The sequence below is a fragment of the Homo sapiens genome, chromosome 5 (genome assembly GCF_000001405.40).
Source record: "Homo sapiens chromosome 5, GRCh38.p14 Primary Assembly".
In the NCBI taxonomy this organism is placed as follows: Eukaryota; Metazoa; Chordata; class Mammalia; order Primates; family Hominidae; genus Homo; species Homo sapiens.
The window spans coordinates 166,345,308-166,417,396 of NC_000005.10; the positions used below are offsets into that span (position 1 = coordinate 166,345,308).

The window sequence follows — 72,089 nt, forward strand, 5'->3', positions numbered from 1 at the left end:
TCCTATTTTATATTTTTTTGAATATTAAGTTCAATGCTGTAACTGCTATTCTTCCCTGAGTGATATTTTTTCCCTAACATGCCATGTTTCAATATAATAGTAATGGAATTATTTCATAATTCTACTTGTGATCACTTAAATATTACCAATTGTCTGATTAAACTGATAGTTCTGAAGGAAGACATGAAGGCATATGAAATGTGCACATCTAAGCAATATCAAAAACAGAGTGAAATGGTAAAAATTTCATACTGCTTTCAGAAAACTGAAAGAAACTCATAGAGAGTTGCATAATTTAAGGTTCTATTCTCTCCCGAGGAGTTGCCTTTATTTGCCATTGCTAATAAACTAGCAGTAACTCATATTAATCACAGAGGAAGGTAGGATCCAATATATATATTTTTTCTGATTGCTGTCCTAAGTTTATCCAACAGAAACTATTGTTAGTACCTTAGTGCCTCAGAATTTATTCACAGTGCCGGGATGTGTTCCAAAGTCCTTTAGGAAAAAAGGGCTTCAAAATGTACTTTCCCCATCCCTCTTGTTGAGAGTTCTTTTCTTGTGAGCCAGTAGGAAGTAGCATCAACAAATCTGTGCTCTTTGATAATAGGAACATACAGGATCTCTGTGCATTCTGGTCCCTGCTGACTCAGGAGAAAGGAGATGACAGGAGACAGTGTCTTGGGTGGACCATTCCCACTCAAGCCACATGCTGAACACAGCTCCTGGGCAGCCATCATTTGTAGGCTCCCTTTTTATTGGAAAGTAGGCCTTCACCTTTGGCAGGTGGCTCTATTATGCTAAGCAGCTCACAAATCTGGTGGAGAAGCACCTCATACTTTCTTTGAATACTTGTGTTCCACATTCATAGGTGGTGTTCAGAAAACCTGCATGAGAGCAGTAACCATGCTCTATTTAGAGGGAGTGATGTGTCCTAAAAAGCTGGCATGGGTAGGCCATGCGTAGCCCCTAAAGGTATCTGCCGCAGTTGTAACAAAACACACCAGCAGTCATAATCATGAAATGCTTCGTGGATTTCTCGCCCAGCTTCCTAATTATGAAACATATATTTCACAACCATTTGAAGTCTTTTTTTGAAGAATCGTTATTTCTCTCAGCATGAAGGCATGCAATGTAGGTAGTTTACATAGTCATGGGAGGTAAGGTTTTAGTTTTATTTTTCAAGTTCGATATCACTCAGGTCTTGCTCTAGCAGCAGGCATTGGCTCAAGATGTAATAAAAGGACTGAACCAAAATACCCTGCCTGAAATACCTCTTCTTATCAGCATCTAAAAATCTACAATGAGAGATTTTCTTTCAGTATTGGAAGGCATTTATACCCTCAGGATTGATTTATTAAAAAGGTGCCAGAAATGGGTAAACAAAGTTTTTCCATAGCTTAGCTCACAAAAACATATACTGAGCACTTCTTAGGTACTAGACACTCTGCCAGCCCTGGAATGTCAAGGTTGGAGGTGGACATCTCTTTCAAGGACGTGACAGGAAGTTTATGCTGAATCTTGTGACTAAGTTGGGAACAGGTCCATGCTTGGAAAGAAGAGAGCAGAGAAAAAAGTTTACTTCCCTCACAGTTTCAACAAGATGTAGACTCGGTTACATATGGTTAAGCTGTGCACTTGAGAGCCACTTGTCAAAATATGTCATTTGATTCCTAGTACACTTTGTGTACATTCAGCAATAAGTTTAAGCATGTAAAGCACAAGTGGATAAGAAATTCCCACTCTTCGAATTATATAGCAGTTATTTAATGTTCAGAGGGCTGATGGGAATATATAAAGTAGCTAATGTTTAGGGATGACCTCACTATCAAGCCATACTGCCAGATACCATAAACAGCTATAAATTGTGAGAGCAGCAAGGATACACAGTGACCCTGTGTTCAACTAAGCACAGCATTCACTATAGTAGTTAACCTTTGACTGTAGTAGTAAATTAATGCAGATCTCCAAAAAACACTCCTATGCAAAAGTCACTGTGAAAACACTGCTGCATAATAATAAAATACTAACAGTAACTTGACCTCCAAAGCTTCTGGCTGGGGGAGGTATCATGTAATGTTGGGCTAGGGAAGAGCATGCGTTCATTAAGAAGGTTACCGAACACTGGATATCTTCTATTTTGTGATTTTTCTGCCACAGCCAAAGAACAGCAACTTGTGTTATAAAGACAACAATGTCAGGTGTTCCAACCTATTTTAGTAACACCCCTTTATTACTGAAAGTGCCTCCGGTAAATGCCCAAATTGCCTATTTGCACTAAATAAAATGTCACTTTGTGAATAAATTAGGCATTTTATGCTACCTTCTGTACGTCTAATGACATCCGTTGTAATATAATGTTTGCTTGTCTCTAGAGGCTGGCTCTCGAAATCAGCTTGCACCTGTGGCTTTTGGGAGCTATTAAGTAAAGCTTTTTTGCACTCACTTCTCCTGGTAGAATGTCACTGATATTCAAGGAAAGACTTGAAAAATATTACCAGGGTGTTTCTCAGTACGCCTCTGGGACTTGAAGTTTTGAATGTACGTGGACCTTTTGACATGTTGCGGTCCCTGTCCAATGGGGGTTACGGGTAGCTTGTCATTCATACTCTTTACCTTGATTCTGCCCGTGAACAACTGGAATCAGATTAATTTTGTGTGCTTGGCATACATGTGACTAACTCAATCATTTTTTTTCCCAGAGTGGTCTGCCTTTGCATTTATCTCTTGTTGCTTCTACCCTTGAAACAACTCAAGTTCCAATTTCTTTTTTAATACACTTTAATTTCAAACAAAAACTATAAGTTTCAGCATGACTACTAGACCAGGGGGATGCATCAGGAATGTACATAGATCCAAATAAGCCCTCAAAGTTGCAAAGCTTACTCAAATCTCATGTCATGTGTTGATAGTTTCTCCGGTGACTTTCTTGCCCCTATACATACCAAAAATCAAAGTTTTGAACTAATTTCTTGAAAGCAACTCTCTTGAAAGAATTTTCCAGGTAAGACTTATACACAAAAGTATAAGGGATAAAGTGTTTGCATTTAGCATTTCTTTTCTTTCTCTTTTGTTGGATTTGACAAGAACTGGTAAAAGTAAGGACACAGGTAAATGATATCCTAACGACTCCTCTCACCTAAGAGAGACATAAATTATAAAAATAGTGTGTTTTTCTCCTACACATTCAACTTCTAAAAAGATATAAATAATAATAATTACTAATATAAATTGTTTAACACGTGCCAGTAATTATTCAAGGCATTTTACACATATTATCTCTTTGAATACTTACAATAATGCAATAATAGGTAATATTATTTCATGATTTTACCAAAAAAGGAAAAACTGGTACTGCAACAAGCCAAATCAAATTTGGGACTTGTCCTCTTATAAAGTCCTATTTTTTGTGTTAGAAATACTCCTTTATATTGGGGGAGCTGTACAGGGTTTTTATAATTAGCATAAGCTGCAGAGTCAGACTTCTAGTTTGAATACTGTCTTTGCCACTGGCTCTTTAGTTTATTTTACATATCAGTCAGGATTTTTTTTCTGTTGCCAGTGAGAGAAAAACACAGGCTGAAATACAATTGATATACTATACATTCTATATATGAACAAAAATGTATTCCTCATATAACTAAAAATTTCAGAGTAATGCAAGTTTGAGGCATGGTTAGCGTCAAGATTTAGATAAGTCATCAAGACTCCAGCCTCTGTCAACATCTCAACTCTCTTTTCCTCCCATTGCCAGGCTGTATTTGGTCCCATGATAGAGCCCCACAGTTCAAATCCTAAATGCTCCCAGTTTCAAGCTCAGTAGAAGAGAGAGCTCTCTTGGCCCAACAGTTTGAACAAAAGTCTTAAAGCTGATAGATGCATTCCCTGGGGCAATAACTGAAACCAGAGGAATGGCATGCATTGATTGCACAGCACACATCTCTGTCACATGCTCTTTCCCATAGCTGCAACTTAAGCCCATAGAATAAGAATGGATGATGGGCAGTTCGCCAGTGGAAAACTGGAATGCTCTTAACTGTGGGGTGAGGAAGGGGGTAGGATGAGAATGAGGGAGTTGATTCCAAGCATCAGAAACAGCAGCTGTCCAGTTCCTTTTGGGAGAGTCTCTTTGTCTCTCTGAACATCACTCCTCATCTGTGAAATGTGGGAATAATCACTACGGCCTAGAGTTGTGAGAAATCAATGAACTAATGTATGTAAAGTACAAGATGCAGTGTCTGATTAATTGGGGTCTCTCCCTGTTTCTTTTTCCCTTCACCTTTTCTCTTCTTCCTTGGTCTGCTTTTATCTTTCATTTTTTATGTTTGCTTATTTCTACTTTTGTCATCTTCTTTTATCATCATCATGATCATTATCCTCACCAGCATTATCATATACATAAAGTATTTGTCATTGGTTCTGGCCCATGGTAAGAGCTAAATAAATGGTAGTGATACATTTCTTCTTCCTGTAGAAGATGACCTCCCCTAGAAAGAATTCAGAAGTGTAAACCTGAGTTTAGCTCAGTTTATGATTCCTGGAAAACGAACTCCCTGAAAGAGGCATCCTGGTTCACAGCTGAATATCAATTTTAACCTTATTCTCAGATTGCCTAAACAATACTGCACACATTAGTCTGAATTGGGGGATAATATGTTCTATGAAATCCAAGTTCTGATGTTAATGTTTTTTTCTTTCTTCTGACATGTCTCCCCGTCCCCCTTTTTTCTTGAAGAAGAAGAACCAGATAAAAATGTTTCATTGTCCCTTACAAATTGTCTCCTAGGAAAAAGATTTAACCCTAATCTAGCACACACATCTATCTTAAGCTTTCCTCACACATTACCATGAAAATCATACATTTTGTGATTTATAACAAAATTACCAAAGACAATCTTCTCCCCTATCTTTATCTCTGATTGGATATCTCATATAAGCCATACTTTATTACCAATTCCCAAATAAGGTGATTGGATTATACATGCTAAAATTCACAACTTCTTCATCACTACAAAGTAGCAACCTGATTAGTAAAAATATACTTAATCGTTAAACCCAGTCATCATGTTTCCTAAACATTAAAGCTCAGCATATAGTTCAGTTCAGATTGGTAAGGATACAGTGAGCACCTACTTAACTTACCTTAATTTCAAAATAAAATCCCAGGATAAGGATTGACTAGTCCAGGCTGGGTGCGGTGGCTCACGCCTATAATCCCAGCACTTTGGGAGGCTGAGGTGGGTGGATCATTTGAGGTCAGGAGTTCAAGACCAGCCTGGCCAACATGGTGAAAGCCCGTCGCTACTAAAAATACAAAAATTAGCCAGGCGTAGTGGTTCACACCTGTAATCCCAGCTACTCGGGAGGCTGAGGCAGGAGAATTACTTGAACCCGGGAGGCAGAGGTTGCAGTTAGCCAAGATCACACCACTGCACTCCAGTCTGGGCGACAGAGCAAGACTCCATCTCAAAAAAAAAAAAAGTATTGACTAGTCCAGTTGGATCAGTTACTTGTTCCAGGACACATGACTACAGTCCCAGAGGGGTGGAAAAGGTGCCACTATGTTAACTCACTTTTCCCATAGTAATCATGGGGATGGGTTGAAAGCACAGTTCCAAAAACACATTGGGACTGGACAGAAAACATTTTTCTTTACTCCCAATACAAACCTCTCAGAACAGGTAAACCATAATTTCATTGTGCTTTCAAAACACCATTTACATCTTCATTTTGAGTGATTTTTCAGAGATTGAATAATCATCTAAAGTTGCATTAAACCTTTTTAAATCTTTGGGTGAAAGGTTCAATTTTGAGATTTTATGAATTTTAAGTGGTTGTGAGGTTTTTGGGTTTTTGTGAGTTTAGTTGTGTTTTGTTTTATTGGGGGGATAGAGTCTTGAACAAAACATAACCACCTTCTGTATGTCTAACACCTCATCCTTGCTTTCACAATTAGTTTAACATTTTTTCCTCAACTGTTTCTAGCTAGTAATTTGGAACATGATTTTTGCATTGCCTTTTTTCTATGGTTTGAATATTTGTATCTTACCCGCTAAATTGGATTATAAATCTAGGGAAAAAAATGTTTTCCATTTTTCTTTCTATCCAGGGTGTTAAGCCCAGAATCTTGCGTAAAGATTTTTCTTGAGCTACAGCAACTGTTGCAAATAATAATAGTGACTGCGTGTTGAGCTTCAACTGCATGTCATACACCAAGATGAGCATTTTGTAGTTACTGTTATATATAATCTTCAGGAATCACTAGTGAGCCAATTATTATTATCCCCATTTTAAGGATAGGGAAACTGAGGCTTAGAGAGATGAAGGTCTTGTCGAAGGTGGCAGATAGAACTCTAGGCTCTATTTTACTTTTCTAATCTCCAAAGACTGATTATAAGTCCGTAGGAAATCTCAAAGCCTTTGAATATTTTTCTTTACAGTGGGAAAACAATACATTTGCAAAATATTTCTGCATTGAGGGGTTTGAGATTCTTACATGAGAATATATTTTCAGGCCCATGCTGAACCCCTCAGAGCCAGGCCCTTTCTATGAACTTTTTAAGTAGTCTCAGCACATTAGTATTACTGCACCTACCTAGTCATCCATTGGATATCTACTAGACTGTGAACAAATGATGGGTAAATATTATGTTGTATTTGTGTTTTTTTCCTCAATATCTGATGTAGTACCTGACGTATCCTAGCAGTGACTGAATAGATGATATTTGCACACATAAATAAAAGAATCAATTCACCTATCATTAAATGTATCAATGAATAAATATGTCAATAAATTGCATGAATCAATTTATCATTAAACATATCAGTGAATAAAGAAGAGATTGGATGATGCTACAGAAATTTGCCTACGGAACACTGTCTAATCAGATCTGAGTAAAAAAATTGCAAAATGATGCCTTTCCTAGAATCTCAGGAACTTGGGTCTTTGTAGAATGCCGTACAAAATGCTCCCTAGGGTTGATTGACTATACATTGCTGCCACCACAATGCCAAAGTTTATTGAATTGCATTTGTCAATACCTTATTTTTTATTCTATCTAAAATATGGACTAATATGAATTCATATGAATTCATGCAACTGTACACTGAGTTTTGCTATTAGCAATGAACATTTTCATGTGACATAAACAAATGTGAATTTTAAAATAAGCAACAGATGATCCAGCAGTGAAGCGTGCCCACCACTTCTAAAGCTGGGGTCAAACCAACATCTTCTGAACATTGATTTAGCAGGTTTGCCAGAGTTGTCAGAGATTACACATGCACCTTTCGTCAACAAGCATATGGAAGTGCATGTGTTGCCAACAGCCTGGACCATGTAATAAAGGAAAATCATATAACATGTAGAAAGCCCTTGAGGCTGCTAATATACCCATATCTGCAGTACAGTGTAGGAAAGATCCACTGTAGTCTTTTTCTACTCTTTGATTTCCCCCAAATATTTGTAAGTTATTATTTACTCCGTCCTTAAAAAATGTGAAATATATTAACTGAACATCTCATTATCCCTTTAGTGAATGCTTGGTCTCAAAGCCTTGTTCTTCTCAGCAAAGGTAATTTTAGTGTATCTGAAAAAAAAGCATAGAGTGAGTCACTTCACTCACCCTATCTTACTAGATGGAAGATCCATTTATTTTTATTTGTGTGTTTGTTTTCCTTTTGTTTAATATGAAGTTTCCATAACCTAACCTAAAACCTGAAATCTTTTAGATTGTTCAAAAATTGTTTGAATAATTATGAGTTAGTAAATTTGGCCCAGTGTTCTCATCCATAAAATGAAGATGCTATTAGATTATTCTCACCATTGTATAGGTGTGTATGTATATATAAATATGTATATATATATTTGTAAAATAGTTATTGTCTGATTATGCATGATGCAAAATGTATGCATACCATAATCTATCTCTACATATTTGACCTCCAACTAGGTAGAATAAAATAAAATGATACTGAAAAATAGTACAATATAAATGAACAATATATATTAATGTATTTTTATTATTAGATGATAAAATGTATATTTGTCCTCATTACTCAGCCTATGATGACATGTATTAATTAACAAATAAGTACAGTCTGAACCTGATGTTTCTTGCTTCCTGTTCCTCCTTCTCTCTTCCTCTCGCTCTCTTTCTCGGCTTGCTTATATAAGGTTGGTTGGTATCTGGTTCCAACCTAAAGAAAAGTATTTACAGATCAATATCTTAATGAAATAAAAAAAGTTTGAACACGTAACCACAAAGTAGTATGGGGAAAAAAACCTATTGGATAAACTTGTATGCCTTTATTGCTATCATTTTATAATCACAGCCAGACCTTCATTAGGGAATTAGCTAAATGTTCATTTGGCAGTGAATTCCTGTCTGATGAGTCTAGCAGGAAGACTTTCAGGATGTTGTGATTTCTATCCTTTCGCAGATAGATATACTTACTGTCCTTGTAATTGGTTTATCCCAATAGATAGTCTCCTCAGAGACCATGCAGTCACGGAAAATATCACCCAATTTCCTTCCAAGAATTGTTGGAAGGTTTAATCAAGAAATGTTTGTGATGTGTGTTGAGGAGGGAAAGACTCTCCAGTGACAAAGAGAAATGATTATTACTGGAATTAGACTCTACAAAAATTTCTAATCATCACTCAAATGAGATAAGGTGATGACAGAAAAACCCTAGGCAAATTTTTAAAGTGTAAAATTTGACCAATATTTCCAAATATATTTTGCTTTTAATTGGAGAACAAATGTTTTCCCTTTCTTTTAATGTTAGTTCCCACTAAGGGTCTAATATTGTAGTTGAATTTTGAGAACTAAAAGAGAGAACATTAAAATTAAGGGTTGTGACTTCATTCATTCTATGCTTCTGCAGTTCTAAATTGCCTCTAATTTCCTTCTTTACACATGCAGTGTAGGAATGGTTGTTTTTCACAGACCTTGCTTTTCCACTAATTAGTTGCCAGAATTAAGATCGCAATTACCCAACTGAAATATTTTAAGAAAATGTGTCATGTATCAGAAAAATAATTGAAATGCATAATTTGAAGACAAATGTTGACCCTGTCTAGTATATTGTAATTGTTTGGATCTTTGTTACCAGTGACCAAGATCTGACTCATAGGAACATAAGCAAAAGTATGGATTTATTATTAGGATACTTAGGTCATTCCTGAAACCCAAGAACAAGAATATGGTTAGACCTGAAGTACTGAAACAACAAACTCAAACATATTTAGGACTTTCTTTTCATATCCTGCCTCATTTCTCCAGTGGTCAGGGTCAATATCTGCTTTCTCTCTGTAAAAGTATTTTCTATGATTCACTGGTCCTAGTGGAAGGAAATCAGATTGCCAATAATATCTAAGAATTACATCGCATATCCTAGGCTTTCAAAAAGAGATTGACAAGCTTTCTCTGTCTTGATTCTGTGATGGAATTCCTAAGGAGGGAATCATCACTCCAGCTCAGGTTAGGTGACCACATTGAATGGTAAACTGTAGTTAGAAGATGGGCTACAATTGTAACCAGCCTAACAGTTCCCAAAACAACCATGTGGATGGAAGGAAGATCAAAGGACAATCTCCAGTATAAAAGTACTCCTCGGCCGGGCACGGTGGTTCACGCCTGTAATCCCAGCACTTTGGGAGGCTGAGGCGGGTGGATCACGAGGTCAGGAGATCGTGACCATCCTGGATAACACGGTGAAACCCCTTCTCTACTAAAAATACAAAAAATTAGCCAGGTGTGGTGGTGGGCGCCTATAGTCCCAGCTACTTGGGAGGCTGAGGCAGGAGAGTGGGACGAACCCGGGAGGTGCAGATTGCAGTGAGCCGAGATCACACCACTGCACTCCAGCCTGGGCAACAGAGCGAGACTCCGTCTCAAAAAAAAAAAAAAAAAAAATTACTCCTCTAAGGAGTACTGCACTGGAGTACTCCACTGTAGACATGCTAAAGCTAATATTTCTAAGACTTTCCACAGGTTGCTTATCTAAATACTTATAGATAATTTTATATTTTGTTTTATAAAAATTGATCTTAGCCGAATCTCAAAAACGTAAGGCTGAAAGTTTAGTAAACAGTCAACTGAATAGGACATTATCACCACACAAGGATAATTTGCCTAAAACAAAACTCATATCTATTCATGGATAATGTCTTCCTTAGCTCAAGCATATACTGACTATTAAATATATGGAAAACCTTGAGCTAGGAACGTAAAGAAATAACAATGAGCAAGATAGCCTAGTGGAACAACCAACACATTAACAGATAACACACAATAATGTGGAAAATACAATAATGGAAATACCTACAGGTTATTGTGGGAATACTAGGGAGGAATAAAACCCTGCTAGAAGTGACAGGCGACCATAAATGGCCTCCCAGAGGAGTCAAACCCTGAGCCACATCTACAAAGAGAAGTAAAAGTTAATTAGGTAAGAAATGGAAAAACAAGCCAGCAGAGTCAGCAGGGGCCAGGTGATGGGGGAGACTGAAAACCTGGCTAAAGATCTTGGACTTTTCTGAAGTTCCCTAAGAAAAGAGTATGAGAATGGCATGATCTGATTTGCCCAGAACTAGGTCTAGGTTACAGTACTCATTAACACAACCCCAGAGAGTTGGTTTTGAAGTAGCTTCTCAAGTAATCAAGAAAGATAAGCTAATTTCATGAAAAATGTAGTCTAGCATTCTGTAATGTCCTAATTATACAACACCCCTGTCCCCACACCCATATGCTCTGCAGGTGAAAAAACAATCTGCTGCTTGCAAGAGACAATCATGTTCAATCAAAGAAATCAACAGAATTAACTATTTGGGTACGTTTGCCTCCTTGCTCCAAGAATGCAGGACACTTTACCACATTTGCTTCCTGCTAATCGCTCACCTCCACCAGACCCAGGCTTTCAATTTTAGTCAAGCTAAATTGCCTGCCTTCCTTTGCCTTTACTCACCATAAAGTCATTTGAATTTGCTCATGGGAATTTTCATGCCCAGGACTGACTCTTTCTTCCTATCTGCCAGAATCTGTGGTTATCATTATTAAAAACTCAGTTTGAGGCCTTTCCTCCTGGGGCTGCTCATTACGTTAGATAGGGAATGTATAGAACTCTCCTTCTGTCAATCCCAACCATCTCTTCCACGGTATTCATGATACGTGAATGCATTTTTGTTCTAACATTTTTGTGTGTGCATTCTTCTTAAAATACCCAAAGCTAAATCTCAAAGCTCTGTCATATGTCCCCTTGAAAATGTTTATTAAATTGGGTGATACTAACTTTAATCCCAGGAACAGCAGATGGGCATGGTCTGCTTTCCTATGTGCATGTTTTTATGTGTGTTTCTGAAACATTTCGCACAACAAAAATATCACTTTTTATCATTACTTTTTAAAATGTGATATTGTGTCCTGAAACAATATTAAAAATCACAATTCCAGGAAACTCATCATTTCCCAATCATACAATGTATTGGGTTTAAACTCTAGTAAGTCATGAGAAATTGGCCCATGAAATCAAGTCATAATAATTTAATGAAAATCTATCCAAGAGTTTAAAAATATATATAAGAACTAATCATCTGTACTTGTCCTCAGTGATTGATTTGCTTCAGCAGCACCTGGGCCTCATATTTGGCAAGGAAATAAAGAAAACGTCAATGAAAAAAAGTTTTCATCATTCTATTTTTCAAGTTCAACTCTTCCATACTCTAGAAAGGATTCCTGTTCCTACATGTTGTATTTGTGCCAGGCCTTTCCCTATGTAATAATGAGGGGCATCCAATTACTAAAAATTACAACTGTCCGTCTGTCATTTGACAAAAGGCACTTGTTAAATTTTAAGTCTAGAACTATTTGAATTTTTTTCTTATACTCTGGTTGCAAGGAAAGAGGTACAAAGTCCCAAGCAGTTTATATTTATTTATTTTATTATTATTATTTTCTTGAGATGGAGTCTCGCTCTGTTGCCCAGGCTGGAGTGCAGTGGTGTGATCTCGGCTCACTGCAAGCTCCACCTCCCGGGTTCACACCATTCTCCTGCCTCAGCCTCCCGAGTAGCTGGGACTACAGGGGCCCGCCACCACGCCTGGCTAATATTTTTGTATTTTTAGTAGAGACGGCGTTTCACCATGTTAGCCAGGATGGTCTCGATCTCCTCACCTCATGATCTGCCCGCCTTGGTCTCCCAAAGTGCTGGGATTACAGGTGAAAGCCCCTGCACCTGGCCCCAGTTTCTATTTATTTTTTGTGTTAAGAATGTCTTGAGGACTGCTGCCCCAGGATGGTGTGTGTATGTTTGTGAGTGAGAGTGTGTGTGTGTGTGTGTGTGTGTGTGTGTGTTCAAGCCTCATCCCCCTAGGATCTTCTGGGTAGATTAGTCCTCCAAACTGCTTCCTGAACCTACCTCACCCTCTCTAGACATAACTGTTCCTATTACCATTCTTCTAACCCTCACCCATGTTGGGTTCTATTTGCCCCTATCAACTCTGTATATACTCATATTTACCATAGAGTTAATGTCGTATTTCATATAACGTATTTTCAATGTAATTAGAACCTCCTAAAAGCTCAGTTTCAGCCTTAAGGCTTGGCTGTTTAAATAGCAGTGAAGTGTGGTAAAGAAACAGTAGACCAAGAAGAAGGAGCCTCATTTCCTGTGCACATGTTTTATCTGAGATGTAGAAACAGTTCATGTAACAAAAAGATCATTGCGTTTGCCATTCTGTAAAATGTGATCGTGTCTTGAAACAATATTAAAATCACAACCCCAGGAAACTCATCAGAGATGATACTTATGAGAGGGGTGACTTACGGCAAAGCATTCATCCTCTCTGGGATCATTTCTTCCATGAGACTAGATCAATGGTTTTAAAAGTGTAGCTGTTTTTATTTTCTTTTAATAGACTTTATTTTTCATAGCAGTTTTAGGTTCACAACAAACTTGTAAACAAAGTTGTGCGTGGAAAGTGTTGTAGTCCTCCCTTATCTTCAGGGCTACATTCCAAGAATTCCAAGGAATTCCAAGAATTCCTGAAATCTCAGATAGTACTGAACCTTATACATTCTATGTTTTTTCCTATAATACATACATACTTATGATACAGTTTAATTTATAAATTAGGCACAGTAAGAGATGAACAATAACTAAAAACAAAATACAACATTTTTAACAATGTGTCATAACAGAAGTTATGTGAATGTGATCTCTCTCTCTCTCTTTCTGTCTCAAAATATTTTGTACTACACCATGGGTAACACAAACTGCAGATAAGGGGAAAGACTGCTGTACAGAGACTTCCTACATACTTCTGCCCTCACACATACAGTCACACTCATTACCATCATTCCCTACCAGCATGGCACATTTGTTACAATTGAGAAACCAACATAGACATGCCATTGACACTCTTGGTGTTGTAAGTTCTATGTTTGGACGAATGTATAATGACAGGTACCCACCATTATAGTATCATACAAAATAGTTTCACTGTCCTAAAAATCGAATGTTACAAACATGTTTCTTGTCTTTGTTTCTTTTTTTCTTTTGGAGCAAGAGTAGCACACACCTTTTAGTTTTCTTTTTTTTTTAATGAAATTTATTCAATCTGAATATCTAAAGCAGAAAATAGGAGAATGACTGGTTAAGGAAGAGGTTGAATGTTTGAAATCCTACCTCCTGGGATCTATCTCATCAGATAACTCCAAATTCTTTCATGGTGGTGAAAGAGACCATTATAAACTTGAAAGAACATAGTTTGAGAACTACTACTAAATTACTCTTTAGGTGGCTTCCATTCTTAAAGCATAATTGAGATGGAGCTGGGAAAGTGATCACTCTTTCAAAATGGTGCCTCTTCAGTACATTCTCATGGTATTATAGCTGGTAAAATGATGAAGACGGAAAGCCACTGGTGTTAATGGTGTGAAAGCCGGTACCAAGGCTGCTCAATAGACCATAATATCCATATAGATGGTAGTCAAATGTTGGCCCTATACTGTGTCCTATCCAGTTCCTCCCACTGTTGACCAACAAGTGCCACAACTCCCCCAGCCTAGACTCTGCACTCCCAGAAGGTTAGAACCTGTCCTATCATCTGTTTCAGTCCAACCTCTCTTAGTTTCAAAGCTGTGGGTTCAAGTGAGATGTTTATGTTCTTTCGGAACTTGGGCTCAAACGAAACGGTCTGGACTTTCAAATAACAGAAAACTTGTCTTTCCCCTTACAAAAATAAAATCACCTGTTTAAGAATGGCAAAAGAAAGTAAATCACATAATAAAGAGTTGCTAAAAGACACCTGACGGCTAAAAGTCCATATAGATTTTAGTATTCTTGTTAAGTAAATGTAATCTGTGATTCATCCTTAAAAGCATTTGTTTAGACCCCGTGGCTTTTGGAAAGTTCAAACTCAGTGGCAGATGCTGAGTACTTATATATTCCTTTCACAGATTTGCTAAGAAATTTGTCCTTACGATATCATGCATTTTGATACAGTAATTATCCACACAAACACACACACACAGAATTTAGGAACAGTTAATATGGACATGCAGAATGGATAATGGCAAAGATTTCATTATAATGGGTGCAATAATTTTTATTTTGAGTAAGCTAACCGAATGTCATTATATGTAGCATTTGAGGTTTGCATGGTTGTGGCAAATATGCACAATTTTATTGGTTGTATAAGCACAGATAGGTATTAAAATTAGTAAAGCCAGAGGGAAAAGGTTCACTTCCATGCCCCAGTACAAATGTTAACACTACTTCAATCTTGCCCTTAAACCTTCAGTGTCCCCTAAAGATTTACACTTAGATCTGGACTCTAACTGAATTTCAGGCCATCCGTGATTGGGACTGAGCTCCATGTTTCCTTTCAGTCAGGCCGTTTTTCTCACTATACTTCCTCTCTTCCAAAATATGACAATAGGAATTGTTGGCATTATACAATTCAGCATTAGATCTCAAGAGTATCTTTTGAAACTTGCTAACTATCTAATATCTTATTCTTCTCTCCTAGCCTATGACAATTATACATTTTTTTCTTGCCCACTCTTGGAAGGATTGTAGAAAAGGTCATTGAGAGACAATCACTAAAAGGGCCCTTGAAAACTAAGCTAGGGTAATGTATTAGAAAGAAATGGAAGTAGGAATGAAGATACAGCCCTAGAAATCAAAATAGGGAATATAAAAACAACCAGTGTAGGCTACAATGTAAGTTACTTCTCTGAGTATCTTTTTAGAGCATGTGTTTCCATTCTTGTGCTGGGATGTTACAGGGTTAACTGCAAGACGTGGATTTCATGTGCAAGCATCTAATAAACATTCTGTTAATGGGAGTTGCTATGAATGCTGTTGTTGTTATCAGTGTCCTTGCTATATTGGTTATAGAATTGATAACTATTGTTATTGTTACTGTTGTTACTATTAAATTATTGACTACAGGACACAAATCCAGAATGACTGAAGTCTTTCCCTTCCACTCAGTGTCTTTTTGCCAGAGAGTGGAATAACAATTATAATTTTGATCAATGAAAGAGATTCTAAACAACTGACTCTTCCTCTCTTAGCACCCCCGAGTGTTAAACATTTTCATTCATTAATAAATGTATTTGTAATATCTGAATTGACTAATCATTCTGTTAAATTATAGTATCTCTCCTTTAATTAACTATACTTATAGTATCTCCTCCTTTAATTAACTGTTTTCAGGTAGCTCTACTCATGAGTCTTTACATATATTTGTGTGTTTTAAAATCTTTTTTTGTTTAAAGAAATAGAGGCTATTGTGAATTCATATGATGGGCTTGAACTGTGATGTAAAAAGCATACTTCCTCCTTTATAAATAAAAATACTGGTCTTGTATTTATGTAGTATCCCCCCAACCAATTGAAATGAATAGTAACTGTGATAATCACTGAATGTCTATGTTTAAATAAAACACCCCAAATATAGACATTTACTCCTATCAACATATATACCAGCTTTTATAAAATGCACTTGGCATGTTTAGCAATGATCACTGAAAGTATTTCTGTGAACTTAAATATGGATTGAAAAGAATCTATTTAACAAAATAAAAGTGACATCTTGTCATTATTAACATCTCAGAAATGTGTTTGTCATTCAATGAAGTCAAAGAAAAGAGAGTTTTTGCCTATAATACTTTATTCAGTTTATCTTTAATTCTTATCTTGTTTAAATTCTGCCTTAGCCTATTTTGATCACAAAATATCCTGGATTTTATTTCATTGTGTCAACTTAACTATTACGCTCAAAATGCCACTGGTTAGCTGTCATATGATCAGCAAATATTTAGTCTATAAGGTGGGTAAGGTATTTCACTTTATGCTGATTGACATATAAAAGGGTGGGACTCAAAAGACGAATTCTCCATGCCAAGTGGTCCCTGGTGAAAGTGGGACTGGCGGGTTCCCTTGACCCCTTCACAAGACTTGTGACAGAGGTGTGACTCACTTAGTTGGCCGCTACCATGCTCAAACCACTTGCAGGATGGGACGCACACAGGCGAGTGGGTGCCAGGGCCAGGGTAAGTGCTTTTGGGTTCCAGAGCCATGGCAGCATCTAGGGGTGTGCTACAATTAATGCTCTTTTAGCAGTTGCCGTCCATGGATGACTATGTGTTATCTAGCTCAGTAGAGAGTCAGGGTGACAGCCTTTTACACTCTGCCCTCTTGGTACCTGGGTTCTTGTCCAGCATCCAGGAAGAATCAGGTCACAGGGACTTGAAGGATGGTGAATGCGAAGATTTTATTGAGTGATGGAGGTGGCTCTCAGCAGGGTGGGGAGCTGGAAAGGGGATGGAGTGGGAAGATAATCTTCCCCTGGAGTTTGGCTGTCCCTAGCCCAACTCTTCTTGACGTTCAGACACTTCTTCTCTCCTTTTCTGCTGCACTTCTCTGCTGCTCTGCTAGCAGAGTTTGGGGGGTTTATGGGTACAGGATGGGGAGTGTGGCAGGCCAGGGCAATTTTGGGAAAAGCAACATTTGGTTGGGAAAACAGGGATAGCCGTTCTCATTTAGGGTTATGGTTTCCAGGCTTGAGGGTGGGGCATTTGCTGGGGAACCACCCTCTTCTACCCAGTATTTTCCTGCCTCCTGTTTGCATCAAAAGTAGATGTGACATTTAGGATTGCTCTCTTAATGAACTAGAAGAGTTGATTACTATTGCCGTTTGATTGTTCATCTTATCAAATATAGGCTCCTTTAGGGCAAACACCTTGTGTATTTCCTTCACTCTGGCACTCCTGGTGTTTGCCACAAAGCCACATCTTAAATATCTGTCAAATTAATGAGCCTACTATTTTATTAACTTTGTGTTGGGCCAAAACAAGCTTTTGAACATTATCAAATTGTACACTTTTTCACATAATGACCAATTTTTAGAAAATTCTGCCATATGTTTTTTTTATGCTCAGTCATATCTGATTTGCCATATATGGTGGCTGAGTTTCATTTCTCCACTTACTGGACCCACCCTTTGAGTTCCTTATAGTTACTTAATATTTATTGAGTGTTTGGTATCCAGTGGCTTTGCGCACTAGTCCTTCTGTTTAAAATATTACCCCTGCAATGTAAGAGTCTATCATTCACATTAAATGCAATCCTCCATCAGATACATAAAAGTTTGAAAATCTGGATTGCCAGGTGCTGAATTAATGATACCCTGTACTGGTACTTGTTGGTTTGGGATAGGCACCCTCTCAGCCCTGAACAAAAGGCCCCGTGAGTAGCACTGACTGCAAAATATTCTGACTCGAACTTAGGCCGCCTAATAGCCATCATGAGAAATTTACATGATCCTATAGCACACTTTAGGGAAACTTATGCAACTTGCCAGTTCACTTTGTTTGCAGTAGTCAAAGCCCTGGAGACATCAGCATTTAACTGTGATTTGAAATTGCTGAAGTGGGCCGTTCCACTAGGCTGCATGGCCTACACAGCAAGTCTAATAACAGACGGCCCTGTTTGGGGGGAAATGACCAGACAAGCTGTATTCAGATTATCTTCAGGGAGAAGGCATTAATGCCTGAAGAAACTGCTTTTCTCCCTCACCCCCACCCTACTCTATTTTGCTTTTCTTCTTCTTTTTTTTTTTTTTGGATAGAGCATAAATGTAACCTGTGCTGACCTTGGGCTCAATGTTTTTATTCATGGTTTGTTGAACTCTTGGTCAAGTTTCCATCTCTGTTATTAATCATTCAGATTGCAATTGTCAAACAGACAATTGGAACCCTTCTGCATAAAAGCTGAGTAAACAGGGTGCAGTTTGGGGGAAATAGAAAAAGAATGAAAACAGAGGATTAAAGCAAATAAAATAGATTAACCCTTGACACGATAATTTATACTAGGACTAGAAGTCCAACAGAAGAGCTGTTGTAGATTACATACGTGATTAATCACTGCTATAGTTTCATTGGTGACAAAATGATTAATAAAGTTTAAGACAAAAACAAATCTTTTCGCATCTGCACCTAAGTGTGCAAAATCTAGCAAGGGTTTCTCATCCAGACCTTGGTTCCCTTGCAGGATGGACAAACTTTTAATTCAGATTTTTGCGGCCCTGGTTAAGATAAAAGCATCATCTTTACAATAGATCCACCCTGGCTTACTTGTGAAATAAAGGGTTAGGAACAGGAACCCAATTCTGAAAAGGCTTACTAGCACGAGGTTTATTTGTGTTCAGCCACCAAGGCGCACAAATGCTGCTAGCCAGGAGATCAAGCAGTATTCCCTCTAGTTCTTCTTTGCCCAAGGAAGCAATTGTGCATTCCAATAAAAAATAGAATATTGGAGAAGGGATAGAAGAATGGATAGATGTAAGAAGACTTTACGGAATGTAGCATTTTACTTTTGTTTTTTAATAATAGCCTGTTTCAATAGGGTGTGTTATCAGTTTGTAATGTGCTTTCACATACATCATCTTTTTCACATCCTTAGGACTCAGAATAACTCAGACTTTACGGTTATGAAAATTACTTGGGGCACTTGGTAAATGGTCATATTCCTGAGTCCCTCCCCCACAGATTTAGTGTCAGTAGATGAGGAGGGGAGAGAGAGATGAGTGCTCCATATCTTAACAAATATCTGCAGGTGAATGTGAAGCAGGCAAATCTCAAAGAGGCTTTAAGAAATGCTGTCGTAAGGCTCAGATAAGTTATATTTGTTTTATTGGTAAAGAAACTGAGAATTGAAGAAATGAATTCAAGATTATAAAGCTAGAAAACTTTGGAGTTTTGAAACTGTCCAGGTTTCCTTCTGCAACGATCGCTTTGGATGGGAAGAGTCCCAACATAGTTTCCATAGACAGCACAGAGGGCTGTGGCTTAAACAAAATGAACCAGTGCTTTTCAAACTTGGCTGCACATTGAAATTACCTGGGGGACTTTAGATACATGGATGCTCTTGTTCCACCCCTATTTATTGTAATTTTTATTGATCTGGGGAGTGATTTGGAGTTGGACGTTTTTCAAAGATCTCTAGGTGATCAAAAGTGCAGATAAGTTTGGGAATCACTGGTATGAACGTTTGAATTAAGACAGTATTTCCCAAATTGATTCGTGTGTGTCATGTGATATGTAAGATGGCTTCTGTGGTAGAGAAACATTTTAAAATAGTTACATATTTATTTTTATATGTAGTTTTTTAAATGTTATAATAAACCAGACCCATTATCACCTACATATTCTTTCGCACAAAGCTAAAGTAGACATTTGCATTATTTTTAAGAGTGAATTACTTTAAAAATTATTAAGCAATTAATAGTATGACTGTATGTGGAAATGGCAATAAAAGAGAAAGTGATATAGAAATAAATGAAATTTAGAGAAAACTATGTTAAGTAATTACGTTTCTAGAAGATGTCTGTTTCATAGGTGCAAGTAGGCTCTTGAGACAATGTCTGTTCCCTCATTCATTTGGTTGCTGTATTAGGACACTGGTAAATCAACATTATGTTGTCAGCTACCTAGAGAGATCAGATCCTAGTGAGACAAGATCATGAGGCATCTGGGGTGACAGAAGGTGACAGAGGCATGAGTGGCAGTAAATGACTAGGAACAGTTTTATCTTCTTCACAAAGGTCGTCAGCTGGCCCTGGGTTTAGCATACAGACGTGGGAGCAACGTGAAAGAGGCAAGATATTTCCCCAAATAACTTAAGGTTTTAAGAAAAAAACTGAGATATGATTGAAAATAATTCTGGAAGCTATCTGGACTCTAAATATAAGATGTTGGCAAAGAAAATCTTAAAGAAACTAGTGGATAAGAAATTGTTTAACCAGATATTGTAGCATAAAATCACAATCACCACCAGAATAATAACAACAGCAATAACATTAGGTTGGTCCAACAGTAATTGTAGTCTTTGCCATTATTTTTGCACTAACCTAATAATATGATGTAGTACTGACAAGTCAATATCTGAGAAAGATCAGGGCCACACTACATAATATTCAAAACTCTATCCCAATATATTAGTATTTAATATATGATAATGATAAAAAAATAGATGTCATTGGAATGATTCCCTTGTAATTGAAAAAAAAAATACATGTGTATCCCCACCTTGTGAATTATACCAAGGTAATTTCCAGATGAAATAAAGATATACATGCTAAAAACTAGAAGTATTAGAAGTACAGACAAATACAAATATATATATATAAAACATTCAAATGGAGAAACTTTGCTTTAATGAAATAAAAAACAGAAACCATAAAGGAACAATACATTGGCAGATATAACCATATGGTAATTTAGTTTTCATATGACAAAATTAATGGCAAATAAACAATGGATTAAAATATTTGCGACTTATGGTACAAAATGTTAATATCCTTGAGATAGAAATAAGTCTTATAAATCAGTAAGTGGAGACAAGTATACCAATAGAAATGGCCAATAGACAGAAAGATGTAATTCTCAAAGAAAAGCATATTAAATATTTATTGAACATGAAAAATGCAAGTAATGAAACTTAAATTACAGTAATAAAATATATTTTTATCAATTTGGCAAAAAATAAATTATAACATAAATAGATTATAAATAGGTACAACAATTTTGGAGGGTTATTTGACAATAAACAGCAAAATGCAATTTTGCAAGGTCCTTGATCTAACAGTTCCACTTTTAAGAATTTATCAGAAGACAAATGTTGACAAGAACAAAACTTTAGCTGTAGTATCGTTTGTTTCCACATTATTTAGAACACTGGGAATTTATAATATTTTACATGCTAAAAATAGTACAGTAGTTAAATAATTTTTGTCCATTAAAAAACAGAATAGAATACCATTATTGAAACTGATGTGCTGAGAAACATAAATATGACAGACTTAATAAAAGAAGAATGGAAAAATATTGATATTGTTAAACTTGGTCATTGGATACAGTTGGGTTCATTATATCGTTTTCTCTAATTTTTGAATGCTCAAAGTTTTTCATAGCAAAAGTGTGTTTTGTTAACCAATGAGGTAAGATAATATGCACTGACATAGAAAAAGTTTCTCAATATAGTTAGTGTAAAAAGCAGGCTAATGAAACTTAAATGTGATATAATGTGAGATTTTGGAGTGAAAAAGCAGTATATGTCTTTGTGTCCTACACAAAGGGAAAAAAAAGTTGAAGGAAATAACCGAAGGTTTAAAAATTATTGCAGTAACGTTGTGGTTGCCCATAATTTTTCTTTTTAATCCATATTTTCATCAATGAGCATGTGCAGCATTTTTAATAAGAAAATATGTTATGAAATAATATTTGATAGTAATATTTTACCTTGACATTTTAAAAGTATAAATTCTTTTCAAGCAGTCAATTATTTATTTGACATGTATTGAGCACTAACTCATGTCAGGCTTTGTGAATGGAAGTGTAAGGAGAAAGATGAACATGACATAGTTCTTCATCCTCATTATACTCACACGGAAACTAGGTACACACGTGGGTAATTCCAGAACATCGTGGTAAATGCTGTCACAGCACAATACCTAAAGAGCTATAGGAACCCACAGAGAAAAAGAATATTATTCTGGTTTCATTAAAGGTTTGATAAAAAGTTAACAAGAACTTGGTTTTCAACTATTACTAATGACCTAAAAGTTTTCTTGTCATGAAGGACTTTGAGTTTCAGTCGCCATTATTTTAGCTACCCACACCACCTGCAGGCTGGCAGGAGAGGCAAATCACCTGGGTGCTGGGCCCAGGGATGTCACTGGTACTCTTCCAGGAACCATTCTAGCTCTGGACAGCTCCATTTCCTCAGCACTGTCTCCTGACCCTTGAGCTTGTCCCAAAAAGCCTGGAGAGCAGCCTTGGGAGAGTCTTGTGCTGGTGGAGATACTGACAAGTGTACAGAGAATGGTTTTGGCCCTGATTAAGCCCTCTCATTGCTAGAATATCTGTAGTGACTTTAGTTTCCCTTATAGTTATTTTTTGAGAGAAATGAATTGTTTGAATATACCTTACCTGCATGCAGATCACTCAAAACAGAATTCTATTCTCCAGTACCATAGGCACTAACTACATGTGGCCACTCGGCAATTGAAATATGATTAAGCTCAAATTGCAATGAGATAGAAGTCTAAAATAACATACCAGATTTCAAAAACTTTGTGAAAAAAATATATAATCTCTTATTTAGCTTTCCTTCTTGCAAAAAAAAAAACAAACATGTAATCTAAACCATTGTTATATTGGTTACATGTTAAAATGAAAATATTTTTGAATTTGGGCTAAATAACATATATTACTAACATTAATTTCACCTTTTTCTAACTTATGTAATGAGGCTACTAGAAAATTTAAAATTACAGGTGTGGCTTACATTTGTGACTTCACCTGAGAGTTCTATTGGATAGCACTGGATTAAAAGCTTCAACAGATGAGCCCTAAGGTACCTCCAAATGCTGAAATTTTATAAGTGCTTTATTCCATCTTCACAATAATTCTATTTGGTGAGGATGGCATTTTACAGATGAGAAAACCATAACAAATGGCTCATCAGCTCACTTCCCGAATCCACTGAAGAGCATTGAATAAGTTATTTTGTTTGTTCTGTTTGGTTGGTGAAGTATTTGCTTTAATACTTCTTAAAGTACAGTGGGGAAATGGGCAATCCACAACATTCAATCACTTGGCAGTTAGTTTGTCCTTCTTATTTCCCATGTGATAAGGAACAGGCATATCAGCAAGTAAGCTCATCAGTTCAAATTCTCAATCTCTCTCCTCCTGCTCTCATGCGTGTGCGTGCACACCCACACACATACTTCTAAAGATGTCTGCCATTTAAAATAGTCACTTAGAAATATAGAGTATGCTCTAATGGTCCCTGATTGGATCATTATACAACATAGAGATATATCAAGAAATCACACCGTACCCCATAAATATGTACAATTACAATGTACCAATTTTAAAAATTAGTAAATAAAAGAATGTAAAAATATATAGACTATTAGTTATATAGCTAAGGGGAAATGTGAAGTCTTCTAGTAAAGGAGCCTCTTCTCCTAATTTCCCCCATCCCTTACACCCAACCCCTGTCTTCCCCCAGCTGTGGGGCCCTTCCTTCACATAAGCTATTGGATAGAATACTGGTACTGAATACAGATTAACAATGTGCTGCTCCGGTGGATGCAATGGATATCTGGAATCCTCCTCCCTCTGCTTTGCCTTACAATTCCTGAAGCACATCTGAGTTTCTTCAAAATCCAGTTTGAAAAGAAAAGTTAGGCCCAGAGAAGTGAATTTCAGGAACATTACTGAGTTGTATATCATTGAAGGTTGTATTTCCTCTATCACCAGGTCCATTTCCAGAACTAACCCAAGTCTTGAGTCAGAATAGCAAGGATGCACCTTCTCCATTCTAAGGGAAGAACTAAGTAAGAATCTCTCTTGGGTATGTAGACAAAGGAGATAGGATAGACAGAATGCCTTAGAAACCAACGAAAACAAATCAAACTATGGTGCATTTATTCACTTACCTTTCTATTTCACAGTAATACAGCCTTGATTTCCAGAATTAAATTGTACGTTGTCAGTAAAAGCCCAACACTTTTTGTTGTTGTTTCAAGCTACAGTCACTTTGTTTTGGAGCTAAGTAGATACTGGGCCTCTTTCTTTCCTGACCTTTGTGATGATTTTGTAAGAAGAACATTCCACCGGCAGCCTGCCTTCACTCCACTTTTAAGCTCTTCTTAGGAAGCTCACATCTGGTAAGTGCAGATGGCTATCACTAAAGGCATAATACAAAAAAAAAAAAAAAAAAAGTAGAGACCTCCTTAGGTTTCTGGCTACTCTATGTCAACAAGCTGAGTCAGTGTTTGTGATTTTATCCTAATAAGTTTTCTTTTCTGGGTACAAATCAAGCTCAGCCTCCTAACCTTTTCAGAGAACTTACTCTCATTCCTCAGAAATCAATGATCAGGAGGGCATTTGGTTCTGAATGAGTATATGTCACTCTACTCTGAAGAAAACCCAATGTTTACATTTTTATCTGTTGATATTTTAATTAACAATTTAAGTGCAATGTTTGCCCTGTGAGTTCAATGGGAAAAACTCTGCAAATAAACAGCAGTTCCCTCTTGGACAATCACTCTGTAAATTAGCTTACTTTGTCAATAAAGTGCATGCCTATCAGACTCTTCAAAGCAGCAGGGGTAAGGATGTTCATTTACTTAAGCAGTAGGTTCTACCATTAGCGTTTGTGATTGGTGTTAATTAGAACTGTGTGTGCATGTCTCCCTGCCACAGAGCCCACGTTTTCAAAATCCTAGTAACAATCAAGCTATTAATAAATTAATTACCCATATTTGTTTCTGTTTCTTTTCTAATCTAATTGAACCTTTTTGAGCAACACCATCTTGATGAACATTCGAGGACTGGTTTCCCGGAACTACAGTGGTTTAAATCGTGCTTGATGACTGTTTTTAAAAGAGCCTTCTATGACTGTTTAACCTAGTCATCAAACTTTTCAGAGTGGGTACAGTTGGGAAGCCTAAGTATTTTAGCAATTTGGAACAATTTTTTGAAGTTTTTTTTTTTTTTTTTTTTTGAATTAAATGCGCTTTGATGAAGTAAATGTTTTATTTTTCCCAAACGAAGCATTCAAAGTAAACAAACTGGATTTATTGGCATTCAAGATAATTCAGAGTATTAGGAGATATCTAAGAGGATATTAAGGTTGTGTTGACAAAGTTGGGTAATTAGAGCAATTATGTAGATAATTCAGATGCTCCTGGTGGAGACTTGGGGTCCTTGATATTAGAGAGCTCAGCTACCCCGTGGGGAAAGTATTTTCCTTAGACCTAAAATATCCAGACAGAATAGATTATTTTTAGCTCTCTCTCTTTGCCTTGGGAGATATAACCTAAATGTTTCTCAATTACCCTGAAACTGGACATCAGGCAAGCCAATGTATCTCAAAGCTATTTTCAGTAGTGCTAGCATTTAGAGTGCAGAAAGGAGTGAGACATGATTTATATATTACATTGTTGGACTATTTAATATTAACATTTAAGTGCTACTTTTTATCAGCAAGCACATGATTCTCTGGAAGAGTTGAGGAGCATCTCAATCCAGCTTGGTGCTTTGTATTGGTCTGTACCTTACAGAAGGGTTTAAAACTTACAATTCGTTATACCCCTTGAGAAATTCCCTATAGATCAAGTAGGAAACTCATAGTTTTGTTTTTTCTATGGCTTATTTTCTGCTTTGATATCACCAGTCACCCTGAGAATTATGTACCTCTTCATTTCCTGTCTCAATCCTGTTGATTTGACTCGTGGACACCTAAGCGTCAGCTGTAACTGTGCTTGTGGGTTCTTACACCTTGATGGGTACCTAGACCCTAAGGATGTCTTTTTAATAATTAGAAAAACTGGAACACTTAGGAACAATTATATCTCAGTATCTTATTTTCTTAAAAATATTTATTGCATTTGGCTTTAGACAATGGAATTGGTGATTTTAATGGATTTTAGCCTGGACAGATGCTTCTTATTCTTATGTACTCCTGAATTCGTGCTCCTATGAGGATAGCATCCCTGCACAGTAACCATGTAGCATGCCACAAAGGATTATTACGGTAGATGGAAGAATAATCACAAGATGAGAACACTTTCAATAAAGTGAAAGTGAAACTAGAAATTTCCCATAGCCACAAGTATCATGTTTATTGCTAAACTGTGTGGTCTGGCTGAAAGGGAGAAGGATTTTTCTACAAATTAATAGACATCTTTGTATTTGTGTGTTTCTTGTATGTGACAATTCTATATTGAAGCAAGTTTTGTTTTGTTTTTTCCCCCTTAATTATATTGAAGTCTGTGTTTGTAGACACGGGGAAAAAGCAGCATGTTGCCTATACCATACTACATTTCCGCCTTTTAAAATAACATCTTACGGCAAGGAAGAAATGTATCATACAGGCACAACATAAAATCTTCTTAAGTGTAGAGAAATCAAGACATTCAGTGAATTAAATTCCTAATGAAAACATTTCATGTTATGAGGAGACAACCAGATTATTTTTGTCTACGGCTGAATGCTTAGAATTTACAGACTATATCTGTATTCTTCCTTTTTTAAAAAAGAATTAAAGAGCCTTTTAAAATTAGCTAGTTATTTTATATACATGTATATAACTTAATATGAGCAATTTTCATCAACCAAGAAAACTCTCGCAACCTATGTCTGTACCTACATATGCAGCATGATTACAGCCATCAGTAATGATTATATTTGCTCACATGATATATTTACTTGTTGCTTTTTTAAAAAAATACACTTCATAGTGTAAAGCTTTATAATTTAACTTTATAGAAGCTCTTTCTTGCAATTAACAACAGTGCTATGAAAATTAAAAGAGAAGTATTTGGATTATATATGAAGTAGAAAAAAATAGACCAGGCAAATGGAGTATTATTGGTTATTCATTTTGAGTGCCTTATTCTTTTTTTTTTTTTTTTTTTTGAGACGGAGTCTCACTCTGTAGCCCAGGCTGGAGTGCAGTGGCGTGATCTCAGCTCACTGCAAGCTCTGCCTCCCGGGTTCACACCATTCTCATGCCTCACCCTCCTGAGTAGCTGGGACTACAGGCGCCTGCCACCATGCCTGGCTAATTTCTTTGTATTTTTAGTAGAGACGGGGTTTCACCATGTTAGCCAGGATGGTCTCGATCTCCTGACCTCGTGATCCGCCCGCCTCGGCCTCCCAAGAGTGCCTTATTCTAAATAGAATTATAGGTCCTGCTTTCTCTACTGATAAGAATTAACTGCTGCTTCATGCATTTTGACATTTTTTAGGGCCGTCAAGTCCAGACTCACAGCATCATGATTTATTTTTCTTATAAAGATCAATCCTTTTAAAAACTATACGCAATCTTGTGGGTGGTATACTTCTGATTAAATTAAAGGAGAAGCAATTAATTAATTTATTTTTTCTTTAAAGACTTCATGGAAAGAGGGGTAGAGAAATGAAGAAAGGAGAGTGAGAGAAAGAGAGGGAAAGAGTAAAGGATGCTTATGTCCATTGAGAATAGGTGTATTTCTGTATAATATCAGAGATACGTGGGTTTTTCCTGGCCTGAGGCATGGAAAAGATAAAGCATTGATTTGGTTTTAAAGGATTTTGTAAGCAAATGTATACAAAGTGTTTATAAAGGTCCTTGGAGTATGTTGGGAAAAAATACTGTTGAATTTATAAATGCAGCCATTAACAGTAGCCAAGATTGCAAGTGTTCATGTTTATTGTGCAATGATTAATTCTGTTTTTATACTGTATGAAACATGTTAGGGTTAGCCCCAATGGCACTGCAGGGTCTAAGGGCTGCTAATATTTGGAAATATTATTGCGTGTTCCTTCACCACAGTAAAGCTACATCTGACTCGCGTGAACTTTGGAATATGGAAGAATCTAACTTCATCTTTTAACTTGGCACTATGCAAATATTTATTTTCTTAATTAAAAAAATAAATACTTAAAAAATTGAAACACATACTGCCGGTGCCTTGTTCATAGTCCCCCCAAAACAAACCATTCTGGAGCATGCCTACTGGATTTGCAGCTGCCAGCACTGGAGATTCTTGGACTGAGAGATCTCTCTGTAGTCTGCAGTCCACCTCCGCCTGTGCATACAGCAGACTGGAATCCCCCATGGGATTATTTTCCAGCTGCCCACAATGGCTGTTTGTGAATGTACATTTTACTGGATTCCTTCTTTCTTGTCTTACTTCCTTACTTCTCTATCAAGGTTTCTTGAGATTACATCACTTTAAACTACATAAAAATTTTTATTTTAGGGTATGCTTCTAGAAAAACACAAGTTGCATGTATTTTTTGAATTGGTTATCTATTCATGTGGTTAAAAAAAAATCAATAGGGAAGAATATAAACTGAAAAGTAATTCTTTACTACCCTTGTCCCAAGCAGTAGAACACTTAGGTAAGAACAAAGCGAGAGGAGTCCTTGCCTTGTTCCACGTTTTAGATTTAGAGGGTCTTGCAGGTCTCAAACACACAGAGATGTGAGTTTATTAAAAAGACAAACTGCTTCTATTCTCAGAAGAGCGTCAACTCACAGGGCTGCTCATCATCCTTGATATCACAATTCAAGCCCTAGGGAGGTGCTCCTTCATGTCTCTTGTCTGTTGTCTTGAAATGAAAGACAACTGTGTTCACAGGCTCTAAAAGTTCATGAGTTGTGTCACAGCTGACATTGAAGACAGACACTGCTTCAGAGTATAGAGAGGTTTTGATCAGGGAAGCACTTAAATAACAGAAAAAGACAAATTAATTAACTCATCAAGTACTTTGTCTGAGGTAGCATAGAGGTAATAGTTTCCTGAATGATCCATCTCTTGTTCCCCTCCTGCTCTAATTTGTGTTCCTGGGGTGTTTATGAATTAGCATGGGGCTCACTGTAGTTGCACATGAAAACTGAAGAACTTTTGCAATCACTAACAATTGAGATTCTTCTTAAATTTGGATATATTGCACAAATCTTTACAAATATATTTGAAGTATGATGAAGTATGATGTCAGTTTTTTACATTAACCACTAGAAAGATAAGTGTTAGAAATATGTTTTTTTATAAAATTACTTTAAAATAGTGAATTAAATTTCAAAAAAGTAAATAAAGCATTTTAGTTTATTTGAATAGTTTGGTTACAAATTGAAGTATTTTAAATTTTAATTTATATCTGGTGTTTTAATTTTAATAAATATTTTAGAATAAAATAATTTTGAAAATACACAGAATGTTTTCATTTTTGTTCACTTTTAAATTTTATAGTTTTAATAAAAATTATTTTCAAATTTCATAAATGTTGAATTCATTTACTTTTTATATAACTGAGACTATGTACAAGTCAAGACTGTAATAGAAATAAAAAATAGACAAGCTCAGAAAAGGAAAAAAGCAGACAATGAAAAAGAAATAGCAAATCTTCAAAGAGGTGGTTTACTTAAATTTTTAAAAGTATAAAAGAGTGAAAGCAAGTGGACTTCTATCATATATGACCCAAGAATTCACGTAAAAGATATTACACATTCTTTGTTTAACGAATATTAAATATTGCTCAAAACAAGGAAGATGAGCAAGGAAATGATTCCTGTCAATTCTACTATGAACAGTTCAGATAAATATCTGCATCTTCTTATGCTCTACTAAGTAAAGACATAAATGCTTATAAATACAATGAGAATGGAAAAGAAATATTCATATCAAGTTTACAATTCAGAAGCAACAATAGCATCATCATTCTGTTTGTTAACAGCTAAAGAAGATTGGATTCACAAAATCATTTGTGATGGTTAATACTAAGTGTCAACTTTATTGTACTGAAGGATGCAAAGTATTGTTTCTGGGTGTGTCTGTGAGGGTGTTGCTAAAGGAGATTAACATTTGAGCCAGTGGACCGGGAAAGGCAGACCTTCCCTCAGTCTGGGTGGGCACCATCTAATCAGCTGCCAGTGCAACCAGAATAAAAGCAAGCAGAAGAATGCAGAAAGATTAGACTGGTGTAGGCTTCTGGCCTACTTCTCTCTCCCATGCTGGATGCTTCCGGACCTCGAACATCAGATTCCTAGTTCTTCAGCTTTGGGACTCAGACTTGCTTCCTTGATCCTCAGCTGGCAGATGGCCTATTGTGGGACCTCCTCTTGTGATTGTGTGAGTCAATACTCCTTAATAAACTCCCCTTTATACATACATCTATCCTATTAGTTCTGTCCCTCCAGAGAACCCTGACTAATACAATTATCAAATTGAATAAGAAGTATGAGACAAACTGGAGTTAAATTACACCTCTTCAATGATGGTTCTAGAACACAGCCACCAGTAGTTCTGAAAGTGCAGGAATGTTTCCTGGTACAAACAAAATCTGATTCAAATTTGTAAGTACAACTCCTATTAGTTAGACATGATATAACAGTTAAGTAATTTTAAAGCAAAATTATTTCTAATGGATAAAGAAACTTTTAGAAGTTAGCTTTTATGTTCTAATTTCAAAGACAAAACACATAGGTATTACCATTGTATGTACCAATCTTCAAGATCAACTTGGGCCAAAAACCATATTTGTGACTAGAAACATTTAGTTTCTCAATTAACATAATACAGAAATATCACCTGCACGTACATACACATATATCATATACAATTATTGGAACTGAAGAAAAAATGCTCTATAAGTAGCAAATGACTAACAGTATTTAGCAAAGACAGGTAAAACTTTGTCGGATACAAAACATTGACGTGGTTCTTAAAATACTAGTACATGTCTAATATTTAGCTAAGCATAAGGATGCTTCCCACAAAATAGACAACAATGGAAATAATGTAAAATTGTTGGCTTAAAAAAGAAATATTTTAGAAATATGATGCAAGAATGACCAACATATGACAGATAAAAAGTATAAAATAATTACCTAGAAGAGTAAAATCAAAATTAGAATAATAATGTAATGGATATTAAAGTGAGATAAGAAGTCATACAAAACTTTTAAAAATAAAAAGTAAATATTACTTGCAGAGATTTTATTATCATGAAGAAAAGTCATGTTGAACACCTAGTATTCATTGTAGTTGTATATTATCTACTGAAAGAATGAAACAGAATAGTACAAATTAATGATTATTTCTCTAGGTTTAAGCCTGTTCATTTAAAGAAGTATAGGTTTTGACTTAAGTGAAAATCTAGAAAGATGCCTTTTAATTTTTGAGATTGATTTAAAATATTGACTAATGCATGCCTTTGATAAGGGGAAGAAAACATGGTTAGTAAAGAAAAAGACATGTAAGCTAGATTTTGACTGAAAATTTAAAACCATTCTTTGTGTTTATGTGTGGCACATAGATTGCATTGGTTACTAGGAAACATGGCATTAACTGTGAATAGTTTCTGAAGCAATTCAAAGAGTAAATATGGCATTTTCTAGATCTTCTCTAAAGTGGAATATGGTGATGAGACACATATCAAAATTTAGCCTTACTAAAACTCCTGAACAATTGGGAAAGAGAACTAAAGTCCGTCAAAGCAACAAGAATTAGATCAGGCAGGATATGAAATGCACTAAAGGTATTAGGTGAAACAACAGAAATCTTCTTAAAGAGTAGAGCAGGACCTTTGGTGAAAAAGTGAAATCATTTTGGAATTAGAACTTCCACACGTTTTGATGATTATGAATAATGCTAACAAAAGCTTTACAAAGAATGCTAAATAGATCTACGTTTGGCGGTATCACTTTTTAAGACAGTTTTATTTTTTTTTAATAAAAACTGTTTTTACAAACCAAAAGAAACTCTGAAATAGACGACATAAGTGATATCTCAATAAAACATAAGAACATTTTAACAAGAAAGTAAAAATACTTGCATAACTTTGAAGGAGAAGATTCAAATAAAACAATACAAATTTCTATAGAAATGATTTTCTTGTCGTAGATCAATGTGAAATCTCCATTGAAGATTTGAAAAACATTAAATAATGTATGCAGTTTTCCATTTTCCTTATAATATACCAGCACTGATGAATTCTAAAGAAAATGCTAGAAATACTGTATGGATCTAGATCAAAGGTCAGTAAACTATGGCTCTCGGGCTAAAGACAACTTGCTGCCTCATTTCGTAAACAAAATTTTAGTGCAATACAACTATGGCCAAACATATAGGTATTGTCCATGATTGCTTTTATACTTCAATGGCAGAGTTGTATAGTTGCCACAGAAACCAAATGTCCTGCAAAGCTATTTACTATTTGGGCTTTTACAGAAAAAGTGCCCTTAAGTGCTTAGATAGTGCTTTAAGATACAGTAAAAAATGCTGTATAAACAACAATTAACATAATAAAAGAAAGTTTGTGTCAATAGAACACAGAGTCTGAAAAAAATCTGGACCATAAAAATATAATTAGGGAATTTGGTAAATGAAAATATAAAAAATTGGCTAGAATAAGTGTATAAAAATCTATGTCATTATGTTTTAATCATGATGTCATGGGATTCTTGGGGTGTCGTTTTTCCAGCTGGAAGCCTCTGTGGCCGGTGGCACTTTGGACTGAGTTTTGCTCATGCCTGCTGGGCTCATTCTGTCCACCAGGCCTGGCAGGCTGCCCTTGGCTCATGCTACCAGCCTGGATCCCACGCTGAAGTGGCTACATTGTCTGGGTTATATACCCTGGAGTTCATCGTCATGCACCAGGAATATTTAGGACGCAGACACACATGAGGAGTTTCGGAGCAGAGGCTTAATAGGCAGAAGAGAAGAGAAAGAGAAACAGCTCTTTACATAGAGAAGGGGGTCTCTGAGTGGAAAGGACCGGCTGGTGGCAAATGCCCTGGACTTTATAGCCCAGTTTGAGGAGGTGGTGTCTGATTTACATAGGGCTCACAGATTGGTTCAATCGTGTTACACAGTATGCGAGGAAAGCTGGTCGCCCCACCCTAATCTTATTATGGAATTTTCCAAGTTGATTGATGCCATCCTGTCTGTTCCTTACTGCACATGTGGCTGACAAAGAGAAGGGAAGATGGAGCTGCCATCTTGAACATGATTGGCACAACTGCCATTATCTATGTCTGCAGCTCAATTTTACAGGATGCTCTTTGTTAGAAAGGAAAATAATCTGGAGCTGCTTTTCATTAAAAAGAAAAGCCATACTGAAAACTCCCATAGCCTTGCTATCTGCCTAAGTCATTTCTTTTTAACTCCTATATCGATGCCTGCCAAGGGTAAGCCAGGCACAGAGCAGTGAGGGGTGCATGAACAAGAGAGCACATGGTCTGGCCTCTGTGCACAGCCAGCCATGCCAGCTGCTGTGGCAGGCAGGCAGCTCCAGGTGCCAGCACAGGTGCTGGCTCCATGTAAACCCGTGGCTGGATCAGATGCACTGTAAGTGGCTTCCACTGTGGGCACCTGCCTCTGGACAAGGGGAATGCAGTGGCATCCAGAAGCTTGGAGACACTAGAAACCACAGAGCCTCAAGGAGGGTGTCATAGCCCTGGCTCAGGGAGCCCCTAAGTCTGGGCCTAAGCCCCTAAGTCTGGGCCCCGGAAGGACCGCAGCTCTTCTCTCCTTCTTGTTACCCGCAACACGACAAGTGGAGGATGCATGTTTCAACCCTGTTTGTGTGACAGCTCTTTCAGTCCCACCATTTAGTGAGTCCTGAGTTCTTGTCCCACATCCAGGAAGAATGAGGTATGCAGACAAGTGGAGGGTGAGCAAGGCAAGGAGGTGCTTTATTGAGTGACAGTACAGCTCTCAGGAGACTGCAAGTGGGTAGCTCCTAACCGCAGGCAGGTCATCCCATTGAGTTTGCAGCCCTCAGCAGAGAAGAGACCTGGAGTGGATAGCTCCTATCCACAGGCAGGTTGTTCCAACATCTCCATGAGTCTGGCTAAGTCTGGGGTTTTTATGGGCTTCAGAAGGGAGGAAGTGCATGCTGATTAGTCCATGGTCGGCCATAGGTGGGTCCAGAAAAAGCACCATAAGTTCTCACTCCAGGCCATGGACTCCACCAGGAACTGACAGCCCAGCCCCCATGTTTCAGGCCATCCCTGGCTGGAACGTGCGGTTTCACTGGGGACCAGCCCCTTTCTGCCCAGGAGCCTATCTGCCTCCTGCCACCATCTATGTGTCATCCATGGTGCCCAGACTGTTTGTGCCAAGGGGTGCCTTCAGGCCCACAATGAGCCAATGAGCCACCCTCAGCACCCCCTTGGCCTCCCTTCTATGCTTGTTGGCACCCAAAGTCCAGATTGGGCCGAGGTGGCAGGGGGCTGGCATGTCAGCACCACCCTGAGTGCGCATACATCCGGCTGGGTTGTGACAGCACCGGGCCTCCGCCACAACTTTGTTCTGAAATCGGAGCAGGTGCTGGGAACAGGGAGAGGCCAGGCAGCAGGAGCTGGCACTTCCAAACCTGTGGGAGTCAAGGGGGCTTCCTGGGTCCCCGAAGCGCAAGGATGCCCAGGTCCACAGCCACAGCTGGGTAGCTGCAGCTGCGCCCAGGAGGACGGGGCTCCTGCCCTGCCAACCAGGAAGGGGGGGTGGGGCTCTCCACTGTTCTTGGCTCCCGCCAGCTCTGTGGAGCACGCAGCCCCTGCAATCCCTTCCCCGCTGCAGCCTGCCTCTTCACAGTAGCTTCTCCAGATGGGCTGCTGTTGCTATCAGTTATTATTGTTGTTGTTTATTAAAATTAACTTATGTTAAATATATGGTATCTATTTTGTTACTAATTTGTATTTGCTTTATTTTAATTATTTTATTTTATAATAATTTTATGTAATACATATATAATGTAAAGAATTTTATGTAATCAATATATAATAACTTTATGTATTAAATATATAATGATTATGTCTTTATTACTCGTCTCAACATTGTTGACTCTTCAACAAAACCACAAGAAATGTATCATTAATAAAATTGAGTCATCTTTGTTATTTTGTCGACTTTTAGAAATATAACCATAGTTTTGCACATATTTTTCTGTTTTAAAATTTTAATTTTTAATTTCAATTTTTAATTTTATTTTTTATTATACTTTAAGTTCTAGGATACATGTGCACAGCATGTAGGTTTGTTACATATGTATACACGTGCCATGTTGGTTTGCTGCCCTGGTTAACTCGTCATTTACATTAGGTATATCTCCTAATGCTATCCCTCCTCCTTCCCCCAACCCCACGACAGGCTCCAGTGTGTGACGTTCCCCACCCTGTGTCCAGGTGTTCTCATTGTTCAATTCCCACCTATGAGTGAGAACATGCGGTGTTTGGTTTTCTGTCCTTGCGGTGGTTTGCTCAAAATGATGATTTCCAGCTTCATCCATGTCCCTACAAAGGACAGGAACTCATCCTTTTTTATGGCTGCGTAGTATTCCATGGTGTATATGTGCCACATTTTCTTAATCCAGTCTATCATTGATGGACATTTGGGTTGGTTCCAAGTCTTTGTTATTGTGAATAGTGCCACAATAAACATACGTGTGCATATGTCTTTATAGCAGCATGCTTTAGAATCCGTTGGGTATATACCCAGTAATGGGATGGCTGGGTCAAATGGTATTTCCGGTTCTAGATCCTTGAGGAATCGCCACACTGTCTTCCACAATGGTTGAACTAGTTTGCAGTCCCACCAACAGTGTAAAAGTGTTCCTATTTCTCCACATCCTCTCCAGCACCTGTTGTTTCCTGACTTTTTAATGATCAGCATTCTAACTGGTGTGAGATGGTCTCTCATTGTGGTTTTGATTTGCATTTCTCTGATGGCTAGTGATGATGAGCGTTTTTTCATGTGTCTTTTGGCTGCATAAATGTCTTCTTTTGAGAAGTATCTGTTCATATCCTTTTCCCATTTTTGATGGGGTTGTTTGATTTTTTCTTGTCAATTTGTTTAAGTTCTTTGTAGATTCTGGATAGTAGCCCTTTGTCAGATGGGTAGGTTGTAAAAATTTTCTCCCATTCTATAGGTTACCTGTTCACTCTGATGGTAGTTTCTTTTGCTGTGCAGAAGCTCTTTAGTTTAATTAGATCCCATTTGTCAATTGTGGCTTTTGTTGCCATTGCTTTTGGTGTTTTAGTCATGAAGTCCTTGCCCATGCCTATGTCCGGAATGGTATTGCCTAGGTTTTCTTCTAGGGTTTTTATATTTTGCTACTGTAACGATATAGTTGTCATAGCAGAGAATAGACTATTTAACAGTTTTATTAGCTTGGTTTATGACTTTTAAACATTTAACCAGTTAATATACAGCCTCTATTTGTACTTTTAACCCAGAGCCTTCAAATATTAGAGCTGGGCTTATCCCCCCTGTCTCCCAGATCTCCTCCCCAAAGTTCACTTCTGCCACTGTTTTCTGGGTCATCCTTGCAAACATAGGTATACATAAACAAGTATGTGAAGTGTTTACTCTTCTAGGCTGCCATCAGTATCATCTAGAGAGAATCATAGTACCTGTCTCACCTTCTTCCCTGCTGAGGATGTCAGAACCTCAGATAATAATGCCAGTGGAAGCTGCAAATGCTACTGATATAGGTTCCTAAATTGCATTCAAATGTAGCCTACTAAGTAAATTAAATTCTCTTCCGGCCTCCATAGTATTTATCTATATCTTCATTTTTGTCAGAATTGTTTCTGTGTCTTTTCTTTTTATAAATCATATAGTTTTAAGGGGTGATGGGTATTTCTTTTGAGCAGGATAATGGGTGTGTGTGTGTGCATGAATCTGTATGTAGAAGCTGTGAGAGGAATGAGTTGGTTTGCACAACTATTGAAGAGTTGTGAGACTTGAGAAACAGTGAGAGTAAACAGATCAGAGAAAACAACCACCAGAGGGCCTTATGCCTGGAGAAATGGCAGAGAAAACCTTACTGGCCTTACCTTCAGTGTGCCCCCACCCCATGGGAAAGAGGAGGTTAGGATTGCATCATACCTGGTGGAAGTTTTTGTATCTTTAAGAGTAAGTCCGCAATGTTGCCAGTGTCTGTCTGCAGATTGGCTACCCAACTGTTGCATCAGTACCCCATTCTATCATCAACGGGTACAAACGAGTCCTGGCCTTGTCTGTGGAGACGGATTACACCTTCCCACTCGCTGAAAAGGTCAAGGCCTTCTTGGCTGATCCATCTGCCTTTGTGGCTGCTGCCCCTGTGGCTGCTGCCACCACAGCTGCTCCTGCTGCTGCTGCAGCCCCAGCTAAGGTTGAAGCCAAGGAAGAGTCGGAGGAGTCGGACGAGGATATGGGATTTGGTCTCTTTGACTAATCACCAAAAAGCAACCAACTTAGCCAGCTTTATTTGCAAAACAAGGAAATAAAGGCTTACTTCTTTAAAAAAAAAAAAAAAAGAGTAAGTTATGAGGTGTAAATCCCTCTCCATTACTACCACCTCATCTTAAGTGAAAACTGTAGACTTCACTTACACTTTTGGTGTCAGAGGCTCTTTTGGCCAAATAGCAAGGGAGTTATAGCAGTGCATAGAATCTGAAACAGGTTAAAATTGTACATGGCACGAGGGGACAGCTGACATCTGGATTACATATTTTATATGTCTTTTTAAATTCCCAAATCTGTGAGATTCAGACCACAAGGGAATATGTCTGATTCATCCCTATATCTTCAGTTCTAGAAATGTACTTGGGATGTAATTATACAACCATTAATTATCTGGAAGTCTTGTTGGATGAACGTGCTTCACACCAGAAGATGTGACTAGTGAAGCTGACTTTAAATACATACTAAAGATACAATGAAGAAATCTGTAGATTAGGTTGGATGGTACTCAAGCTCTATCTCTCCTTTGTTAAAATAAAGAACAAAGTATCAGCTATTCTCTAGTTTAGTGCAATGCTGATGTTAAAATCTCCATCGTGATAAGCAGGTGTCCCTAACATCTAATTCCCAGGAAGTGACTTACATACTGAAAATATGCTTGCTCATGTTACAACTCCTGTTTGTTTTCTTTTTTTGCAATATACTAATAAGTGTCACTTTGGAAAAATCACACACAATTTATTTTAGTCTTTGCAATGAATTGAAACTGAGGCATTATGGAGTGCTTGCAAGGATTCCTCATTTTTGAATTTGATGCTCTCAGCGTTTAAATGACACCTCTTGAAAGGATTCATACCTTTTTTGAAAAAAAGGCCAATTTCAGATCTGTAAAGAGAATATGGAAAAATTAATGCCTCTGAAAGAAATCTTGAGACACAAGATTGGTCTATAGAAACAGATCATGTAGTACAATCTTATTTCTATTCCACTAACCTCTTGTCTGTATCTCAGATTGTTTTTGATAGAACACTCTACTGATGTAAATGCAAACATCCAAGAGAAAATACACTATTTTTACGATCAGAAGAAACAGATTTCCCATAAAAAATGGGGTTCACTGAATTTCTAGGCACACAGAATTTTTTATTATACATGAATTTTTAATGAATCAACATTCAGAAAAGGGGTTCCATGGGGCTGAAGGGAATATAATGTGTCAGATTATATGGAATGAGTGAGGGATAATGATGGTAATAATCATAGCTGAAATTTAACCTGGGTTTTTCTTCTAAAGAGCTCAAGGCATTTCACATATATGGAGAATTATTTTTCACCCTGTAGGAAGAGTATTTTCAGGAGGATGCTGACCCATCAGGAGGCCATAGAGAAATAGTTTCATTATCCCTTGGTGCCAGGCTGTGTAAGAAGAATATTTTTCCTTCCAGGGCCTGAGATGAAGTGAAACATACATAGTCATTTTGATCATATAGCCGTAGAGTCCCTGGAGTCCCATTTCAGGGTCTGCAAGGGATTTAAGTAAAAACACCAAGAGTATATAAATATGAAAATTCTGCTAAGACATTTTCTCCTTCTTACAGAATTCTGAAGGTTCACTTCCCTTAGCCCTAATAATCTGTCCTCCTAATGGGCTTTTTTGAGGTGATACTGAACTAAGAACATACATTCTAGCCATTTTCCAAGACTAGCCTCAATCTGGGCTATAGAAAGAGGGCAGGCTTAGAGCCAAAGAATCATAGTATTTAAAGTGGACAGTAGAATATGTTTTAAACAATCAGTTCCTGAGGTGAGAAAACAGATTAATCAAAGGGAAAGTGTTTGTTTAAAATCATTCAAATCTTCAGTGTATGGATGAGAATGAATGCCGGTGTTCTTCCTCCTCCTTTGAACAGTTAGAGAGGGCAGGACTTTGAAGGAAAATCACTAACTCTATTAGCTTATATGGCATTTGAGCCAAACAACCCATAAGGCATGTATTAAAGTCCTTTCTATTTTATAGAGTAAAGTGTGAAAGGATTATGAGATTTGTCCTCACTTCTCCAGCTCCTTCCATGTTATACTTGCCATGTGCTTATGGACACACTATTCCAGAAGGGCTGCCCCTCTTCTTCCCTAGAGGGAGAAGTCATTCATTATATCAATTTATTTGCTATTGTCAGTTTGAACTCCAAATGAGTAAATGAAGTACTTTTCTTTAATAAAGAGGTAATTTGCACAAATTTAGTATGAGGATCTTCTCTAGAATATCCCTAACATCTCTTTCCCTTACGTCTAAATGGACACCTCCAAAGATGAGCATTCTTTTCATTAAAAGGACGTGATAGTAATCACCAGAGCATTCTTAATGTTAATGTTTAAACATTCCTCATTATAATGAGCTGCTACTGCTTGACTTCCTCTCACATGTAACCACTGGCCCCAGTTTTGACCTCTAGGGTAATACAGATTAAAAAAATTATTGCTTGAAAAGTCATTTTTGTATCTGAGGACAGCAACCTCATCATTCTTCTAATTTATCTATTGTCCAAGACCACGTATTTCAAAAGAAAAAAAAAATCAGGTGCCCCCACCCCATGTTTAATTTTGAATTAAACTTAGGAAAAAATAACCAAGTCTCCCATGTATATCAAAGGCCTTTAAGAGAAGTGGTAGGTAGCCTCAGTGTCTTTTAGCATGAGGCATGGAGAACCCATCAAATATCCAGTCACTGCCATCTGTTGCCATGAACACATTTGCCTTATGAATTATTTCTTGTGTAGTATTTGTAAACTCAGAAGATTGGATCAGATAGTTATTATGTCTCCCAATTCTACATGTCATGCCTTCCCCCTTTATTTAGGAAAAGAAGTGCCAGGTTTACTGCCTCCTTGGAATTCTATTTTGTTCATATTAATAGGTAGTAGCTTTAATCCATGCATACCAAGTAAATTTTAAAGCATCTTGAAGATAAATACCTTGAACAAGCTATAATAGGATCTTAAAGTACCGACGAATCCAAAAATGAACAACAAGAAATACTCTGCCTATAGACATTTCCTGAAATTTTAAACAAATCTGAATCAAATAGAATAAACAGATTTTTGGACCTGTGAAGGCTCCAAAGACAGCATATTTTGTTAGTCCAAGACAGCATACTTCATTACGTTAACAAAAGCAGTCTATATGGTTTGTTTGCTTTGGGGGATGTACAAATTAATTTTCTAATATTATTATTATTATGTTGAGATGGAGTCTTGCTCTGTCACCCAGGCCGGAGTGTAGTGGCACGATCTCCACTCACTGCAACCTCCATCTTCTGGGCTTAAGCAATTCTCCTGGCTCAGCCTCCCCAGTAGCTGGGATTACAGGTGCCCACCACCATGCCCAGCTAATTTTTGTATTTTTGTAGAGACAGGGTTTAACCATGTTGGCTAGGCTGGTTTCAAACTCCTGACCTCAAGTGATCCACCCACCTCAACCTCCCAAAGTGCTAGGATTACAGGCTTGAGTGACCGTGCCTGACCTCTAATATTATCTTATATAAGGTTAATGGTTCAATGTTGTCTGTACGAGTATCATACTTAAAGTGAGGCTAGGTCTGAATTGCAGCTCTCCTTAGGGGAAATGTTGATTAAATACAAGGGTCATGGACTTATTTAAATTTAGTAAAATTTAATGAAATAAATAAAAATTAAAATACTTTAAAGTAGCCAATTTTAGTTGTAAATCTAGGTACAGAACTCGAGTCTTCTAATGCTAATTAAGCTTTTTCTGTTATAGTAACAGGCAGCTGCCTGGAATCTACATATAATTAGTCATGAGATCAGTTGTATTATTTGAGATAAAATGTTGGCATTTTGAAACTTACCTCTCCTCTGGACTAATCAGATGAAGTTACAGCTATGAATATTTTCTATTCAGGAATACAATCTGAAGGACAAAATAGCTCTTTTGTTCCTTCTGAAGAAACACTAAATAACAAGGTTAAGGGAGAATAAAGTCTTACTCTGGTCTCCAACTGTATGCTACACTATTTCTTGCTAAAACTCATTTCTTGATTTTGGTGTTTACGTGTGTGCGTGTATGTGTGTGTGTGTGTGTGTGTGGATCTGTTTCTCTCTCACTCTCTGCTACTTTTCTACAGCACAACTAATAATCTCTTGAACACTACACAGATGTTTTCCCCATTCTGTGGCATACTTATTTTTCAAGTGGCTTCTGAGAGCAGATGTTCCCATGTGTCTTTGTAACTTCTTTTCAGTTGATGCTTTTGCAACATTAAAAAAAAAAAAAGTGTAGAGGTAAAGAGGAAGAATACTAAGAAGACCAATTACATAGCTGATGTTCTATTAGAACAGAAGGAAAATAAAGAGCAGTACATGTTTAACTTTTTTACTATGGGTTTGTGAAAGAACTTCCACTCAATTCAGTTGAATTGAACAAATATTTATTAAAAACCTATGTATAAGGCTCTTGGCTAGGTTCTGAGGGAGTACGAAGTAGACAGATGTCACATAGGTTGGAGGAAGGATATTTGCAAAACAAGAACGCTTTCACAAGGCATATATGCGAGTTTGTATCTCAAGCAGAAGGCAAGAATAGAGTACTAAAGTTTAGAACATATGCAAAGAAAAGCAAAATTATCAGCAAAGTCTGGAGATTGCCTCGTGGTGCAATAATTGGGAATTTAGATTCAGAAGATAGCTTAGGGCTAGAGTATAAAGAACCATGAATGACAGACTGAGGAGTTCATGATTAATTGGATTTGTACTAGTGAAAGTTTTGAAAACAAGAGTAAGACAATCAGAGCCATGTATTTTGGAAGATTATTGCAGCAGTCATGGGTAGGAGGAATTGAGGAAAACAAAGACAATAGACCTAGGGAACCACAGCTACCCATTCTACTGTGACAAAATAATAAGGTAGGATGTAATCTGTAAAAATAATAGGGTTGTAGAATCAAAGAGATTGAGGTTAGAGAAATCATTGCAGAGTGCTCCTTTCATTTCTTTCCCTTCCTAAAGATGTGAGTTAGAAGAACAGGGGGAACAGTGCTTCCAGTAATAAAAATTGGGATGTCTAAAGAAATTATTAATGTAGGGGTAGGGAGAATGAGCTTGGTTAGCAGGTAACATATTCAGTTGTTGATGTTCAATAGGCAAAGCCTATTTGGTGTCAAGAAGATGGTTTTGTGCTGGAGATAAATATATTATAAAGTTCACTGTATAGAATTGAAAGGTTATCAAGAAAAAAGCTGAAAAAGACTGTGGAAGAAAACTAACAACAAGACCTTGGCAATTAGTGTGGTCCTGATAAAAAGCCAGAGGGAGAATATGAGCCTGCTAAAATGGCTGATACTGCAAGTGCAAAGGGTAGTAAGGAAAGCTTTAAACAAAGTTGAGGCTGGGCACAGTGGCTCACGCCTGCAATCCCAGCACTTTGGGAGGCCGAGGCAGGCAGATCACCTGAGGTCAGGAGTTCAAGACCAGCCTGGCCAACATGGTGAAACCCCATCTCTAATACAAATACAAAAAATTAGCCAAGCGTGGTGGCATGTGACTGTAATTCCAGCTACTTGGGAGGCTGAGGCAGGAGAATCTCTTGAACCCAGGAAGCAGAAGTTGGAGTGAGCCAAGATCGCACCACTGCACTCTAGCCTGGGCAACAGAGCAAGTCAAAAAAAAAAAAAAAAAAAAAAAAGCCCACACACACAAAGTTGAAAAATAGTTCCATCTACAGGGAAAAATCTACCTAAATCCATCCAGCTGGAAGCTTAGGGAATAAGGAAAGACTAAGGGATTTGGCTATTATAAGGTTTTGCTAAGGATAATTCACATTCTTCTGTTAATGTAATAATTAATTTGTTAACATGAGAAGTTAAAGTAAGTTGAGGAGAATTCATATTCTCCTATTGGATTCATTTCTGATTTCTCACCAGTCATGGCAGTGGGAGACTGAGAGCCTGCCATCTTGATGGAGAGACCTTGACTCCTAAGCTTGGTGCCAGAAATTGCATAATTTCCCATTTTCCACCCTTCAAAATGCCTTCATTGCAAATATCAACCAAACTTTCTTCTATATGGATCTATTTTCCATTCATCTATGGCAGGAAATGACCTATTTCCTACTGTCCTGATTTTGCCTTATTTTAATAATAACATAACATGGCAGGGATACCATCTCTCAGAATCCGTAGATTGGCTTTCTGGGGTTATCTTACAGTCATGCCAGTGGGAGACTGAGAGTCTGCCATCTTGATGAGAGGGAACTTGACTCCTAAGCTTGACTGGAATTGGGCTTGCAATTCTCTTCTGGGCTTGTTGCTTCAGAACTTTGGAAAGCATAACTTTGACTCTCAGAAGGTGAATTGCTCTATGATCTCAGATTTAGTTGGGTGTAATTGTTGAAGGTCATCATAATATATTCCAATAGTATAATGGAGAAGAATATGATAAACTTCATTGCTGTACATTTTCTAATTCTTAGAAATTCATTCTTTATTTCAACCTGAGATTCCTTCTGAATAACTTCAAGTTTGGTCCTTCTCCTCTGAAGGGAGAACATGAAGCCTCAAGCAAGTTATTTAATGCAGACTGTTGCTTGTCTTTCTTCTAAGATTTATATAAATATATGTGAAAATGAATGTGGAAGTGTTTCATGAAACTAGTTGTTTAATTGTTGGTGTTATTAATTAAAAGTAGAAAATAGGCAATTAGAATAAACAAACATGGATGTAATAGCTGACGGTAAAAAAGACAAAAGATGTATTAATTATAAAAACATAAAAGCAAAGGTTTGAGGTACCATATAATGAAGGGACAATACACAGTGGTCCGCATTAAAATTAATCACTACCTGGGTACTTCAATCGGGCATGAATTGATTAATTAGTATTTATAATACCAGAGTAATACTACACTAATTGTAATACAAGTGTAACGTTTGTAATATTGACCCAAATTCATCAGTAAAATATCCCATTATATTCAGTCTATTCTCTACAAAAGCATGGAAGAATGGAATACATTCAGAAAACTTTTCAGCCAAAGAACTTGAAAATCATTTAAAAGAGTCTTGTGCTGCACATTTCAGCCTCTGTTATTTGTAACATGTTTTTTGCAGGGCTTTGATGTTTCAAGCAATGCTGGGTCAACCCAACCACTCAGCACATTCACTGGACCTGGTCGTGCCCAAGCTCCTCCACTGCATGATTCAGAGTTGAGATAGACACAGCCCTCTTCAACAGAGAGCCTTTCTTCCAACACTCTTGATTTTTCTTTATATGGCCTTTTCATCTTTGCACTTTATGGCCATGATCCCTGAAAACTCCCACCTCTCAAATATTTGAGGAATAAGGAAAGATTAAGCAATTTGGCTATTATAAGATTTTGCTAACTCATACTAGGTTAACTTTTGGTTGGCATTAGAAATGGAACGACAATGTAGATTTCAATTGTCTAATATTTTATACAGAAGTTTTGTAACTGTTTTACATAAAAAGACTGTAATTTAGCTTAGTTTAGAGTTCAAAGTACTGAAAATATAAAAGATGGGGAGAATTCACATTCTTCTATTGGATGAATTTCTGACTTCTCACCAGTTATGCCAGCGGGAGGCTGAGAGCCTGCCATTCCATTTCTGGAAGAATGGAATACATTCAGAAAACTTTTCAGGTTATAGAACATTACAGAACAGAGAACTTCAAAAAATAAAATAAAATAAAAATCACACTTTACCCTTCTTATGAAAGGATGGATAGTATTGCAGCAAACAGCTTCATAATTCTAGCTTAATTCTATATATTTTAAGTGGTTGAAAATTAGCAGAACATACCTGTAGTTCTCCTTCATTGACCAAATGAGTACATAAAAGTGATGACTTCAGGAAAAATGGAAATCTTTTCAGTGGAAGAAGAAATATGTGATATAAAAAAACAAATGCTTATTTGCTCCTATAATAGTGCCTACTACAAAGCTATATGCCAGTGGGTGCTTGAGAAATAATATGGAGTTATCTTTTAACATGTTGCAGCTCAACATTGTTCTCAAATGAGCAATTTGAATGTCTTCCTTGTGTACCGTGGAAAAGTTTAGCCAAGAGTTGTTTCTAAGCAAGAAGTTGTATCAAGACAATTATGGTTTTTTTTTTTTGTTTTTTGTTTTTTTTTTTGAGGTGGAGGCTTTCTCTGTTGCCCAGGCTGGGGTGCAATGGCATGATCTTGGCTCACTGCAACCTCCGCCTGCCGGGTTCAAGTGATTCTCCTGCCTCAGCCTCCCGAGTAGCTGGGATTACAGGCACCCACCACTACACCCAGCTAATTTTTGTATTTTTATTGGAGACGGGGTTTCACCATATTGACCAGGCTGGTCTCGATGGTCTCAAACTCCTGACCTCAGGTGATCCACCTGCCTTGGCCTCCCACAGTGCTGGGATTACAGGAATGAGCCACCGTGCCTGGCCAATTATGTCTTGTTTTTAACTATTGTCCTCCTTAATGGGGAGACATGGTACACTTAAAGACACAATATTAAGCTTGTAAGTCATCTAGAAGGCAACTTCATTCTTTCCAAGGAAATTGGCAAAAACTGTTTTATGCCCAAGATGAGAGGTTTCTATATGAAAGACAGTCTTTCTATGGTTAGAAAAAATTGAACCAAAGGCTACGATGGAGTAAAATAATGAAGTGGGGCCAGCACATTCAGCTAATTATTTAATTACTTCTAGCTACAAAGAGCAATGCATAACCTATACAAAGAGTATAGAGTATGTCAGCCACAGTAAATTCCCTCTGTAATTAAAGAAGGACATATCCTTCAAAATTGAGGAAAATTGAGATCCAAGTGTTCAACTTTTGACTTTTCTTTTTTGATTTAGATCACACATTTATAATAGTCCTTCCTCCATTACTATTTCTTCATTGAGCAAGGTTCGGATATTTGGACACCTGAATAGATTTCTCAGTAGAGTATTACTGTCATTGAAGTGTTAAAAAATTCCTTCTGCTCTTCATTAATTTTCAAAGCACACTTATAAAAGCATCCTGGCACAAAACCAGTAAAACACACAAACAGAAAGGAAAACCCATCACCCTTAGAAGATATAGAATGTGTTCCAAAGATGTATAGAAAGTAGTTGTTCATGATTTGTTTGTTGTATTAGTACATGATTCTGTGGTCTGTCCATTTATGCATACATCAGACATCTAGCGACATTATTCCTCCTTATTCTGCCCCTAGAGCTCTGAAAAGGCCACTTACCTAAAAGACTGTGGATGAGACAATTTACTTTCCCCTAGCAAGGCAATGATATCTACCCATCCATCTACCCATCATTCATTCAAAGCTTCCTGTGTATTAGACATGGTGTTCTCCAGTTCCCACAAAACAAAATATTTTCATCAATATTCCTAAATATGTTGAAGTCAGCATATATAATTTTCATAATAAAAGAAATGAGCAACAGTCAAAAATTAAAAATAAAAGTTTTTATAGTTGATTACCTGTTCTTTCCTCAACCCTGCTGAATGGTTCCATAGAACCAGTGGGAAGGTGAGGAATTTGGCATTTATGCTGGCTGTTTATTATTATCATTATTATTATTTTTACAATATACACCACTATTACCCCTTCCTGGACACTTACAATCTGTCTTACCCTGATCCATGCCATATAATTTAGGGTTTTTAAAAAAGTTTATGTTTATTATCAATCTTACCTATGTTAGAAGGTAAGTTCTGCAAAGAAGGAAATGTTTCCTGTTTTATTCTTTTATGTGTCTCTAGGCCCTGGAAGTGCTTGGCAAAACATGGGCACATAATAATATGTATTTAATGAACCAATCATCTCCTATTATGAACCACAAGAACCCCTACTATGTGCTTGCTTTAACTCTTGGCAGTGCTTCTTTTGAACAAGTGCAAGCCTGTACATCCTCAGTCTGTGGAGAGATCCTGGATGATTTCAGTTTGCCAAGTGGAATGAGGACAGTCATTGCTAACAGAATCTGCATATAAGGAAATAATGTCCCTGCTATGTTCCAGGTACTGTGCTAATACATGCTTTGCAAATACTATCTCATTTAGCTCACGAAAATCTCTAGGGGCACTCTCATGTTTTATAATATTTTATCATCTTACATTTTTACTGAGGAAGTCCCTTGCCCAAAACACACAGTTGGTAACTATTTAGTTCAACTATTGCTGAAACTAAACAATACGTCTTACAGCTCATACTCTGAACCCACTCTGATATATTAGTCTCATGTAATATGTTAACAACAGCTTCTCAACTCTCTGAAACAAAAGGAATGTGAAATTTAAGTCCTCACACATTTCTAAGAGCCAAGTATCCTATTTTCTTTTTCAGGAAAAGGAGAGAGAGAGAGAGAGAGAGAGAGAGAGAGAGAGAGCAAGTCACGTTCAGCCATCCCTGCTAAAGCCTTTGTAATACCCACATAAGTCCGTAATTCCTTCACTTACTGTAGCAGTTAACAACCACAAAAAATAAAACCAGCCAATGCCCTCAACGACCCTTTCGCTTTATTCACATGAAGTTTTTGCCATAAACTGCCTGTCTTTTAAAAATAATCGCTAAGGTTCAGGCAACACTGTATCCCCTTGGATTGTGTGTGTCCTGGGCCGTGGGAAGGCCGTCACTGATTACAACCACAGCATCATCTGCCGACAATGGATTTCCAGATAAGAGTGAACTTTCAAAATGAGCAAGAAAGTGGTGTCTTTACAGTCTACCTGTTTTCACTAATAGATAATTCGAGTATCAAAGAGAAACTTCTCCACTCCTTCCACTCTCAAAACAATAAAGGCCGTTTTATCTGAGAAGTAGTGCCGCGTTAAGCAAAGTAACGGAACTTAAAACCAACAGTAATATAGGAATAACTTGCTTACACGACTCACAGCTAAAAATGATTGGAATCACCTGAACAAAGACAAACGCAGTATCAAAGAAGGACAACGTGAGGTTTATTATAAGCAAGTACTAAAAAATATATGCACGTGGCAAGAAAGCCATCAGCACATAGAGAAAAGCTGATGAATTCGTATTTGCAAGGGAACTAGGATCTGGTTTAAGGAGACATTGAGCCACAGAGAGTGCTGGCTCCGACTCGGATTAGTTAGGAAGTGTGGTCTGTGACAGAAAGACGTGGGCATGGCATGATCAGAGGCAGGTTCTGGTCACGGTTTTGCCTCCAACTTCCTGCATGGCTTCAGACAAACTGCTTCATCTCTTTTCACTGTGGTCCTTATAGTTCTAAAATGAGTGAGGAATGAAGCATCCTTCCTGATTATCTTACAGAATTATCATTTCTATAAGATCACATATCTATTGACTTGGAAAGAAGTCCATTGTTAAAGTTGTTTTAAAGTAGGATGCAGCCCAAAAAAACCGTAAAACACCATCATAATCTCACATGTTACACACACAGGCCAGAATCACATGTGCAATGTGTCATCTTTATATCTCCTTTATACTTTTGCTTATTCTCTGATTTCCTTTTGCGATAAACTTTTTTCTTTTTCAATTATCTGCATTTTTGTAAGAAAGAGAAATAGAGAGAGAAACATAAATATGTAAGTCTCTTAGTCCCTTTAGGCTGCTCTAACAAAATACCATAGATGGAGTAGCTTAGAAAAAAAACTGAATTATTTGTCATTGTTGTGGAGGCTGAGAAGTCCAAAATCAAGGCACTGGCAGATTCTGCGTTTAGTGAGAGCTCACTTCCGGGTTCATAGACGGATGTCTTTTCAGCATGTGCTTACTTGGTGAACACGGACGAAATAGCTCTCTGGGGTCCCTTAAACTAATCCCATTCCTGAGGGCTCTGCCCTCATAACTCAATTACCTCCCCAAGGTACCACCTCTGCACTCTATCACATTGGGGATAAGGTTTCAACATATGAACTTTGGGGGGATATAAACATTCAGACAGTAGTAAGCAGTAAAAAATTTAAATGCCATAAAAGAATAAGATATGAAGAGATTCCAAGATTCACTTTTTTTTGATCTTCTTAGTGTGAAGTACGATGCTTCATATTAGAATTTTGAGAAAGAATAGAAGGAAGAATTTCCCACATTGTAAAGAGAGCACAGATATTAAATATGGGGCAAATATTGACTAAATGAGTACATTATATAGCTTTAAGCCCTATTGACTTGAGTGTTAATAGAATAAGGGAAAAAACCATTTGAGATTCTGTAGCTCGTGGAGTTGACTTGAGTGAACCCATGCAAGGTCACTTTGAAAAATTTCTAGGCTCACTTTCAAAGTAAAAAAGAGGAGCTGGCAATGTTGAGCATTCACTTTGCATCCCTGCTCTGACATTTGTCATTTTCAAAGATGCAAAGTAATTTGGGGGGCTGTAAATATCATCAAATAGTAGGCCATTGTTGCCTTTGGAAATAATTGTAACACAACCCTCCCTGGACTCAGGTGCACTTCTCCGAGCACTCCCCTCACGGTTGAGAACGCACAGCACCCATCCCCCCATGCTAGTCAGGGCTTAGTTTCTCTATACAATCCTTGCTCTTTCTGGGAGTAGTGATAGAAAGTCTTTGGAAGACAAGAGAATTTTCCTTCTCCATGTTTTCCTAAACCTCTCTATAAATAGTGGAATCCTGCTGTTAATACAACTTGGAGGTATATGTTTCTCACTTCTTCACAAAAAGCAAAGTAAAAGCTTGAGTTCAATATCCATCTTTATGATTTCCCCAGTTTTGCAGAAAATTTAAATAGTGGGAATCATTCTAGTTGTTAAAACTCATATTGTGAAAATACAAGTATACCTCCTCTCATTTATTTTTTTAAGATTCTAGTTCCCCTGGTGCCTTCAAAATGTTATTACATATCCTTAACTGCTTTCCAGGAAGGCAGGAAGGGAGGCCACACAGGATCCGGAGAAAAAAGACAGGAGGTCTTGCCAGTAGTTGTTCAAGCATAATTGAAGATAAATCATCTCAGAGACAATAATGTGAGTCAACAGTCAGATGGTGTTTTATTTACCAAAACAATAATTTAAAACAACCAAATCAAAATGGTTCTACAACTGGAAGAAATAGTGTGGTGAGATACAATGGTGCCTATGTCTCCTTTGATTCAAATTATCTGACCTAAAGAGACTAGCAGTCGACCCTGCAAAAAAGAAAATGATGTGGAAAGCAAAGTGATTACTGGATAATTCAGATTCCAATGGAATTGGCAGATATGTATCTAGCATTATGGAAAAGATATTGAACATGCTTACAGCAGAATTCCTCTTACAGAGCAAATTTTGTTCAAAATGATATCTTGAGAAGCCATCTGTGGTAGTAGGCAAGACTATTTCAGGTACTAGTTAATGGGAGATAAATTAATAAAGTGATAGCTAAACTGTTCCGCCTTATAAATGACCTAAGAGAGGCAAAGAGGGAAAGGGGGATGGCTAAGAAATATATCCAAAGACACGTTTAAAAGTGATGTTCCACCCCGTCTGTACTAAAAATATATAAAAAACATTAGCCGGGCGCGGTGGCGGGCGCCTCTAGTCCAAGCTACTCGGGAGGCTGAGGCAGGAGAATGGCGTGAATCCAGGAGGCGGAGCTTGCAGTGAGCCAAGATCGTACCACTGCACTCCAGCCTGGGCGACAGAGCGAGACTCCGTCTCAAAAAAAAAAAAAAAAAAAAAAAAGAAGTGATGTTCTACGTATGATTTCCAGTTCTTTTTGTTGGTTGCTACCATGTAACCTCTTTACCCATCTTATTCCCTCCATAAGGCTGCCATATAAATAATTTTGTGTAAAGGGAGTGTTGTTTTCACGGCAGCTCGGAAGATAGCTGAATTTCACACCTGGGTCAGCATCGTAAATACAGGCAACATGGGTATGGCATTGGGGTGACTCATAAACTAACTTAGAAGCAGCAGGAACTGATGCCAAAGAAATTGAAGAAAATGTTGGCGCAATAGGAATATGCAAGAATCTTGGGAAATTAGGTCTTATCAATATGTGTGGTTGTGGGGAGGTAAGACCAACCAACATCTGGGTTAAAAAAAAACAAATTATAGGTTTTTTCAAAAATGACTTTTGTCACGGAAGTTATTTATTTATTTATTTATTTATTTATTTTTGAGACAGAATCTTGCTTTGTCACCCACGCTAGAGTGCAGTGGTGAAATCTGGGTTCACTGCAACCTCCACCTCCTGTGTTCAAGCAATTTTCCTGCCTCAGCCTCCCGAGTAGCTGGGATTACAGGTGCGCGTCACCATACCCGGCTATGAAGTTATTTAGTTTTGATGTTTATGTGAAAATATGGCTATGAGGGCAAAACAGAGGGTTGCATATCTCAGGATCATGGCATCCCAGCACTTGATCTTTAAACATATCTCACCCATGTGACTCATTTTACAAGTGAGGACAAAGGCCATGCACTAGTTAATGGCAGAAACCAAAGTGTGACTTTCCTGACTCAGTCTAATGCAGAGCACTGTCCAGTCTACTGGATTGCCTCAATTTCAAATGATAATGGCTGTTTTTTTCCTTAAGAACTTATTAATCACTGTTACTACATTTTACATGTTTCAACACTTAAATATAAATTAATTTATATTACTTGGACCCTGAGAATGTATTAAATAAATATGATAAATAAGAGTGTCAGGGAAAGAAAAATGTAGAGAGACAAATTTGATCTTGAATCAAAGAGCTTGAAGAGTGGGAAAAGACTAATTCCAAAATTAAAGAAACAAGTTTTGTGTCAGATACTACTTTCTCAAGGGTGGCAAGTTGCTCCCCAAACAGAGAGCTTCATTTGAATATCTGAAGACAGTGACAGATTTTCAAGCTCTGGAGATTTTCAAGCATTTGAGATGAAAATATGAGAAATGGAAACACATAGAGGCTTTGATTCAGAACTGAAGTTAGCGGCTTGGGTTCAGGAATGTTTCTCACGACTTGACATCTCATTTCTCTAGACCAGGAGTGGTGAAGGCGTTTTTCTCAAACTCCTTCCTTTTTTGTCCTTGAGGAAAATCATGCCAGGATCTCCAGATGCAGGAAAAGTCAAATAGCAAAGAATATCCGTTAGTTGTGATGAAAAGTAACTATATTCTGTAAAGTCACTAATTACTAGATAGTAGCATGCTACATGTGATCTCTCATTTAATAATTATGTTTCCTGAAGGATATTGCTTACTTATCAAGAACACTAAGTTCACCCAAAGCCAAGAAGATGACATAATGGTATAATAGGCTGTATGTCAGAATTGAACTCACTAGCCAGTTTCTCCATTTTTCCACACATCTCTTTCTTCAAAGATTCTGAACAGCACCAAGAGAAAATAGGCATTTGGCAGAACAAGTGTTTTTGGCCTTGATTCCCTCTCATGTCCTCTGAATTGGGACATGAGAAGATTATAGGTCACTATGACAAGGCAAAATACACTGGAACTGGATTTGGGTGGTCTCCCGTGGTATTGTTATGACTTTAGCAACTCAGTGGTAGAAATGGTCAGAAACTGGGGGAACTCAAAGTTGTAAAATCAAGTTGGTACTAAGCCACTAGGAACACTCAGAACAGTGTAAAGCAGGGAGTGGAAACACTGTTCTTGGGCTCTCATCCTGTGTATCCTCCAAATCAAGAGTTTATAATATATTTTAGTACATTCCGCGAAGGCTCCCAGCTTTGATCTTTGGCTTCCTCTTCTCTCTGTAGCTTGTGTACAAAGCAAGCACAGAAAGTGGAATTTGGCACCATGTGTTGCTAGTCTTAGAGAAACCAAGTCTAAAGCCAGAGACAAACATTTTTCTACTGCAAAATGTTGAAAGCAATAGTGCTTATCTCACTGTTTGAAAAGCAATGCAAATTCAAGTGGCTCTCATTTTATCCACGTTTTCTTCAATTTAGACAATTCTCAATATTGTATATATGAGAGCCCTACTGTATATTTAAGGGAACATGATATTTAAATTGACTTCAATACATTTTTAAAGTCCATTATCATCACTGTGCTTTTTACTTTGGAATATTAAAAATCACTCTCATTTCCTTTTCTTTCACATTTTTTCCTAGTTTTAGCCCATTTTTACAATGGTAATATAGCTCTGTTGAATAGAATCAGGGCTACACATGACAAATAAATGTCTACAGAACTCTTCTGGACTGGGCGATGGAACTATATACTGAGTTAAGCTAGCAGCACCTTATCTTTAGCAACGTCTGCATAAAAGCTAACCACTGCACATATAATTTGGCAGTCAGAGATGAATTTTTGATGGGAAGGTAGATCAGAACAGAGCAAATCCTGACATATTGTACAGTGACCCTCCTCCCTCCGCCACCTGAATTCTTTATTACCTCTGCATGCATTAAAATACTCTTTGGATAACAGGAGAATTCTCCCTCTGCCACAATCCATCCTAAAGGAGAGAAGCATGTAAGCATGTGTCATATGTTTTTAGCAAGACAACCCAATCACCAAATGCTATGATTCCATTTAATTTACTCTACTTGTCTGGGTTCTCAACAACTTAAGCTAAATAATTGAGGTGGGTTCTGTCCCGAGCTCCTTGGTGGAATATACCTTTTCCACCTGTGGATTTGGCCTTTTCACCCAACTTTATGGAAAGGGTAAGCATTTACTGGGATGACCCTATGGAGGGCATTTCTCATTGGGGTACTTTTAATATTATAACTACATATATAATTCTTTTCCGGCTTTCTTCACTACGAAAAAAGATGGTGTTAGCATTTTTAAAGGCTGTCTCTCTGCATTTTATTGTATAAATCAGTTTTCTTGCTGAAGTCAAAGGTCATTCCTCCTGCTGCATAACAATACTTTTCAGCCTAATATTAAAAGCTGGCCTCATTTTACTTTGTAATAGAAAGCTTCACTTTGGCATTAATATTATTCAAAAGGCGGCTGCCCACATAATAAGTTCCTTTTAAGCAAAATGAGAAAACACACATTTATCAAATAATTTTCAGTTACGGAGGCTACAGTTTTGATTGCATCAAAAAACCTCAGCCAATCATTCCTGAGAGATGCCAGATCCATGTGTCTGGCAGGATATTGAATAGCCAATGAGTGTGTTCTTGCATAACATATTTATAGAATCTTTTACAATGTGGAGAGAGGGGCAGAAATGTGGCTTTTAAAAAAATTCTAAGCCGGTGTTAAAGAGGCCATGCCAAAGCTGAGAAATACTTCTGTAAAGAAAATAGCACACATTCCTGAGTATTCTAACATGGTGAATGGCAAAGGCAAAATTGAATTTATGCCTTCCTGTTTGTGCCACTCACTTGTGTAGATTTGTGTCTATGATGACACTAGAAAGGACAGTTTCCTGTTTTGCTTTTTGTGAATTAGTCCAGTAAAACCCGTTTTACTTGTACACAGCCGAGCTTAGGTCCAGCCTGGACATGAAATATAGCAGCAGGGCTGACATGAGTTTTAGCTAGTGCAAGATAGCTCTTTCCTGTGATTGCATGTCAGCTTGTACAAACAATATTAGGATATAATTTGGTTTACAAAGTTATGTAAAGCTTCATTTAGGTATCTGTACAAACACACACACACACACACACACACACACACACACACACACATAATGTTTCCTTTTCCTGATGTATTTCCAAAGCATACATTACACTCTTAGTTTATGATCTTAAGACCATTTTCAAATAATTTGCTAATATAGAAAAATGGGGCTGGGCGTGCTGGCTCACTCCTGTAATCCCAGCACTTTCGGAGGCCGAGGCGGGTGGATCACATGAGGTCAGAAGTTCGAGACCAGCCAGACTGATATAGTGAAACCCCATCTCTACTAAAAATGCAAAAATTAGCCAGTTATGGTGGCGGGCGCCTGTAGTCTCAGCTACTCCGGAGGCTGAGACAGGAGAATTACTTGCACCCAGGAGGTGGAGGTTGCAGTGAGCCAACATTGTGCCACTGCACTTTAACCTGGGTGACAGAGCGAGACTCTATCTCACAAAAAAAAAAAAAAAAGGGGAAAAGAAAACTGATACGATGGTCACTTCATCTACACACTCACTTGCAATTTCTTTCTCCTATTGTATTCGAGGTTTAATTGCAAATACTGAGATGAAATTGATCCAGAGAAATCTTGCCAAACAAACCAACAAAAGCCATAGTCAATTCTATATGTCACCATGATTGATAAGGAAACCAGTGCTTTAATTCCTCAGGTGACTCTTCTTCTCATCCTGATGAACCTGCCAATCAAACTCAGGAGACAGGCAAGAGAAGAATACAGTTAGAAAGAAGGAGCAGCATCAGATGAAGGCCTTTGCTAGGCCTGCTGCTGCTCCTAGTTGTATTTTTTCTTACTTGTTTTCTCTTTCTCGTCCGCTTCCTCATTTCATTCTCCTTCCCTTCTATCTTTTCTAACTTGTCCGTTTCTTGGAAATCAACTTATGGCGAAACACCCGTGTCTGTTGCTTAAATGCCCCAGGTGGCTATGCTAGGTTGGGAATTGTAGAGCTCTCACATCTTTAAATTTCAATGTAGTTCTTATAACTTTCTAACGTCAGCCCCTCTGATGCACAAGTCTTCTCGTGATCCTCTGGAATAAAGCTGTGACTCTCTGGAACTTCACATCACAAAATGGTGTTCAAAAAATCTGTTTTATTAGATGGCCATGTGCAGTGCCAGCTAAAAACATGATGCATTTCTAGAGAGCCCGATCACCCACCTCTGGCATTTTTCCCTTAAAGGAAAAAGACACACACACACGCACACACACACACACACACACACTTCTAAATAGAATTCAGAAGACATAGCACTGGGAGCAGCTCATTTCTCAGAAATTCCTGAAAGCTAGAACTGCATACTCCCCCACAATCAGAGACTCAATCAGCCTCCAATGGAAAAAAAAAAAAAAGTGGCTGCAGTTGTAAGAGACAAGCTGATCTAATTGATCCCAGCCCCTCAGGGAGGATGTTCTTCACTTAATTAAGAGCACTGCCACCTGCTTGGTGTATTGGCGTCTAGCAATTCACTTGAGCAGGTCCATCGGCAGATTAGGGCACCAGCTTTTACTGCTGCGTGGTACTGAAACACCAGCATATTAAGCTCTAAAGCTGGTTCTTAAACTGTCATAATGCTGGCTGAATTATAGCTGATTGGAATACCGAACAGGAGAATGCTGATTGGCTGAAAGCAAATCAAATCTGAGCAAAACTACACTGCACTAATAGAATAATAAGGCAGAATGCTTGAAAGAAATTATTTATACATTGCTTCATAAAGGTTCTGATCATTCATTTAGTTTATGTTCTCTAAGCAACTATCCCCTCTAAAATGTTTAATCAAAACCAACTTTAGCTGTTGTATTTACTGTAAAGTGGTATTGTGATACTTGTGACCGATAAAAATCTCACATTTTATGAAAGAATCATAGCTTTTTTGGTATTGTATCTCATGCCTGTTAAGACACACAGATAAAGCCATTTATGGGAACAGGTAAGACCCCAATAACGGCCAACTTGTAAACAAATTTCAAGGATTTCTTGAATGTTTGGTTATTAAACCAAAGCCCAAGTGAATACAGTTTATTATTTTAAGATTACTTTAAAAATTAAGGTTTCTCACTATTGACATTATGATGAAATTATGAATTTACTAAAGTGCTAATTAGAAGTGCTTATCCTCTGAAGTTAAAGGGCACCAAAAGACAGCCTTAAACTAGGCTTGTATTTGCTTTGCATGATTTAACTGCTTTACATTTTTCTTTCTGTTTTTGCTTTATGTAGTAATACCAATAGTAATGTCAATGGTTAATAGTATAGTAGAAGATTAAAATGTATAACTTTTTAGATACTAAAAGAGAGTATTTTTGATCAAGTGTGTAAACTTCCTACTTGTTTATTTTAAAGTATATTATTCCTTTTACGTGAAATTTTCATTTCTTGTAAAAGTCTCAAACTCTTTCACATTAAAGATATTGTAACCTGCAGATGATGTTTTCATTGTTATTTAATCACCCATAAGTGATAACAATATATATGTGGTAAACACTAAAAACAAAAAACCCATTTCTCTGAATTGAGCTGTCCAATACAAAGAATGATACTGGTTACAATATTTCTAGGGAGGGCCATAGGGCCATGGTTTTTTTTTTTTTTTTTTTTTTTTAAGAGATAGGGTCTTACTCTGTCACCCAGGCTGGAGTGCTTTGGTGCAAACATAGCTCACTGCAGTCCCAAACTGCTGGGCTCAAGCAACCCTCCTGCTTCAGCCTTCTGAGTAGCTGGGACTATAGGCATGCACCACCAGCCCTGGCTAATTTCCTGTTTTTTTGTAAAGGCAGGATCTTACTTTGTTGCCCGTGCTGGTCTTGAACTCTTAGCTTCAAGTGATCCTCCTGCCTTGGCTTCCCAAAATGCTGGGATTATAGGCATGAGCCAACCTGCCTAGGCTATTTTTATGATTTTTAAAGAAAATTAATGCAAACATTTTTGTAGTAAATTTTAAATTTCAAAAAAAAAAACATATGAAAAGTCCTTCTTGCTCTCTATCTTAGTCCATTTAGTGTTGTTATAAAAGAATAGCTAAGGCTGGATAATTTGTAAAGAAAAGAAGTTTATTTAGCTGACAGTTCTGCTGGCTGGAAGGTTCAGGATTGGGCATCTGGTGAGAGCTTCAGGCTGTTTCCTCTCATGGCAGAAGGCAAAGGGGAGCCGATGTGTGCAGACATCACATGGTGAGAGAGGAAGCCAGAGAGAGAGAAGAGGGAAGATGCCAGGCTGTTTTTGTTGTCGTTGTTGTTTGAGATGGAGTCTTGCTCTGTCGCCTAGGCTGGAGTACAGTGGCACGATCTCGGCTCACTGCAGCCTCTGCCTACTGGGTTCCAGCGATTCTCCTGCCTCAGCCTCCCAAGTAGCTGGGATTACAGGCACATGCCACCACACCCAGCTAATTTTTGTATTTTTAGTGGAGACGGGGTTTCACCATGTTGGCCAGGCTGGTCTCGAACTCCTGACCTCAGGTGATCTGCCTACCTCGGCCTCCCAAAGTGCTGGGATTACAGGCATGAGCCACCTCGCCCAGCTGCCAGGTTGTTTTTAAACAACTAGTTCTAACAAGAACTAATAGAGTGAAAAATCAGTCACCGACGAAGAAGGGCATTAATCTATTCATGAGGGATCCGTTCCTCTGACCCAACATCTCCCATTAGGCCCCACCTCCAACATTAGGGATCAAATTTTAACAGGTTGGGAGGGGACATATACCCACACTATAGGGATCTCTACTGTAGTCCTCTCTATAGAGATTATCACTTTTATCATCTTTTCTTTTCTTTTCTTTTCTTTCTTTCTTTCTTTCTTTCCTTCTTTCTTTCTTTCTCTTTCTTTCTTGTTTCTTCTTTCTTCCCTTCCCTTTCCTTTCTCCTTCCTTCCTTCTTCCTTCCTTCCTCCCTCCCCCCTCTTCTTCTTTTCTCTCTTCTCTTCTCTTCTCCTTTCTTTTCTTTTCTTTTCTTTCACAGGATTTTGCTCTGTTGCCCAGGCTGGAGTGTAGTGGTGAGATCATAGGTCACTGCAGCCTGGAACTTCTGGGCTCAAGTGATCCTCCTGCCTTGGCCTTCCAAAGTACTGGGATTACAGGCATGAACCACTGTGCCTAGCCTATCAATTTTCATAAACATCCAGAACTTTTTCTGAAATATATATCGGGGGAGAAGAGAGATTGTGTTTTGGTCGTGTTTCACATAAAAAAATTCTGTTTCTAAGAAGTATTTTCTATAACTCATATTTTCACAAAACAATGTTTTTAGAAATTTTTGGGGTGGAGGGGGTCATTTCATATAGAATTGCCTGTGATTCATTGCTGCTGAGTTTTCATAGGATGGATGAATTATAATTTATTTTACCCTATGTTGATGGATATTTATGTCATTTTCAACATTCACTCTTTCGGTGCTGTAGTGAAAATACATGCAAGTATTACCCCCAGATCAGAGACCTAAAAGTGAAACAGCTGTGTCCAAGGGTAACGCGTTCTATATCTCATAGCGATGTGGATCTTTTAAGGTAGCTGAAAATGCAGATCACTTCTTCATTGTTCCCTCTGATTGGTGAAGTTTCACTCCCAGATAGTCCTGTGGTATCTTTCCCATTGAATTAAAATTTTTGAATCTTTCTCCACATTTTTATAATGAGACTACTACTCTTTCTTTCTCTATCACCTAATCTTTACTTAGTTTTCTTTATTTTACTTATAACCACCTGATATATAAGGTATTTATTTGTTTATTGATTGTCTGGATGTATCTGTTTCACCCTCTGCTATATTTCTGGTACTCAGATCACTGCCTAGTGCTTAACAATATTTGTAGAATAAGTAAAAAAATGAGTGAACTAATGAACTATAATTTTACCTCCTGTATATCTTTGTATTTGTCTATTTTGAAAGCATAAAAACATGGCTTTCAGTAAGGTTTAAAAAAAAAAATTTTATCAGCTGGGTGCAGTGACTCACGCCTGTAATCCCAGCATATTGCGAGGCCGAGGCGGATGGATCACCTGAGCCCAGGAGTTTGGACCAGCCTGAGCAACATGGCAAAATCCCGTCTCTACCCAAAATACAAAAATTAGCAGGGCATGGTGGCCGGTGCCTGTAATCCCAGCTACTCAGGAGGCTGAGGCAGGAGGATCATTTGAACCTGGGAGGCGGAGGCTACAGTGAGCTGAGAGAGTGCCACTGGACTCCAGCCTGGGTGACAGAGTGAGAACCTGTCTCGAAAAAAAAACAAAACAAAAAATTATCCCTGTTTCTGTGCTGGGGAAACTAAGGAAAACATATCCCTTGTCTCTGTAAGAAGAAGCAAATAATCATTTATGAATCTCACCAAATGAAAAAGGAATAGGGACAGGGGCTTTGTGATCATCTTAAATATTATCTACTTAAGGCATTGGCTAGTTTAACACAAGCTAATTCCTCCTCTTTTTAATATTGGTACATAATGGAGTAATCCACCAGAGTCTCTTGTAGCATTGATGAACACCAGGAATTGCATTGACTCTAATACACATTGCGGCATCAAGTTCCATATCCTGGTTTTTCCCAGGAGCTCTGCCCTGAAAAACGTCCTCCTCTTCACCACCACACTTGTCCTTTTGTCTTTTCTTTTCTGCTGCTGAGTCTTCAAGCGGTAGGTTATATAGACTATGATGTCACCTATCATTTATAACCAAGTAGAAAATAAGAATTAGAACACTGTTGTCAAGCTATCTTCACTCCCTAATTGAATTTTATCCGTTTAGCACTTTAAAATGGAAGGTTTGGAGGATTTAATTTTTAAAAGGTAATATTCTTTTTTTGGATCATTTTTAATACCTTAAGTCCCTGACCAGGATTTCTGAGACTGAACAACTAATCATCCCAAAGATGCTTCAAATACAAGTAATTCAGAATTTTTAAGGTATTCCTCAAAGGGCACGAAATTATGGAGTAAAAGTAGCTTAACAGAAGAAAAAATAAATCCAGGGTTGATTCCTGAGGTAGGATTTATTATCTTATAAATCTGCAGAACAATTTAAACTTTCAAAAACTAATTTTAAAAATTAGCGATCTAATTAAATATGCACTCACTCATATACTCCTCATCTAAAAGAAGCCAGATCAAAACTATTGGAAGCTATGGCGAAAGCAGCTGATGAGAAATTAAACAGCTTGGTCTCTGTCTTTTAGTCTAATAGAATGTGGTTTTCATTGGCATCATTGTTTGTAACAAATTATAGATAAACTTCAGGCAATGATTGATGTGGCTGGAGGTAGTAAGGTTATGTAAAACTTCAACTTCTACAGTTAGAAAACATTCTAAAAAATTAAACGGGTAATAAATTGTCATACCTTGGAATAGAGAAAAAAAACTGGGCATTCTAAATGCCTAGGCTGTCACTAGGTAGTAAGGAAAAAATATTTTGCCAACTTCATGCATATTAAACAGATGCATGACAGGTGGCCAAAAAAAAAAAAAAAAAAAAGAAAGAAAGAAAAAATGGTGGTGGAATGTGAAACTAACTTCGTAAACGCCTTCTTGTGTGCGTTTGCATTTCCTTTTCATCTCTGGCATTTTATAGTTGGCACTTTTCGTGGGGCTTTAAAAAAATTAAGTGCTTTCGTCTGAATAAGAATAAATCACCAACTTATTTTCATGTTTACCAGACTAGCTCCAAAGTTAGTGTTGTTTTTCTTGATGGCATTAGCTTCAAAAGCTTGTCTCTTAAGAGAGTCGTTATGTTATAATATGTGAAATTAGTTCAGATCGGTTTACAATCAAACAAGTTAATTGTTGGCTCAGTCCACTCCACAAAAAAACTCTTATCTATTTTATGAGGCCTTATTTCTGTGTTCTTGAGCTAGGGGGAAAAAGGTACTTTGTGTATGAGCTGGGGAGAAAAAGGGAAAAGACTCAAGTCAAAGAAATATCTTCCTAAACTCTGGATTTGAGCCATTTGTCTAGACTCAAATGTCCAGTCTGTTTTGAGGATTATTTAAAAATTGACCTTGAGACCAATTTGCTTGTCATTGCTTCAAAAACAATGCTAATGTGAGAACTTGCAAATCTTAAATCAAACTTTTTCGATATTAAAACAATAATGATTGTAAGAACACAATATATTTTAGTTATGTATTCATATTCATTTATTTACATGTCTAACAGATATTACTGAGTGCCATTATGTGCTCAGCCTGGTGCCAAATTTCTAGGAATATGATGGTTAGAAATAACAGACAAAACCTCTTCCTCCATGCTTTGAGACTCACATCTAATAGTCTGCAGGCAAAGAGGGACACATTCCACAAGAAGGATGTTTTCTCATGTATCAGCCCTATAGAAGGTTAGGAAGCAGTCTACAGAGATACTGAAAACTTTATTTCAGTAACAATTTCTTTACTCTATCCACCCTAAAAAGTAGAGAGAATGCAGTTGTACCCATGGTTATAGGATATTGCCAATCACAGATGGAAACAGAAATTCAGGGTAAATCCTATGAGAATTTTTGGTTTAAGATGGACCAGTTTGCAGCAGACAAGGGGAAGCTTACAGTGAAATTTCTGCCCAGTGGAACCTCAGTTTGGCTACTAGAGGGCTCTGATCTCAAAGACTGTCAGTTCATTCAAGATGTGAAATAATTAGAAAAATAAAAAGAAAATCTGAAGGTGTACTAATAATCAAGTGACCATCAGATAAAATAAGCTAATTCTTTCAACCTTGAGAGAATGAGAAGTTGGTATGATGGTTAGGAAGAGGAGATTCCAGGTGAAAATAAAATTCCAACTTAAATGATGTTAAAGGAGAAATATTCTCAGTAAAGAGTTTGGATATATTAGATGGTAAATATGTAATAAAGTTATTTTGTGACGTGCAAGATAATCTGAGACGAAATGGAGAGCCACATCTTTCTGTTTCTTGGTGCTCATCCTCATGTTTAAAGTTTAAATCAATCGAAGGGTTTTGACCAAAGTTCATCTCTAAATACGCCATCTTCATTCAAGGTTGCAATTTTCTCTTTTGAGGAAGACAGAGTGGCCTAACCAAACAGGAGAGAAAAATCAGGGTTTATAAAAAGGCTGGATAGGAACCATTTAATTCTCACCGTACTTGGCTTTCCCAGGAATGATTATGCTCTCCTTATGAATGTGACATTGAAAATCTGTACTTTTTATAGGACGCAGTGGGAAAAAAAATGTAAGCTGTAAAATGTTGCTTTAAAAACGTGTTTAAAAACAGTGTTCTGACACTTTATTGCACAATGAGCTCTTACATTAAGCATTTATGGCAGCTACAAATTCACAGCATGGTTTTGATGCAGTAATAAAAAGCACCAAAATGGATCCAACTGACATTTTACAGCCAGAACAAAGGTTTGAAAGTTTAAAGCTTATCTGTAGCTACTACATGTTACATATTAGTTACATTATCTATAACAAGATTATACGTTACCTATCCCTACCATATTTCTAATAGTAAATTATTAGTAAATTCAGTATCTCGATCACTTTCAAGGTCAAAGAACATCAAATCATATGGTCAAACAAACTTAAGGTAATGAGGAAAGACTCTAATGTTTTTTTATGACCACCGAGTGCATACACAGTTCATCCAAAATCCATGCTTGCCCAAAGGAGTGGTTCAATCTCATTTTTCTTCTTCTCTGGAGTTCCAAACAGTCCCTAGTCTTTTTGTACTTATTAATGGGATTGAGTCAAAAATTCTCTCAGACATTTTGTATATTTTTTCCTTTGATTCTGGCAAAATATTGGGAATGTCTGCGATGCTCTCAATTAGCCAATGGTATCACAAACATGTAGTTGGGTCCGATCTTATTCCTGCTTAAATTCCCCCACTACCACCACCACAACTGTGGCTCTTTATCAATATCAGATTAGTATGTTGGCAGTGTGATATTTTGCCTAGAGCTTATCCAAAATACATGACAATCTCTGAGCTGTTGGTCTGAAAACTCAAAAGAATGAGTATTTAAAAACAAGTGTTCTATATAATTTTTTCAGTTCACATGAAAGTTTTCCTAGATGTATCTATATCTTAATGGTTATATTAACTAGATAGCTAGATATATTAATAACATTTTTGATGGGCATGAACACTTTGAGGCTTTACTTAGTTCGTGAATTTGTCTATGGAAAATAATTAGCATTATTTTCCCAAGCCAATTTTTTTGTGAAATTGCCACTGCTAAAAGCCTCATGACTTGGACATAGCATAGTCCAGTTTCTCAGCGCTGCAACAGAAGCCAAGATGTGGTTCTTCCCAAGGGCTGGTTGCATTTGTCTGAATGCCATGTTCATCATTTTTAACGTTGGATAGACATTTTGGGATTGAGTTATATAAAATATTTACCAGCGAATCTATTATCAGTATTCTCAGCAAAACAAGTGTATGCCATTAGTGATCAAACTATTTAAAATATATTTTAAGTGAACAAAAATAATAATATAAATATAATAATATAAATCCGTAATTATTTTATCAAGTTTTATTCTTTTTCAGAATATTCTAACATCCAGTGTTTTATTTGATTATGAGTATTCTCTCTGATAGATGAAAACATATATCTGGAGTCAGAAATCTTTAATTCCTTGAAAAAATATCTTACGATGACATAATGTCAGTGCAATTTAAATTCCTGTATTGAAAGTCCTAATACAATTCTAAAATTCCTTTTGTTTCTTTTTGAGCTATCTTAGATTTCTTTAAACATACAGTCCATAATTCTGTCTTGCATATATGAAGTTGTTACCATCCATGAAAATACTGTCAACAAGTGTGTGGATTTGACAGCCTAGAACATGTAACTCTCCTTCCAGCATAATGATATCTTACCAGGTTTAATTTTATACATATATATAAAATAAATGAATTATAAATATACATGTAATATATAAATAATTCATTTCATAATTTTATACTGATAAGGCACGCTGTTCATTCTCATGTACAAACATGGGAAACAGTCCGGACATGGTGGCTCATGCCTGTAATCCCAGCACTTTGGGAGGCTGAGGCGGGAGGAACACCTGAGGTCAGGAGTTTGAGACCAGCCTGGCTAACATGGTGAAACCTTGTCTCTACCAAAAATACAAAAATTAGCTGGGTGTGGTGGCAGGTGCCTGTAATCCCAGCTACTCAAGAGACTAAGGCAGAATCACTTGAACCCACGATGTGGAGGTTTCAGTGAGTGAGCCAAGATTGCATCGCTGCACTCCAGCCTGGGCAAAAAGAGCGAAACTCTGTCTCTAAACAAAAAACAAACAAACAAACAAAAACATGGGAAACATTGTATTGAAAGTTAAAAATATATTTAGAAATCTTTTATTACTGTATACAATTGAACAAAAGTAGTCAAGATGAAGGAATAACCTCTACCCCTTTGTTATTGTTATCAACTTTTTCTAATTACAGGTGTCATCAATACTATTGTAACAAATTCAAGCAATATAGGAATAACATACGTTATAAATGTCCGTCCCAAGCCATGCACGATCCATCTTACCCTTAGGAGTTTGACATTTTTTCCATACTTCTTGTCTTGTAACTCTTTAAACACATGTATACTATTTTAATGAGATTATATAACTTGCTTTTCAAAATTATCAATATAACTTACACCTCAGGTTTGGAAAAGCCATCGTCTCCCTCCCTATCTCAGAAATCACTTTAAATATGCTTATATTTTATGGTTTTCTTTTCATTTAGATTTTTCAATCCATTTACAACTTGGGGAAGTTTTATTGTGATGGTGTCACAATTTTATTTTTATTTCAAAGTGCTTTGCCAATAGTCACAATGGCATGTAATATTAATAAATTACTATAACTTTTCAACTTTGAATATAACTTTGAAGTAGAATCAAAATATCATAGTAGCGAGAGGGACAGAAGCTTATGAAAAGAATCTTAAACTTAATCTTGGCCAGTAACCAAGCTACATAGGTTGTTTGTTTTAGACTGGAATCTAGTGGAAGTGTGGAAATGTTTACTGAGAATTCCTAATAAAGTTCTTAAACTACATTTTAAAACCCTATGAAACTTTATATTCCTTCAACACAAGAAGTGTCTGATTCCATGAATGCTTTCAAAGTCAGTGCCTTGAAAGAGGGGGCAGGGTATTAGGGTGAGTATATGTCAGCCATATACTCAGAAACAGAGGCGAGACGAGAACAAAGATGTGATCCGTTTTAATTTAGACTCAAACTCCCAGTTTATTTTCCAATATCGATAAAAAATATTTCCAGATGTATAACAATAGATAAGAATGGGAAATAAAACTTGAATTATTACATTGTTAAATTGCCCAATTCAAGCCCCTAAGTCTGGATGTTTATATAAAAATGCATGCAGATGATTTAGTAACGGTGATAACAGAAATAAACAACAAGATCAATTTTACTTACTTGAGGATGTTAATATATCAATTAAAAAATAAATATTGTTGCTAAATATTGATAATTTAAAATTTAATTCAGTAATTTAACTGCAGTAATTTATTTTTAAAATCGTAACATTTGAATTGCAGTAATAAGAAAAAGGTAAAAGAGAATTGGCATACAATCAGGTACCTGAGAAAGAAGAAAGTTGAGTAGAGAGTTGCTGCCTCCTGTTTGCTTTTCAGAAGATTTCCCAATATAATTCAAAATAATAATCCCTAATATTGCTATAGACCTGGACTTCTTAACCTAGTGTCTATGGAAACCTCAGCTACTTTTGGGAGCTCCACAATTGCCCTGAAGTTATATGCAAAATTTTGTAGCTTCTTGTGGTGCTACTGTGTGCATGTGGGCATTCTTCTGATATACATGATTCATGGCTTTTATCACGATCCTGATGGAATTCAGGGCTCCCTAAAAGTTAAAAATAAGTGATATAGACCTCAGAATGTACAAGGTGTTTTAGAGTTGTTAACTAGTTCTTCAGAGCAGCAGTCCCCAACCTTTTTGGCACCAGGTACCAGGTACCAGTTTAGTGGAAGACAATTTTTCCATAGACCGGGTGGAGGAGGGATGGTTTCAGGATGATTCAAGCACATTACATTTATTGTGTGCTTTATTTCCATTATTATTACATTGTAATATATAATAAAATAATTATAAAACTCACTATAATGTAGAATCCGTGGCAGCCCTGCTTTGTTTTCCTGCAGCTAGATGGTCCCATCTGGGGATGATGGGAGACAGTGGCCTGTCATCAGGCATTAGATTCTCATAAGGAGCACGCAACCCAGATCTTTCACATGCGCAGTTCACAGTAGGGTTTGCGCTCCCATGAGAAACGAATCCTGCCGCTGATCTGACAGGAGGCGGTAATGCCAGGGATGGGGAGCAGCTGTAAATACGGGTGACTCTTTGCTTGCTCACCTGCCATTCACCTCCAGCCGTGCAGCCCCGTTCCTACAGGCCACCACCCAGTATCGGTCTGTGGCCTGGGATGTGGGGACCCCTGCTTTACAGTACAGGAGCAGACCTGAACCAAGCCCAAGACACTTATATTTCCCCACTTCTGTGGTCCAGAGAAAAGTGGCCTGGAGAAACTGCTCTCATCAAAATACAGTTACTAAACCTGGAGACCTCTCCTGTCGTATTTGCATTTGACACTGAAGGAAAGATGTGAAGATGTTACAGATCTTTAGGAAAGGACAGATATTTTCTGAGAAGAGGGAAGGTGGGAGTCTTCAAATTTACCTTGTAGCAGCTACCAGTGGTGTATCACTGGTAAGTGAAGAATGTGTATTCCAGAAGTAGTAAAAGTTCATTTTAACAGAGTCACTTAGGGAAAACAAAAGCTTCCTTTATATAGTGGAATCTGCATGCATTTCTTTAAGCCCTAATATCTGAATGCCAAGGCACTGAGTCCACGTAGTTATTATCCTGAAACTCTAGTTTATTCATTGTTTATTCAAATGAGTTACGAAATCACACAATTAGGAGAAAGACCCACCTTTAAAAAAAAAAAAAGAACTCAGAATATTGTACTTCTATAACCATACATTCTTTCTTAGAAGTGTGTGTTTATTCACTCTCCCATCCTGAAACATATGACATCCTATTATTTAAACACTGGCCAAACTACAGCAAAATGAATAGAAACTAAAATATTTCTTAAATATTTAAAGTTCAGCTACTCAAAATCTTGACGCTCTGGTCTATCCAAGTCCTACTGATTGCTAGTGGCAATTTCTTCAGGGTGTTCTTTCTCCTGTTTATTTTTGCCAATTTTGTCAAAGATCAGTTGGTTGCAGGTTATATGGTTTTATTTCTGGATTCTCTATTCTGTTTCCATTAATTTATGTGTCTATTTTTACCCCAGTAGCAGGCTGTTTTGGCATGTAATTTAGAGTTGAGTAACATGATGCCTTCAGCTTTGGTTTTTTGTTGTTGTTTGTTTGATTTTGCTTAGGAATGCTTTGGCTATTCAGGCTCTTTTTTGGTTCCATATACATTTGAGGATTCTTTTTTCTAATTCTGTGAAATATGACATTGATAATTTTATAGGAATAGCATTGAATCTGTACATTGCTTTGGGAAGCATGGTTGTTTTAATAATATTGACTCTTCCAATTCATGAGTGTAGAATGTTTTTCCATTTGTTTCAGTCGTCTACAATTTCTTGCATCAGTGTTTTCGTTCTCCTTGTAGATATCTTTTACCTCCTTGATTAAATCTATCCCTAGGTATTCTATTTTATTTTATCTTATTTTATTTTATCTGTAGTTATTTTTAGTGAGATTCAGTTCTTGGCTTGATTCCTAGCTTGATTGTTGTTGCTGTATAGAAATGCTGCTCATTTTTGTGAATTGATTTTGCATCCTGAAACTTTACTGAATCATTTACCAAACGTAAGAGTCTTTCAGAGAAATCTTTAGGGGTTTCTGGTGTAAGATTATATTAATACTATTCATGAACAGAGATAATTTTACTTCCTCTTTTTTTTCCAAATTGGGTGCCTTTCATTCTTTCCCTTGACTGGTTGCTGTAGCTAGGACTTCCAGTCCTGTGTTGAATAGGAATGGTGAAAGTGGGCGTCCTTGTCTTGTTCGAGTTCTTACAGGAAATGCTTTCAACATTTCCCCATTCAGTATGATGTTGATTGTGGGTTTGCCATATGTGACTTTTATTATTTTGAGGTATGTTCCTTCTATGCCTAGTGTTTTGAGGGTTTTATTGAATGTTTTTTCTACATCTACCTAATTACAAGCAGTGAAATTGAATCAGGAATAAAATAGTTTCCCAATTACAACACAAAGCCCAGTACCAAAGGGGTTCACAACTGAATTCTACCAGACCATACAAGGAAGAACTGAGACAAATCCTACTGAAACTGTCCCAAAAAGTAGAGGAGGAGGGAATCCTCCCTAACTCATTCTACAAAGCCAGCATCACCCTGATACGAAAGCCAGGCAGCCACAGAACAACAACAACAATATCCCTGATGAACATTTGATGCAAATATCCTTGATGAACATTTGAGGCAAAATCCTCAACAAAATACTAACAAACCAAATCCATAGACATCAAAAAGATACTACACCACAACTAATTGGGTTTTATTCCAGGGATGCAAGGATGGTTCAACGTATGCAAATCAATGAATATGATTCACCATATACACAGAATTTTTAAAATCATATTTTATATGATCTTGATGATTTGACTTTTATAATTTACAATGCTTCTCTTTAGATCTGGTACTATTCTTCATCCTGAAGTCCTGAAGTTGACTTTTTAATTTAGCCACAGCAGTTTTTTAAAGATAATTTTTGCATGACATAACTTTTCCCTTCCTTTTAGTTTCAACACGTCTGTATCTTGATGTTTAAATGTGTTTCCTTTAAAAATAATGTGTGCTTGGGACTTGTTCTTCATTGAGTCAGAAAAATCTGTCTTAATTTGGGATTTTAGTCAATTTACGTTAATGTAATTGTTGATACACTTGGGTTTAAGTCTAACATCTTGGTGTTTGATTTCTCCTTGTTCTAAATGCTTTTAATCCCTCTATTCCTCTTTTTTTCCTTATTTTATTGAATAGAATAGATTATCTCCTTTTTCCCCTCTATCGATCTTTTAATCATGCATCTCTGTTAATTTTTACTGGTTGAAAGTTTAGAATGTAGATCTTGAGGTTATCTCAAGACTCACTTCAAAAAATGTCTACTACTTTGCCAATAAGTACTTTGCAAATAACAACCTTAAAATAGTGTACTTTTAGTTATTACTCCCTGCCTTTGCATTCTTGTTTTCATATGTTGACCTTAACATATCCTGTAAATACCATATCACATTGTTATATTTATATTTAAATAGCCACATACTTTTAAAGAAATCTAACATATTTATCTAACCACTGATCTATGTAGACGAAATCCCTTCATATTTATTAACATGCTTATTCCTGATGTTCTTCAATCCTTTCTGCAAAATTGGATTTCTACATGACAGTATATTCTTTTAGGCTAAAAAATTTTTTTAAGAAATTTCTTGTGGGGTTTGTCTATTGAAAACAAATTTTCCCAGATTTGTCTGTCTGAAATGCCTTTATTTTGCTTCAGTTTTGAAGTATATTTTTGCTGGATCTTGAATACCAGATTTACTTCTTTTTGTGCCTTTTTTTTTTTTTTTTTTGAGACAGTGTCTGGCTCTGTCACCTAGGATGTGTGCAGTCGTACCATTACAGCTCACTGCAGTCTTGAACTCCCGGGCTGAAGGGCTCCCACCACCTAAGTCTCCTGAGTAGCTGGGACCATAGGCCCCGCCACCATGCTCAGCTAGTTTATTATTTTTTGTAGAGATGGGGGTCTCACTATTTTGCCCAGGCTGGTCTTGAACTCCTAGACTCAAACAATCCTCCTGCCTTGGCCTCCCAAAGTGCTGGGATTACAGGTGTGAGCTACAGCACCCAGCCTTTTTTTCACTCTTACAGGTGTCATGTTGTTGTTTTTACTGAGAAGTCAGCTGCCATTCTCTTCATTTTGCCTTTATGTGTGTCTTCCTCTGGCCACTTTCAAGATTTTCTGTTCATTTTCAGGAGTTTGACATGACATGCCTTGATTTGTTTTTCTTTTTATTTATCCTATTTGTAGTTTACTGAACTTCTTCAATCTGTTAGATAATTTCTTTCAAAAATGTTAGAGAAATTCACGACCGTTATCTCTTCAAATATTTCTTCTGTCCTAATTTCTTTCTATGTTCCTTCTATCACACTGATCACACATATGTTAGACCAATTCATGTTGTCCTTCAGATCTTGGGCACACTATTTTATTGTTCATCTTTTTGTTTCTATTGATCTGTCTTCACATTTACTGATTCTATCCAATGTTATTCTCTATCTGCTAGTACACTCATCAAAGGGATTTTGTTTTATCTCTATCAGTTTTTCTTCCTTCATTTCGAATTTTGCCATCTAGGCGCTTTTTCTTAGTTTCCATATCTCCACTGGAATTTCCCATCTGTTCATGAATGTTGTGAGCCTTTTCCACTATACTATTTAACATATGTATCATAGTTATTTTAAAGATGCCCTATAAAAATTCAACATCTGGGTTATATATTTTCTAATACTGACCATTTTCTCTCTTGATAATGAATCACAATGTTTTATTATTTGTATGTCTTATGATTTTTTATTGAATGTCTAATATAAATAAAGACTAAAGCAAATAATATTTTTACCTACAAAAGGTCATGCTTCCTCTTTCTGGCTGTTAATGTGTGGGTTATGTCAGTCTATTTCCAGGCTAGTCTATATTTGAAATGAGTCTGGGTTTTTTGTTGTTGTTGTTGCTTAAGTTAGATTCGTTTCACCATGAGCTTAAAATTATTTGACATGGGATTTGTAAACTTACAGCATGTGCCTCTTTTTTCTATCTCTCCTCTTTGTAGATGGATCCTACCTGGTATGCTGTAAAACACCTTAACAGGCTGTAGAACTTCTCTCATACTTTTTGCTTGTGATTTTGCCTTCAAACTTCAACAGGCCCCATGTGCTTCTGCCTCAGGAGTGTTTCTTTCAGCTTTCCTGCCCCATCTCCATCTATATAGCCATAGATAGTCACTGTTTCATAATCAGTAGACATGGTTTAGCGTGTCCACAAGGTTCTCTAATTTCTAAGTCTATACCCTCAGACTTCAGCAGGCCCTGTGAACCTGTTTCATAGGTGGCTAGGGAGATGTAGTGGTACTCTCAGCTCTCCTCTTTCTTCCCCAGTGACAGCCAATAGCTTCTAGGTATTCATGGTAAATACTGGATTACCCA

At 37.2% G+C, this 72,089-nt stretch overlaps 1 pseudogene, besides 1 other annotated feature; it reads left to right on the plus strand.

The window, feature by feature from the left end:
• On the plus strand, positions 36,998-37,368 carry RPLP0P9 (ribosomal protein lateral stalk subunit P0 pseudogene 9; annotated as a pseudogene).
• Positions 39,873-40,042: an enhancer, noted in NCBI's record as "experimental_83529 CRE fragment used in MPRA reporter constructs". NCBI's record gives its function as "activates a minimal promoter by MPRAs in K562 erythroleukemia cells, with activity observed for both the introgressed and non-introgressed 5:165812270 variant alleles {active_cell/tissue: K562}" and the evidence as "EXISTENCE:reporter gene assay evidence [ECO:0000049][PMID:34662402]".